The sequence below is a fragment of the Haliotis cracherodii genome, unplaced genomic scaffold (assembly GCF_022045235.1).
Source record: "Haliotis cracherodii isolate W230 unplaced genomic scaffold, xgHalCrac1.p SCAF_15, whole genome shotgun sequence".
In the NCBI taxonomy this organism is placed as follows: Eukaryota; Metazoa; Mollusca; class Gastropoda; order Lepetellida; family Haliotidae; genus Haliotis; species Haliotis cracherodii.
The window spans coordinates 12,332,488-12,404,576 of record NW_027266270.1 but is presented as its reverse complement, the minus strand read 5'-3'; the positions used below and the strand labels follow the sequence as shown (position 1 = coordinate 12,404,576).

At 41.3% G+C, this 72,089-nt stretch overlaps 4 protein-coding genes across 8 annotated transcripts in view; 3 read left to right on the top strand and 1 right to left on the bottom strand.

Moving 5' to 3' along the window:
- Positions 1 to 19,918, top strand: part of LOC139461812 (protein AATF-like) — a 20,625-nt gene extending 707 nt beyond the window's left edge. Inside the window, exons 2-14 of the mRNA XM_071243287.1 lie at positions 1 to 148; positions 465 to 702; positions 1,430 to 1,617; positions 2,577 to 2,654; positions 4,149 to 4,286; positions 7,177 to 7,291; positions 8,107 to 8,286; positions 8,962 to 9,070; positions 10,394 to 10,516; positions 13,892 to 14,025; positions 14,996 to 15,079; positions 16,943 to 17,014; positions 18,467 to 19,918. The exon at positions 1 to 148 is cut by the window's left edge and continues 29 nt beyond it. Of these exons, the coding sequence (XP_071099388.1) occupies positions 1 to 148; positions 465 to 702; positions 1,430 to 1,617; positions 2,577 to 2,654; positions 4,149 to 4,286; positions 7,177 to 7,291; positions 8,107 to 8,286; positions 8,962 to 9,070; positions 10,394 to 10,516; positions 13,892 to 14,025; positions 14,996 to 15,079; positions 16,943 to 17,014; positions 18,467 to 18,512 (1,653 nt within the window). The 3' untranslated portion in view covers positions 18,513 to 19,918. The remainder of the gene's footprint in view (positions 149 to 464; positions 703 to 1,429; positions 1,618 to 2,576; positions 2,655 to 4,148; positions 4,287 to 7,176; positions 7,292 to 8,106; positions 8,287 to 8,961; positions 9,071 to 10,393; positions 10,517 to 13,891; positions 14,026 to 14,995; positions 15,080 to 16,942; positions 17,015 to 18,466) is intronic.
- A 3,845-nt stretch (positions 19,919 to 23,763) lies between these two features.
- Positions 23,764 to 50,417, bottom strand: LOC139462291 (PHD finger protein 23B-like). Of its 2 annotated transcripts, none has more exons than XM_071243915.1 (5): positions 50,008 to 50,417; positions 49,582 to 49,622; positions 47,239 to 47,340; positions 38,538 to 38,685; positions 23,764 to 29,925 (listed from the first exon to the last, which is right to left on the bottom strand). In XM_071243915.1, the coding sequence occupies exons 1-5, from the start codon at positions 50,114 to 50,116 to the stop codon at positions 29,702 to 29,704; spliced, it is 624 nt and encodes a 207-aa protein (XP_071100016.1). In that variant the 5' UTR covers positions 50,117 to 50,417; the 3' UTR covers positions 23,764 to 29,701. The 2 variants fall into 2 exon arrangements, with proteins under 2 accessions (XP_071100016.1, XP_071100017.1); XM_071243916.1 differs by having other exon boundaries at positions 23,764 to 29,922.
- On the top strand, positions 31,536 to 38,284 carry LOC139462587 (uncharacterized). The gene is made up of 2 exons (XM_071244424.1): positions 31,536 to 37,908; positions 38,246 to 38,284. Exon 1 carries the CDS (start codon positions 31,536 to 31,538, stop codon positions 37,620 to 37,622), a length of 6,087 nt encoding a protein of 2,028 aa, XP_071100525.1. The 3' UTR covers positions 37,623 to 37,908; positions 38,246 to 38,284.
- LOC139462290 (zinc finger protein 721-like) lies at positions 39,920 to 66,907 on the top strand. 4 transcript variants are annotated; one of them, XM_071243914.1, is made up of 2 exons: positions 39,920 to 40,005; positions 59,705 to 66,907. In XM_071243914.1, exon 2 carries the CDS (start codon positions 59,892 to 59,894, stop codon positions 64,242 to 64,244), a length of 4,353 nt encoding a protein of 1,450 aa, XP_071100015.1. In that variant the 5' UTR covers positions 39,920 to 40,005; positions 59,705 to 59,891; the 3' UTR covers positions 64,245 to 66,907. The 4 variants fall into 4 exon arrangements, with proteins under 4 accessions (XP_071100015.1, XP_071100014.1, XP_071100013.1 ...); XM_071243913.1 differs by lacking the exon at positions 39,920 to 40,005 and adding an exon at positions 50,225 to 50,299; XM_071243912.1 differs by lacking the exon at positions 39,920 to 40,005 and adding an exon at positions 50,524 to 50,629.
- The last annotated feature ends 5,182 nt before the right edge of the window (positions 66,908 to 72,089 follow it).

Here is a 72,089-nt window from a genome sequence, read left to right as displayed (position 1 = left end):
TATGATGAAGACTTTGATGATGATGACAACCAATTTAGCCAGCTCCGCAGACAAACAGTTGCTGGACTAGCTGATTCTGATAACAGATATGCAGGGACAAAAGTGACGCGGAAAGCTCTGAAGAAAATATCCAAAGATGATGACTCAGGTATATCACAAAGAAAACATCAACTGGATGATTGCATTTTTTCAAATAGCTGTTGAAAATGCCTTCAAAAGACGTTCTTGTTGGCAAACGATATTGCAACCGGCACATCTAAACATGCTTGTGCCATGACCAACAATTTGTCTGTTGTATACAGAAACATTCAAGATAATTCTGTTCGACTGTACAACGTTATGAGAGTGAGCGATTTAATTTAATTTAAAATTTAACGTCGCATCAGCATTATTTCAGCCAGAACTGGTTTCATGTCTGATATATTCTTTTTGAACATACTGAAGTGTCCTTTTAAATCTTACAGATGATGAAATCGATCAATCTGCAATTGATGCACTGGAAAAATCCTTGAGGGGAGGAGATGAAAGCATGGATGATAAAGATGAGAGTGATAATGAAGATGAAGACGACGATGACATCGATGATGATGAAGATGACAACGATGATGATGATGATGATGATGATGATGATGATGATGCAATTGATGATTCAGATTTACAAAAGTTTAGGTCAAAATTGAGCACTGAAAAGAAGGAATTTAGGTAAGAGATAGAAAGCATGTTGACACACACTTAATTCTGTAAATAAAAGTGACAAAGCCCTTTCCATAATCATATGAAATCTGATAATTTCAAGGTTAATAATACCAATACTGTGTGTCAGTCGGTAGACTGTATTCACATGCATAACATTGATCAAGTGTTGTGTCATTTCCAGTGATAAACGGGGCGGTCAGGTAGCCCAGTGGTTTAAGCGCTGGCTTGTCACGCCGAAGACCCGGGTTCGATTCCTGATATGGGTACAATGTGTGAAGCCCATTTCTGGTGTCCCCATGCCATGATATTGCTGGAATATTGTTAAAAGCGGCGTAAAACCATACTCACTCACTCCAGTGATACACACAAACCCTCTCATTCACACCTTAATTTAATGTCTACTTCTCTAGAACAAAACACTGTTGAAGACATATAGGATATTTCATGCGTCAAGTGAAATATCGTGTTTCTCTCGTCGAGTGAGGGGGGTGGAAGAAGATATTTTCACGACTGGCAAAGAAAACTCAGTCTTTCACACTGAAGTATATGATAAATGCTTATCATGCTAAAAAACCCAGGCATCATAGTATCTCAGTCATAGAATAGTGTAATGAAGTGTTATTTTTTATATAACTTAAATATGTAATTTGTGATTGAGAAAAACTACATTTTTTTTACTTTTTTAGATAAAATCATTAAGTTGCAACTAATTTAATGTCTCTTTTTAATGAAGTTTTGAGGATGATGGAGACTACAGCAAATATGCAGATGATGATGATGATGATGATGATGATGATGATGATGATGATGATGATGATGGCGATGATGGCAGTGAGGAAGATGATGGTGATGAAGAAGATGACAAGAAGGAGAAAGATACTGAAGAGTCTGAAATAGAAGATGAGGAGGAGGAACAAGAGGGTAATCTGGTTGCAGATTTAAGTTCTATGCATTCTCACAGTACATTTGACCCAGGAAGATTCAGGGTAGAATAGGTCTGCAGCAACCCATGCTTGTCGTAAAAGGCGACTAAGCTTGTCGTAAGAGGCGACTAACAGGATCGGGTGGTCCGGCTTGCTGACTTGGTTGCTGCATGTCATGGGTCCCAATTGCTTGGATCGATGGTCATGATGTCAATCTCTGGATTGTCTGGTTCAGACTATTATTTACAGACTGCCATCAGACGATCCAGGGTTTGACATCATAAGCATCAATCCATACAATTGAGATATGATGACATGCATCAGCCAAGTCAGAGACAAGCTTAGTCGCCTTTTACGGCAAGCATGGGTTGCTGAAGACCTATTCTACCCCGGATTTCACGGGTCTACTTTGGATGAAATCTGATACCTCAATAAATCGGGAATTTTATACAGTACATTCCTCTGTCATGTTTTACGACGGAGTAGTCGTGTCTTCGCACTGCCAAACATATACAAGTGCTGGCTAAAAAGATTGATAAAAAGAATTATCATCAATGGGAAGAAATATTAATGATTATCGATATGAAATTGTTGTCATCGATAATAACTTACAAAGACAATTGTAATGAAATAAAGTTTAGATTTACCGAAACAGACTTGTTATTGTCAACAATGTCAATTGTTGAAGATGGAAAGCAACTATTTTTGTTATATCTCAAATGTCCACAAAGTAATACCTGCATAAATGTGTCACTGCTCACCAGTGAAGTAAAATATGTTGATTTCTTCTGGTACTTTCTTGCATATTTGCTTAAAGGTACTTCTCCAATATTTATCGACAACTGATCAATATTATTTGCGATCATCGTTCTCTATGATCTACATCGATAGCCAGCCCTACGTTTGCATGAATGATATTTGAATATTTATCCATCGTTTTGTGTTGTGTCGTCCCAGACGGAGGGATCGAGAGTTTCTCCCGGACCAACCAGAGCGAGGAGATTCAGAAGGGGAAAGCAGCCCAATCTCAGCTAGGTAACATGTCAGGAATAACAAACAGTAAACTACGTTTATAACGAACTGGCAGATATAACTAACTGTTTTTTTGGTCTCGGCCAACTGCTGAATATATGCTCATAACCAACTACGGTTAAAACGAACTAAAATTTGAGATCCCTTTGAGTTCGTTATAACCTTAGTTTACTGTAATCTGATGTTTCTATTGCACCCATGTGCTGTCATCTGATTGGTTGAAAAACTAGTTTAAGTGTGGTTCAAAGTTGGACAATTTTCCAAATTATCCTGGGCATTTGAAGTCATTGAATGCCATTTTAAAATTCGGAAAAGCTGGCTAGTGCTCAGTCTTTGATATTCATGCAAGTTCGTTAGCAGGAGACTACTATTGTAAAAATCCAGTGATGGTAGTCTTCATTGCTTAGTAGCATTTGAGGTCTATAATTCTGAACCAGTTCTTAATGTTTTAATTTTGCTGAATAATACTCGACAGAAAATGTAAACATCGTAAACATTTTTTACTTGTTCAAGCAGGGCTAGCTACAAACTCTGAGGACCTGTGATGTTTCAGTGCCAGGTTTCAGGGTTGTATTGTGTAAGAATATCAAGCTGAGACATTGTCTTTGGAATGATATCTGAACACAAATGTACACAATGTACAATACCACATGCATTTTGTGTGATGGCATCAGTTAAATTCATCTTTGTTTAGCCAACCCCAAGATTGATAGTATAATGAGAGAGAAAAGTTGTTTATTTAAGTCTCACTTTCTGTAGAGTCATATCATGCAGATTACATTCTTCTTGGAATTAAAACATTTTAATAAAACAGTAAATAGCTGAATGTACAGAAACCACCCGGAGGTTATGAGGGACTGGTAAAATCAGTGGAAACGGTTTGGTATAAATGTCATTAAGATGCATATAATACAGTACAATACAGTACATATTTTATTCACAAATGGAAAAGGGTTAGGAACAAGTTATAAAACTTAGGATTGTTAGGAGCTTGTAGTCATGTATGTGTAGCGGCTATAAGATTTCCGAGTCCCTTGATGGGATTCGAACCACGGACCTTCTGATCCGAGGTCGGACGCCTTGTCCACATGACCAAAGAGGTTAACCCCATCAGCAATCTGACAAGGTAAGGATGTCATCTGTGGGATGACTCCACACCCTGCTACATACTCCCTAGTCAACGGAAGGCACGTCCTGGGCCGCATAATAGGGTACTGAGGCTTATTTTGCTCAAATTTATATGAACTTGCTCAGCCTCATGTTGGGCGCCAGCGTAGCAGCCATAAAATTTCCGAGTCCCGTGATGGGATTTGAACCAGGGACCTTCTGATCCAAGGTCGGACGCCTTGTCCACATGATCAAAGAGGTTAACTCCGTCAGCAAGCTGACAAGGTAAGGAAGTCATCTGTGGGACGACTCCACGCCCTGCTACAAATGCAAGGTCATTTGTTAGTGATGTTTCCAGCAGGGAGGTAAGATGTGTCACTCTCTTTTCAGGGCTCTGGGACAACCTTTTGGAGGAGAGGATCAAAGTACAGAAAGTAGCATCTGTCATCAACCAGCTGCCTCAGCCTGCCACCTGGGATCTGTTTGTGGAACAAGGGGGAGATAACTACATACAGGCTGTCACTGAAGGTAGCTTTGAGTGAGATTTGAGTCTGAAGGACCTTAGCATTAAGTAAGGCATGGGCGGATACAGCTTTTTTGAAAAGGGGGGTGCATAATTAAGATCTATTTATTGTCTTTGGTGGTAGATTATACAGAAATAAAGATTTTTTTCGAAATAAAAAGGGGGTGTGCGCAGCCCCGCACCCCCCCTCTTTATCCGCCCATGTAAGGGGTAATGCAGATAGTGTGGGGTGAGGTGACATGGTGTTCAAGATTAGTGCACTTATATAGCAACATGTGCGTTCAGACTAATGTCGGTTTTATAGTTCTAGCCTACTTAGATACACTACTGTGTGCATAGTCCACTCAGACACAGTATCAGTTGTCTGTATTTTATTTGATGTTGTCTGACCTTGTTTTATCGGATAGTTTCTAAACAGGTTTTAAAGGATGTTATTTGACCCTGTTTTATTAGATGTGGTCTGACTGTTTTATCGGATGTTGTCTGACCATGTTTTATCGGATGTTGTAAGACTGTTTTATTAGATGTGGTCTGACTGTTTTATCGGATGTTGTCTGACCATGTTTTATCGGATGTTGTCTGACTGTTTTATCGGATGTTGTCGGACTGCTTTATCGGATGTTGTCTGACCATGTCTTATCGGATGTTGTCGGACTGTTTTATGGAATGTTGTCTGCCTGTGTTTTATCTGATGTTGCCTGACTGAGCCGGATGTTGTCTGACCGTGTTTTATTGGATGTTGTCTGACTGTGTTTTATCGGATGTTGTCTGTATTTCATTGGATGTTGTCTGACCATGTTTTATTAGATGTTGTCTGCCTGTGTTTTATCGGATGTCTGTATTTCATCGGATGTTGTCTGACCATGTTTTATCAGATGTTGTCTGACCATGTTTTACCGGATGTTGTCTGACCATGTTTTATTGGATGTTGTCTGACCATGTTTTATCAGATGTTGTCTGACCATGTTTTACCGGATGTTGTCTGACCATGTTTTATTGGATGTTGTCTGACAATGTTTTATCAAATGTTGTCTGACTGTGTTTTACCGGATGTTGTCTGACCATGTTTTATTGGATGTTGTCTGACAATGTTTTATCAAATGTTGTCTGACTGTGTTTTATCGGACATTCCCTGATAGTTTTGTCAGATGTCCCCAGGCTGTATGATGTCTGACTGTCAGTTGTCGGATGTTGTCTGATTGTGTTGTCAGATGTCCCTGACTGTGCCTGATGTTGCCTGACTGTGCCGGATGTTGTCTGACTGCGCCGGATGTTGTCTGACTGCGCCGGATGTTGCTTGACTGCGCCGGATGTTGTCTGACTGTGCTGGATGTTGTCTGACTGTGCCGGATGTTGTCTGACTGCGCCGGATGCTGCTTGACTGCGCCGGATGTTGTCTGACTGTGCCAGATGTTGTCTGACTGTGCCGGATGTTGTCTGACTGTGCCGGATGTTGTCTGACTGTGCCGGATGTTGCTTGACTGCGCCGGATGTTGTCTGACTGTGCGGGATGTTGTCTGACTGTGCCAGATGTTGTCTGACTGTGCTAGATGTTGTCTGACTGTGCCGGATGTTGTCTGACTGTGCCGGATGTTGTCTGACTGTGCTGGACGTTGTCTGACTATGCCGGATATTGTCTGACTTGGCCGGATGTTGTCTGACTGTGCCGGATGTTCCCTGACTGCCTGTTGTCTGACTGTGCCGGAAGTTCCCTGACTGCCGGATGTTGTCTGACTTGGCTGGATGTTCTCTGACTGTGCCGGATGTTCCCTGACTGTGCCGGATGTTCCCTGACTGTGCCGGGTGTTCCCTGACTGCAAGATGTTCCCTGACTGAGCCGAATGTTGTCTGACTGTGCCGGATGTTGTCTGACTGTGCTGGACGTTGATTATGCCAGATGTTGTCTGACTTGGCCGGATGTTGTCTGACTGTTGTCAGATGTTCCCTGACTGTGCTGGATGTTGTCTGACTGTGCCGGATGTTGTCTGACTGTGCCAGATGTTGTCTGACTGTGCCAGATGTTCCCTGACAGTGCTGGATGTTGTCTGACTGTGCCGGATGTTCCCTGACTGTGCCGGATGTTCCCTGACTGCAGGATGTTGTCTGACTGTGCTGGATGTTGTCTGACTGTGCTGGATGTTCCCTGACTGTGCCGGATGTTGCCTGACTGCACCGGATGTTGCCTGACTGCGCCGGATGTTGTCTGACTGTGCCGGATGTTCCCTGACTGTGCCGGGTGTTCCCTGACTGTGCCGGATGTTCCCTGACTGTGCTGGATGTTCCCTGACTGCAGGATGTTGTCTGACTGTGCTGGATGTTGTCTGACTGTGCTGGATGTTGTCTGACTGTGCCAGATGTTGTCTGACCGTGCTGGATGTTGTCTGACTGTACCTGATGTTGTCTGACTGTGCCAGATGTTGTCTGACCGTGCTGGATGTTGTCTGACCGTGCTGGATGTTGTCTGACCGTGCTGGATGTTGTCTGACTGTGCCAGATGTTGTCTGACTGTGCCAGATGTTGTCTGACCGTGCTGGATGTTGTCTGACCATGCTGGATGTTGTCTGACTGTGCCTGATGTTGTCTGACAGTGCTGGATGTTGTCTGACTGTGCCTGATGTTGTCTGACTGTCTGATGTTGTCTGACTGTCTGATGTTGTCTGAATGTACCTGATGTTGTCTGACTGTCTGATGTTGTCTGACTGTGCCTGATGTTGTCTGACAGTGCTGGATGTTGTCTGACTGTGCCAGATGTTCCCTGACTGTACCTGATGTTGTCTGACTGTGCCGGATGTTGTCTGACTGTACCTGATGTTGTCTGACTGTGCCTGATGTTGTCTGACTGTACCTGATGTTGTCTGACTGTACCTGATGTTGTCTGACTGTCTGATGTTTCAGCCCAGTCGGTGCTGAAGAAGCTGCTGGACGACCTGCTCCGAGTCCAGACTCTGCTACTGCTCCAGAACCAAGAGACGAGGCACGTGGTGGACGGTTCCGACCCCAAGCTGGACAAGTAGGGTGGATTCTTTATGTTAAACTAGGCCCCTTGGGGTATTCCAGGTTAGAATGTGTCCCCAACAACCTATACTAGTCATAAGAGTTGACAAACTGGATCAGATTGTCAGGCTCAATGTCCTGGTTGGTAGCGTGTGATTGTACCCCAGCTGCTCATAATATCAATCACTGGAGCTTGTCGTAAGAGGCAACCTAGAAGATCAGATGGTCAGGTTTGGTGACTTGGCTGATGCATGTCATCGTATCCCAATTGCGTGGATCGATTGCAAGGATCGATATCAATCACTGCATTGTCTGGTCAAAACTCAATTAGTTACATACCGCTGTCATATTTCTGACTGCGGCGTTAAACAACAAACAAATTTCCTTTGTGAGATTGATGATATCCATATAATTCTGAATGCCAAGGTTTGTTTTTCTGAATCTTTGTGTGCATGAAGCGTGTTCGTATGTTCACACTAAATCATTGTCCAGATTAGCTTTGCAGAAGTACAGAAGTCCTTCGAATACCCTACGTCTATTACATCATAGCCATAAATTCCTGTTTGGCTGTCAATCACACTACAAATTTATTCATATTTTCAACAGACGTCCTCTTCACTGCAGACGTATCTAATAGTTGTGAGGATAATCCTATCCTTCTCAGGAAGCACAACTGTTGCGGAAGTACATTTATCACTAGCTTCGTATCATTTAGATCAGCACAAGCAACTCGAAACAGTCCAGGCTCCAAGAACCTTCATTAGTACTTTTATCTGTGCCATTGGCACAATAATCTCTGAATTTTTATCCTTGGTCTTTTGTACTTTCTAGAGGAAGTAAACCTAATTCTGATGATGAAGAAATCACCAGCGAATCTGAAACAGAGTCTACCCCTGTGGTCAAGAAAGCTCCGAGACAGCAGACGGACACACAGGGTTTGAAAAGGAAGTTCAAGATGTCAGACTACCCCGACTTTCTGTCAAAGAGGCACAAAGGATTTGCAACTTACAGGTATGAAGGCTCTCCTCATTACAGGAACCTTATTCGCTCTACGTGTTCTTCATGTCTGGGGATATTGCGTGGCCCCCCTGTTGGTGAGGTGGACCCATCTTTGTGTGCTAACTCAAACTTAGGATGCATAGTAACAGGGATGAAAAACAGATGCACATTACACAGACAGTGTCTAGGCACTACACACAATGTCTTGACAACACACAATGTCTGGGCAGCACATTGACTACGCAAAAAACATAATAGATAGTGGCGGTCGGGTAGCCTAGTGGTTAAAGCATTTGCTCATCACGCCGAAGACACGGTTGCGATTCCCGACATAGGTACAATGTGTGCAGCCCATTTCTGGTGTCCCCCGCTGTGATATTGCTGGAATATTGCTAAAAGCGGCGTAAAACCATAATCACTCACTCACTCAATGTCTAGACAACACATTAAACATCTAGACCTGCATGGGGAATTGGCACCAGCCCTGTGAGCTGTTGAACTGTTGAATAGAATAATACCCTCTGTTCACGGAACAGAATAATACCCTCGTGCAGACATCCACAACTGTCAGAGTGAATTGATTTACGTGGATGATTTATTGTATCACTCTTTGATAATCTTGGACTTGACGTTAAACCCCATCTCACCTCCCCATCTAGTGTGAATGGCATGTCTTTCTATTTCCAGAAACGAGACGCTGCACAAGTGGAATGACAAGACGCGGCTTGCATCGGGGAAGATCAAGGGGAAGTCATTCAGCGCCCTGGAACAGTCTGCACTCAAACAGATCGAACAGGTGGGAAGACACTGCATCCTGCTCAATGCCGAGTCTGTCCCAGACCCACAATGCCGACCTGTGATCTGTCCTCCATTAGCCAGTGTCACATCACAGATAAATTTGTTGAACCCATTCGCTACCCATCTTCCCGAGGCAAGGGAGTTAACTGACTTTAAAAGTTCCACCCTTGCTGAACTAGGCTGGAATTCCTGGGCACGACCGTAGCGCCCCCAGTGGTTATAACGAGATATGTCCCTTCTATGCCTCTCATATGGACCAATCAGATTGCACCTCTCGTATCACTTGCATTTGCTTCAAACCAAATGGCAGCGCCCAGTCCAAACGATCTGATCGACAGTCAAGATTTATATTGTGATAAAATAGGTCTTACATAGCGAAGTGCATCAAATCATGTCAGCAACTTGATTAAAAACCTTTGCAAATCCTGCAATCGACAGAAATCTGCACAACATTTTACGAACCGGATTTTGATTTTGGTGCGCGATTTTGATTGGACTATTCATAGACTCGTTAGTCCAGCCAAAATGTAACTCCATAATACCAGCCTAGTTCGGCACGGGTGGAAACTGGACTTTTATAGTCAGTTAACTCCCTTGCCTCGGAATGATGTTCACTACCATACCTCCTCTCTGAGTCCAGGGGCGGTCGGGTAGCCCAGTGGCTAAATTGTTCACTCGTCACGCCGAAGACCTGCATTCGATTCCCGACATGAGTTCTGGTGTACCTGTCGTGATATTGCTTGAATATTGCTAAAAGCAGAGTAAAACCATACTCACTCACTCACTCACTTTGAGTCCAATTGAAAGGCACAATGCTCAAAATGGTCATCTTAGAGTCACTATACTGTGTCTGTGTGGGGTATGCATGTTGAACTGTGGCGTGATACCTCATTGGGCTAACACTACGAAATCGGCACAAGTCCTCACTGGTACCAACAAGTTGTGCAGGTCGTTTATATAAGTGCTATAACCTTACCTCAGCACCTAATAATACTACCGGTATACAAATGACCCAATACACAACCCTGTACAATAGTGAGGTAACACTATATATGTTATGAAAGTGACACTTGAGTTTATTCTTTTATTCATGCATGAACATCCAGCACCTAAGATATGAGGTGGGTGTGACCAAAATGCAAATGTCCGATTGGCTAAAAAATGTTTCCAGATCCCCGATCAACATGGTGATGTATGCTAGGACACTAGGTACTGTTGGATTGGTTGAGTTGGCTGTTCTACTGGTGATCTGTGTGGTTGATCTGTGGTAAATAGTAAATTTATGTTCAGGAATGATTAAGGTTTCATTGTATGTGTTCAGATTATGCGAGACAAGGACCGACTCATCCGACGTACACAGCTGAAGAGAAGTGGACAGAGGATCCTGGGTGTGGAGGAGAAGGTGGAGGAGGAGAACCAGAGGCACGCCGAGGACAACCAGGAGGTGGGTGTCTGGGGGTAGAGGGGGAACTAGAGGCACGCCGAGGACAACCAGGAGGTGGGTGTCTGGGGGTAGAGGGAGAACCGTAGAGGGAGAACCAGGAGGTGGGTGTCTGGGGGTAGAGGGGGAACTAGAGGCACGCCGAGGACAACCAGGAGGTGGGTGTCTGGCGGTAGAGGGGGAACTAGAGGCACGCCGAGGACAGCCAGGAGGTGGGTGTCTGGGGGTAGAGGGGGAACTAGAGGCACGCCGAGGACAACCAGGAGGTGGGTGTCTGGGGGTAGAGGGGGAACTAGAGGCACGCCGAGGACAGCCAGGAGGTGGGTGTCTGGGGGTAGAGGGGGAACTAGAGGCACGCCGAGGACAACCAGGAGGTGGGTGTCTGGGGGTAGAGGGGGAACTAGAGGCACGCCGAGGACAGCCAGGAGGTGGGTGTCTGGGGGTAGAGGGGGAACTAGAGGCACGCCGAGGACAGCCAGGAGGTGGGTGTCTGGGGGTAGAGGGGGAACTAGAGGCACGCCGAGGACAACCAGGAGTGGGTGTTGGGGGTAGAGGGGGAACTAGAGGCACGCCGAGGACAGCCAGGAGGTGGGTGTCTGGGGGTAGAGGGGGAACTAGAGGCACGCCGAGGACAACCAGGAGGTGGGTGTCTGGGGGTAGAGGGGGAACTAGAGGCACGCCGAGGACAGCCAGGAGGTGGGTGTCTGGGGGTAGAGGGGGAACTAGAGGCACGCCGAGGACAACCAGGAGGTGGGTGTCTGGGGGTAGAGGGGGAACTAGAGGCACGCCGAGGACAACCAGGAGGTGGGTGTCTGGGGGTAGAGGGGGAACTAGAGGCACGCCGAGGATAGCCAGGAGGTGGGTGTCTGGGGGTAGAGGGGGAACTAGAGGCACGCCGAGGACAACCAGGAGGTGGGTGTCTGGGGGTAGAGGGGGAACTAGAGGCACGCCGAGGACAGCCAGGAGGTGGGTGTCTGGGGGTAGAGGGGGAACTAGAGGCACGCCGAGGACAGCCAGGAGGTGGGTGTCTGGGGGTAGAGGGGGAACTAGAGGCACGCCGAGGACAACCAGGAGTGGGTGTTGGGGGTAGAGGGGGAACTAGAGGCACGCCGAGGACAGCCAGGAGGTGGGTGTCTGGGGGTAGAGGGGGAACTAGAGGCACGCCGAGGACAACCAGGAGGTGGGTGTCTGGGGGTAGAGGGGGAACTAGAGGCACGCCGAGGACAGCCAGGAGGTGGGTGTCTGGGGGTAGAGGGGGAACTAGAGGCACGCCGAGGACAACCAGGAGGTGGGTGTCTGGGGGTAGAGGGGGAACTAGAGGCACGCCGAGGACAACCAGGAGGTGGGTGTCTGGGGGTAGAGGGGGAACTAGAGGCACGCCGAGGATAGCCAGGAGGTGGGTGTCTGGGGGTAGAGGGGGAACTAGAGGCACGCCGAGGACAACCAGGAGGTGGGTGTCTGGGGGTAGAGGGGGAACTAGAGGCACGCCGAGGACAGCCAGGAGGTGGGTGTCTGGGGGTAGAGGGGGAACTAGAGGCACGCCGAGGACAACCAGGAGGTGGGTGTCTGGGGGTAGAGGGGGAACTAGAGGCACGCCGAGGACAACCAGGAGGTGGGTGTCTGGGGGTAGAGGGGGAACTAGAGGCACGCCGAGGATAGCCAGGAGGTGGGTGTCTGGGGGTAGAGGGGGAACTAGAGGCACGCCGAGGACAACCAGGAGGTGGGTGTCTGGGGGTAGAGGGGGAACTAGAGGCACGCCGAGGACAGCCAGGAGGTGGGTGTCTGGGGGTAGAGGGGGAACTAGAGGCACGCCGAGGATAGCCAGGAGGTGGGTGTCTGGGGGTAGAGGGGGAACTAGAGGCACGCCGAGGATAGCCAGGAGGTGGGTGTCTGGGGGTAGAGGGGGAACTAGAGGCACGCCGAGGACAACCAGGAGGTGGGTGTCTGGGGGTAGAGGGGGAACTAGAGGCACGCCGAGGACAACCAGGAGGTGGGTGTCTGGGGGTAGAGGGGGAACCAGAGGCACGCCGAGGACAGCCAGGAGGTGGGTGTCTGGGGGTAGAGGGGGAACTAGAGGCACGCCGAGGACAACCAGGAGGTGGGTGTCTGGGGGTAGAGAGAGAACCAGGAGGTGGGTGTCTGGGGGTAGAGGGGGAACCAGAGGCACGCCAAGGACAGCCAGGAGGTGGGTGTCTAGGGGTAGAGGGGGAACTAGAGGCACGCCGAGGACAACCAGGAGGTGGGTGTCTGGGGGTAGAGAGAGAACCAGGAGGTGGGTGTCTGGGGGTAGAGGGGGAACCAGAGGCACGCCAAGGACAACCAGGAGGTGGGTGTCTGGGGGTAGAGGGGGAACTAGAGGCACGCCGAGGAATACCAGGAGGTGGGTGTCTGGGGGGTAGAGGGAGAACCAGGAGGTGGGTGTCTGGGGGTAGAGGGAGAACCAGGAGGTGGGTGTGTGGGGGTAGAGGGAGAACCAGGAGGTGGGTGTCTGGGGGTAGAGGGAGAACCAGGAGGTGGGTGTCTGGGGGTAGAGGGAGAACCAGGAGGTGGGTGTCTGGGGGTAGAGAGAGAACCAGGAGGTGGGTGTCTGGGGGTAGAGGGGGAACCAGAGGCACGCCAAGGACAACCAGGAGGTGGGTGTCTGGGGGTAGAGGGGGAACTAGAGGCACGCCGAGGAATACCAGGAGGTGGGTGTCTGGGGGTAGAGGGAGAACCAGGAGGTGGGTGTCTGGGGGTAGAGGGAGAACCAGGAGGTGGGTGTGTGGGGGTAGAGGGAGAACCAGGAGGTGGGTGTCTGGGGGTAGAGGGAGAACCAGGAGGTGGGTGTCTGGGGGTAGAGAGAGAACCAGGAGGTGGGTGTCTGGGGGTAGAGGGGGAACCAGAGGCACGCCAAGGACAACCAGGAGGTGGGTGTCTGGGGGTAGAGGGGGAACTAGAGGCACGCCGAGGAATACCAGGAGGTGGGTGTCTGGGGGTAGAGGGAGAACCAGGAGGTGGGTGTCTGGGGGTAGAGGGAGAACCAGGAGGTGGGTGTGTGGGGGTAGAGGGAGAACCAGGAGGTGGGTGTCTGGGGGTAGAGGGAGAGCCAGGAGGTGGGTGTGTGGGGGTAGAGGAAGAACCAGGTGGGTGTGTGGGGGTAGAGGAAGAACCAGGAGGTGGGTGTCTTGGGATGGATGGGTTTGGTTAGGGGGAGAACCAGAGGCACGCCAAAGACAAACAGGAGGTGGGTGTCTTTGGGGTGGATGGAGTGGGGGGAGAAGCAGAGGCACGCACCTCCTGGGAGGAGAAAGGGGAGGGGAGGAGGGATTAATGGGAAGTGATGTAGGTGGGAGAACCAAATACTCAGACTTTGTCTGGAGTACGACTTTGTCTTCACAGGCCGCAGTGTCAGCATCTCCTGGAGACGACTACGACGGCGAGGTGTTTGACGACAGCGACTTCTACCACCAGCTGCTGCGTGAGCTGATTGAGAGGAAGACGAGTGAACTCGATGATCCAGTCGCAATCAGCAGGTGAGATACAGGTGATATCATGCAGTACAGGTAGGCAATTACTTGTTTTAAGATTTCTGGGTGTTATTGGGTATTTGATGCACAGAAGTTTCCTTTGGAACCAACAGCATTTCCGGAGGTTTCAAATGTTGCAATTTTTGGACTTAGAAAATCCAATATCACCTTCAGTTTGAAATACATAGTGATATTTTTAAGTACAAACGTTATCAGTAATTTTCTGTGGGACTGTCTCTCTATGCTAACTCAGTGTTCTTTGTGATACTGACATGACATCTCTCTGGGAGAACATGACGTCATGATACAAGGGATGACATGTGTCTCCGTGATAACAGAACCCTCCTGGTTAGCTGAATCTGGGAAAAGAAAACTTGAAATTGTTCTGGTCAGTATTGACCACACTTAATATATAAGTAATGTGGTATCCATTTCACCAAGCCAATTGACACTCTTTTCTTTCAAATTAAATGGGAAAAAAAAAAAATTTTGCAGTATAAAGTCTGAAAGATTTCCAGGGTCCAGTGCCATTAAACATGGTATTTAATGTAATAAAAATATCTTTTAGTGGTATGCCAATTGACACTAACAGAGTTGCCTCCCTTGCTCTTTTAATCACATGTCCACTACCAAGAAAGCAAGCAGTGTTTTGCTATTTTTTTCTTTCTTTTCTATCTGAATGGCATCCAAACGACTGTTGGTTTTCAACGTTCTCAGCTAGATTACGTTGTCCATTTACTTGTGGCTTGTGGTAGTGACACGGGATTATGGCAGAGACGCAATAACAATGAAATTACAGCACACTTAAATTCATTTTACTTGGCTGCAATATTACCGACGTAAATAATCTGGAATATTGCTGAGTGCGGCGTTAAACAAACAAAACAGACGTAGAATGTTCATTTACTCACTCATTTTACAATATCTGTTGTCTGCAAACTTAGAATGTGAAAGATAAACCAACTGCTTGTTACAGACAGTGGCTAGAGATTGAGAAGTTACGCACGAAGGTAAAGAAGAAGAAGGTGGACACACGGGCCAGCAAGGGGAGGAAGATCAGGTGGGTACTTCTCTTCCTCTAGCTCCTGTCTTCTCTCATGGTCGCCATCTCTCTCTGTGCTATAGAGGGGATGAGTGACGTTTCCTTTTTATCCCCATAGAGTTTTGTCACAAGTTCTTTATCTGTCTGAGAGCACAGCAACATTCCCCAGGTTCTCTTAAGACCTCTGTGGTCTAGTGGATTGGGCATCTACCCGGAGAGTGGAGGGTCAGTGGTTAAATCCCCAGCCCTGTCATAAAAGATGGTACTTGTTGTTACACTGCCTGGCTGGTTGGCGCTGATAGGTATCTGGCAATGGACAAATGGAATCCAACAATTAATTAGCGCTGATAGGTGATATTGATGGACAAGTGGAAGCCAGGACATAAATTATCACTGATTGACATCACAATGGACAATGGGCACACATGAGGTGAGGTGAAATGGGGTTTAACGTCGCGTCCAAGATTATTGCACTTATATAACGACGTGCATGTATATGTGTGTGTGTAGGTGTGTGTGGCTGCTTGTACTAGTCCGGACTGATGCCGCCCAGAGAGCGGAAGGTACGGGGTTCGATCCTCAGCCGTGTAATACCAAAAGACTTAAAAGATGGTACTTGTTGTTACCCTGTCTGGCGCTCGACTTTAAGGGGCTAAAACAAGGACTGGTCGGCTCGGAGTCAGTATACTGAGTGTCTGACAGTGTCTGAGTGGGGTATTCATGTTAAACTGTGGCCCGGCATCTCAGTGGCCTAGCACTATTAATCAGCATCAGTCCAGACTAGTATAAGCTGCCACACACACAGGTGCATGCATGTCGCTAAAAAAGTGCAAAAATCTTGGAAACAACATTAAACTCCATTTCACCTCGCCTCAAGGGGGCACGGGTGGCCCAATTGTCTAAAGCGCCGCGATTCGCTGTGCAGAGTTGTGTCCCTTGGGCATGCCAGAAACCTATGATTGTGGGTTCGAATCTCGGTTCACCCCGATTAAGTTTCTAGGTTTGTCAGCACCATACTCGTGCTCGTGGGTTTCACCGAAGTGGTAAACGTCTAAGACCTGCATCACTTCGGGCTTTCCTGACTATAACTATAACTGGAATGCTGTTAAAAGCGGCGTTAAACCCAACTCACTCTCTCACTCACCTCACCTCATCTCATACATTGTCTCACTCATCATGCAGCCTGCCTCTTTTAAAGCACATGGTTGCCCCTGGTTCACAAACTAGAGTAACGTCCCTTTGAGCATGCAAGTAGTCTACTGAAGCACTTAAAATAAAAATATAAAATATCCTTATCTTGCATTTTCACAAACATTGAATCTATGGGAGGAAATTAAAAGAAGTTCCTGCTCACCGACCTCATTTGCAAAATTAATAAGATCGTGATACAAAGTTTTGGGTTGGTTTATCATATTGGCAACACTATCCATCATATGATAATTCACTTTATTTGTGTACGTCTGTTTAGTTGAGGCAGAAGTAACATTTGGTTGATGAATACGTTAATTCGTTTAAGCCAAGATATATCTTGACTCTGTACATCAGGATTTTCTCCCAATAGAGAAGAGTGAGTGAATGAATGAATGAATGAATGAATGAATGAATGAGAGAATGAATGAATGAATGAATGAATGAGAGAATGAATGAATGAATGAATGAATGAGAGAATGAATGAATGAATGAGAGAATGAATGAATGAATGAATGAATGAATGAATGAATGAATGAATGAATGAGAGATAGCCCATTTGAAGCTCATCTCTTTCTTCCCATGACAATCAGTTTTTTCCGTACCCATGATCCTGTTAGAAATAAACAAACAAAAGATTTCAGTCTCCCTAGTTAACATGCTCCTATATATGCACCTTCTTGTCTGTTGCAGGTATGACGTCCATGCAAAGCTGGTCAACTTCATGGCCCCGATTGACAACTCCACATGGTCAGATGAAGCACGGTGGGTGGCCAATGTCCAACATTTTAGGCTTAAAACGTAAAAGAATTGGTTCTCAGGCAATGACTTTTGAGAAAAAAGCGCAAGCGAGTGTTTTGTTTTCCTCTCTCGCTTGTTCAAACTAGTATGTTACCAAATATAGAGTTGAGTACCATCAACCTGGGAAAGGGCCTCCCTACATAAACAAGCATACAAACTCCTATTGCTGCCATGACCATAACAAGATGCACAGTAAAGCAGTGTGCATGTAAAGGGAAGTAACTGTGTGTTGTATTGAATCGCATTGTTTTTAAGTATTAGATTTTTTTATGATAAAAATATAAATATAAACGAAACATACGGCAGATTTTGTGATGATGCGGGCGGTGACTGAGAACCATGACTATTATTTTTTTTGCCTTAGTTGTTTGAAATTAATGACAGATCTACATACTGTATTCGATGTAATAAGCGCCCCGCTCTTATAAGCGCCCACAGCGATATTTGCTAATACATTGGCTAGTGAACAATCCCAATTAGCACCCCTTCCGATTGATCAATGTACACAAGATTTATTTGTTCGCGTATAATACGCACTCATGTGTTATATGCACCCTTAATTATGGGCAATTAAATTCTGGAAAAATATATCTGTCGTATATAAACATTTCAGGCTGTCTGCATAAACCACGAAATTTACCTTTCAACTCTGTTTTTTCCACACCAAAATAATATAGAGCCCCCTATTTCTAATTTTGAAAGCGCCCGGCCCCCGGGCGCTTATTACTTTGAATATGGTATTAGCATCCTACTGTCATCTATTGGTGACAGTGACATCTAACACATTTGTGTTGACAGTGTTGCAGGTAAGCAGTTACCAGGTGTTTTTAGATATCATTTATCTTTCAACTGTTATTTATGACTGATTGAATCTGAATGGAATTATTTGTTAGACAATGTAATATGTGTTGCCAGGGTGACACACAAGGTACCCACGGGGGGATTCTAAGAATTGGTCACTATAGGCGTGTAATGGGTCAAGTGGTCAGACACAGTGACTTGGTTGATGGTGTCTTATAACACCACGACAGTGTGAATTGTTGCTCATAATGTCAATCACTGGATTTTTTGGTCCAGATTTCGTTACAGTAAACTTCGATTATAACGAACTCAAAGGGACCACTGATTTTAGTTCGTTGAAACAGAAGTTCGTGATAAGCATATGTACATCAAATATACACAAATGGCCGACACCAAAAAATAATATCCTTCTGTTTGTTATAAGCGAGTTCGTTATAAACAGTTTACTGTATTTACTGGCCACCATGATATGGCTTGTATAATGCTGTAAGGCGTCAAACAAAACACACTCGTGCATCACGCACGCACATGGATTATCTCCCCTTATACATTAGTTTTCAGTTGCCCTGCCAAAATTCCGGGATTAGTTTCTTATATTTGTTTTTTCTTTTTCAGGAATGACTTGTTCAAGTCTCTGTTTGGTAAGACAGTCAAAATCTGACCAGACTGACCACACAAGGTGAGCAGAGGGATGAGGTCCACCATCTTGTACAATATTTCACGTCAGTCTGGAAGTACCGGAGGAACTTGCTCCATCTTGTGGATACACTAGATCAACATAAAATATTTCATCCGAAAAAAGAAAGGTTGTGTGTTTATAGCTTTCAGGATGTGAAATTGTACAGAGAAATCTATGGCATTCACTGTAGCAGTGGCCATCTTGATTCAATACCATGATGACATGGGAGTGTATGCACCAAGCTGAAGAAGTATGTTAATTGTTACTTTGTGAGTATCAAGCGGGAATAACAGGGTGTATGGAAATTTACAAGCTAAATGGTTGAATTTTTTCATCCCACTAATGATACATGTTTTGTAATGATTTATCAGTATGAATTCAGAAGCTTCAGAAACTTTTATGTGAATTAGTTTTTTTTGACAATATCACATCTATGTTGCATCAGCCTCTTAGAGAGGTGGGGGCATGGGGGCCCAGTTGTCTAAGGCGCAGCAATTCGCTGCAAAGTAACGTCTGAGACCTGCATCACTACGAACCTTCCTCCTGCATTAAGCCGACACACCGTGATATGACTGCAATACTGTTCAAAGCGGCGTTAAACCCAACTCACTCACTCACTCAAATCGGTACAAGTTTGTCAGTACCATTCCAGTGCTCCTGGGTTTCACTAGAATTGTAAACACCCAACACCTGCATCACTTCAGGCTTTCCTCCCAGACTCAGCTGACACACCCTGATAATATTGGAACACTAAGAGTGGTGTTAAACCCCGACACCAACTCACCCTCAGAAAGGTAACTCACAGTGTGGACAGGGTCATTTGAATCCAGTGAGGAAGTGACGTCACCTCAAACAGTATGATGCCATGTCTGTTCAGGCCGGCCAGCCAGCCACATAGAAGAGTTTTGAGAAAAGATGAACTGGCCTAGTGGTTAAAGCGTTCGCTCGTCACGTCGAAGACCCGGGTTTGATTCCCGACATGGGTACAGTGTGTGAAGCCCATTTCTGGTGTCCCCCGCCGTGATATTGCTGGAAAATTGCTAAAAGCGGCGTAAAACCATACTCACTCACTCCATGATGAATAGGTCTCTAACAGCCTAGCTGGTCGTAAAAGGCCACCAATGCCGTGATATGACTGGAATACTGTTAAAAGCGGCGTTAAACCCAACTCACTCACTCACTCACTAAAAGGCCACCAAATGGATCAGGTGGTCAAACTAGTGTGTCCATGTTCCTGGACGGCGTGGATTGTCTGGCCCAGGCTGCCATCAGTTAGCTGGAAAATTGTAGTGTCTGGTGTTTTGAAAAGTGACTTTCACACAGGTTAAGCACGTCTGTCAGTCCGATGTGCTACCTCCAGTAGCAAAAGTATTCTGGCAATTTGAAATGTGAAGAAAATGTTATTGTTTATGTAAGTATCATGTAAAAATATGTGATATAAACAAAATTGAGAAATATGATTTTATTGATCTTCTGTTGTGCTTTCTATGTTGCTCATAGTGCCGAACTATTTGATATTCTCGGACTGGTGGAAGGGGATTGATATTCTTTTAATTTTCTTTTTGCAAAAAAGCGGAAATAGCATCCCGTCCCTGTTAACATCATCCTCATATATTAAGGGTATTACATCTCCATTCTATTCGGATGAATACCCTGGACCCAAATTGCCGCCACACTTTTATTTTGGACCCAATTCGAACGTCAATGTTGCTAAAAATATCGCTGCAATCAAATATCTCTCATTAGAAATCTTTTGCAAGATTAGTTATAGGGAGATTGAGATGGTGACTTGACATGTGAAAACAAAACTCATGGCAATGGGTCCTTGTATTTATTGTAAATGAATGGAAATATGATACACTGGATATTCAAAGATGAACAAACATCCCCCAATTACCAACGTATAATAATGCCCGTTTTGGCCCATGTCAGATTATAACAGACAAAAGAAAGTATTTAAAAAATGAATTCCTCATGACAGAAGTGTGCAACAAGACATTTGTGTTTCAGTTTTTTATCTGGAAAATCTCCTGAACAAAAGACACTGCCTTGTTTGCAATCTCATTAAAATCAGATCTTAGTTCTCGCTACACAAAACAAAGGTCTGAAGACATCCCATTGCAGGTCACATCAGAACAACCAATCAAAGCGTCGCTTACTAGATCGGAATGTGTTTTCTAATCATTCTACCTGAAAAAGGTGAACACAAAAGAAATGGGGGAGACTTTTCATAGACCATGGGAAGTACTGCCATACAATATCGACCACTTATCAGCCATTCCAGAATTTTCTTTCGTGATGTTTTCAAATTTTGCAACAACAGATTTCAAAGCGTAGTCAGGAATGGAAGTCCCAAGTTTGAAATAAGCGCTGTGAAGCCTGACAAAGCGGCTCTCTGATTGGCTAATGCTGACTTCTTGTTGATCATTTCATTGGTCAGTCAAAGTTCATGAAAGTTCGTTCTCACGTGACCCCTAATGGATGTCCTCAGATCTTTGTTCAGCAGTAGTGATAACTAAAATCTGATTTTAATGAGATTGCATTGTTTGAAAACCTACAAGTCCTCATGTCTAAAAAGTTAATTGTCAATAATGTGGTGAAGTGGTACGTTGTTCACTGTCTCTTTGATTTTATTTGACCTCTTGTTTTTGTACAGAAACTATGTCTCTTCCCTGACTGAATTTAATACAGTCCTGTATGTGAAGACATCTCTGTTCTCTTTCACAAAATGAGAAAATGCCTTTTTGTCTCTCACCGTGACGGGTCTTCTTTCCACTTCGCAAGACATCTAAAAAAAAAACATGTGTCCCATAACACTGTTAAATTGTGTCTGTGGCATTTCCTGTGTCTGAGCCAAGACTTTTATGTCTTCTGAAATTTGTACAATAATTTCTGTGACATCCACAATAAGTTCGGCACTTTTCTGCCCCATGATTTTGAATGACGCTAAAAGCAGACAACAAGCATATGACAAAATGGCGACCATCATGTGCTGGACTTACCTTGACCTTTTTGAAGAATCTCTGCAGGAAGCCCACAGCCAATGTCGGCGCCATACATTTCGTAATGCTTGACAATATACCGTATTCGACGTAATAAGCGCACAGGGCACTCTCAAAATTAGAAATAGGGGGCTCTTATTAGAATATCATTTTGGTGAGATAAAAAACAGAGTTGAAAGATTGTAAACTTTGTGCTGACAGCCTGAAATGATATAAAAGAAGAATCTGTGCGTATTATACACGATAGATATATTTTCGAGAATTTAAATGCCCATAATTAAGGGTGCATTTCATACACGAATAAATGTGTCTTGTGTACATTAATCAATCGGAAGGGGTGCTAATTGGGATTGTTCACTAGCCAATATATTAGTAAATATCGCAGTGGCCGCTTATTACGTCGAATACGGTAAGCTAACTAATGAATACTTGGGTCCTAGATGTATGATAAAATATTGGTGGTGTCAACACCTTAGACTATCACAATAGAGTAAGTGCCCCAAATCATCACCACTAATCTTCCAGAAATGCCAACCCCAAATAGAAGCAATTAGGATTAACATGGAGTACATTGGATCTAAAATTCATAATTTTCAAAAGAATTAGTTATAATAGCATGTATAAATGAATGATTTTGTAAAGAGAAATGATCTTTTCACAAGTGAAAACAAGAAACTGTGGGTTGATCATTGATTGATTGTGACAATGTCGGTAGTTAGGTCACCAATTAGATCTAGTCTAATTCGTAATATTTCACTTGATATTTTCAGAATATTCTGTAATGATTCCTCCAAAATCGTACTGGTTGGTAGCGTATTTTCTTGAGTATAGTCCACACTTTTAAAAAAAAAACACAGCTGTGTAGGAGGTGGTGAGCATTATTCACGCAATAATCTCTTTTTATGTTTTTTCCCCCCAACAGAGAGACATTAACGTGAGCACCTAACACCAGAAATACCATGTCAACAAATCCATTCTGAAATATGCAAATTAATCATTTAATTACACTGTCTGGCTATAAAAAGTGTTCTTTGTATATCTGGACTTATGTTAGTAACTTATTTCATAAATTTTATTAAAAATTCCTTTTAATATTGGTTTAGTATCTCTGATGCTCATCATGCTTACGTTATCTATTCATTTGATGATTTCTATGGGAGATACACATGGCCCATGTTTCCCTTACTGGCTCAGAATCCTATGGTTCTGGGGTTAAATTTCAGATATCTGATTTTGGGTATGTCAGCATGTATGTACAAGTGCTCATGGATGTTAGACCAACATTACTCAGCTGTTCCCTCCTACATTAATCTTACATACAGTAATATAACTGAAATACTTTTCAGTGAGGTGTAAAACCCACACCACTCATTCACGTTCTGAGTGTTAAAGCTCCAGCATGGACTCGTCGGCATACAGGAGTAAGGCTCCAGGGTCAGAGGATGAAATAAAATGAGAACAGTTGTCAGGAGGCATGAATAGTTTCTTGGGGAATAACCACAAGTGAGTTGGCTCAATGGCGCCTTGAACAATCTTCAGGTCAAGTCTCCTTGATGTGGGAGGAAAGCCGAAAGTGATGTAGGTTTTAGACACTTTCCACTTTGGTTAAACCCTAGACCACTGGTAATGGTGCCAACAAACCTAGAAACATAATCAGGGCGAATTTGAGATTCAAACCCACGATCATAGGTTTCTGACACATTCAAGGGAAGCAATTGCACGTCAAATTATGGCGTCTGAATTATGACAACTGGACCATCGCTGTTCATAACAGCACATCTGCTTCATTACACAGGTCCACAGTAGTCTTGTAAATAAGTTGTTCACAAAGAACCATCCTTCGCTCATCCATCGGTTTTGACCCGTGAAGATTCCTGGGTAGAATAGGTCTTCAACCACCCATGCTTGCTGTAAAAGGCGACTATGCTTGTCGTAAAAGGCGACTATGCTTGTCGTAAAAGGCGACTAACTGGATCGGGTGGTCAGACTCGCTGACTTGGTTGATGCATGTCATCGATCCCAATTGCGCGGATCAATGCTCATGATGTCAATCACTGGATTGTCTGGTCCAGACTCGATTATTTACAGACCGCCGTCATATAGCTGGAATATTGCTGAGTGCGGCGTTAAACAACAAACAAGCAAACATCCATCCATCAGTTTACTCATGACACTGTAGATCATTCATGAAAAATCACCAAGACACATTATTCTCATAAATTTAGCTTTTATTAACTTTGTCACACTATGAATCGTTGCAACAATCATCTGATGATTTCCAAAAGACAAATGCTTCTGCAGCTTGTGCAACATCATCTTTAAAAAAATTCCCTGTACATATGTACAATGACCTGACAGGCCACCTTTCACTCATGTTGAATGTCTGATTTACAAAGATCTACTAATTCTTGGACATCCCAATTCTCACACCCACCTCAAATACCAAGCTGACAAAGTTTTAAATAATAAACAAGCTACACGACTACATAGTATCACAAGACCCAATATAGATCTTGGCTGTTACCCTTGACTTAACTTATGTGTTAAGACACAAAGGGGTGCTTGAGGTTTTTTCCTTTTTATCTGAATCAAAGGAACGCTAACATGTGATGACCAGGGCCCACTTGCACAAAGCGAACTTAGCACAAAGACTATCGTAATCCTATGTTTAAGTATGGGAGTAACGATCATCTTGGCGCTATGATCGCTTTGTGCAAGTGGGCCCACGGCCCATTTGAACACTGCGATCTCAGCTCAATGTTGTCAAAAGTTCTAAGGTTGCTTTGTGCTTTGTGTCGGTCAAGGATTTTAAGTCCATTAACATACTGACTAATCTGACAACCAAGATTGCATAGAAATATCCTGGACCAGATTATGAAAGCAACTCATGTCAAGTATTTAGTTAAACCTTACACTGAACTCTCTACATAGTAGAATTTTTTTACCAAGAGTTGAAGTCTTTGGTGACAGGAAAGCTAGTTTCTGAAGTCAACCCCAGTTCTTATGAGATCACCTATCTCCAACAAAATAGGCATTACAATTTTCCCCAAAACAAAACAAAAAGGGCACTTGCACCAATTGCGTCTCATGTTCCACAACTTGAACATGCAACAGCACAAACTTGTCTGAAGTCCAAAAAAACCAAGCATGGTTACTTGTGGCAAGTATTATGCAAAACTTGACACTTATTCAAGGCAAACGCTGTGAATGTTTGAATCAATATGCCAAATTACCGTTTTGCAAATATTCAGGGAGAGCAAGACTTGTCATTAAATGACCAAATAATCGGGAAGAAAGCAACTTGGTGCATAAATGTCTGAAAGCACTAACCATACAAATGAGAGACAGTGTCAGAAATATAGGTCATTCTCCATGATGCAGTGTTTTATCTCCATTCTACTGTGACAAATACCCTGGACCCATATACCTTATTTGCTTAATTTCCAGTTCAATTCGAAAGACATAACAACAAATATAGCACTCAAAAAATATTACACTGATCTTTTATGATTGTAACAAACTGTGATATCATCAGTAGTCCTTTTGTTGCTTATCGTTTCAAATACTAGAAAATTTAGCAGGATTTATATACCTGTCTTGATACTCAGGAAAACAAATTTTCCAGCCAAAAGTCCATATATTACTGTCTTCCGATTCCATGATATATATACACGGCGCTTACTTGCTTGTCACCGCATCTTTGAATGTAGATGTTGAAATCTCATTCAGAAGAGGCAATTTGTGCAAATTGAGTCCCAAATATTTATCATAACAGATGGAAGATATAATACGCAGAATCAAGGATGAAACGGGCATTTCTGAGATGAAAGACATCTGAAGCAAGAACAAACTCATAAGGCAAAGGAATTATAATTCTAAAAGCCTCCTTTAACATCAGACAAAACAATTTGGTTTTGGGTATACATCTTGACACCACATCAGTATGCACCTTTAATTTGGGGTCATGATACACCTACCTATGCACAGATACACCTCTAGAAACCTCCAACGACTGACAAATTTAAGCTCATGTTGATAGTATTATGCAATAAGATTAAACAATCTCATGAAAATCAGATCTAAGTTCTCGAAGCCGCTAAACAAAGATCTGAGGACATCCCATTACGGATCACGTCAGAATGACCTTTCGCGAACTTTGACCGACCAATGAAATGACTAACATGAAGTCGACATTAGCCATTTGGAAAACAGCTTTCTTGAGCATTACGGCACTCATTTCTACCTGGCGACTTCCATTTCAGACTATGCTTGCCGAACATTCCGGAATGTCTAATACATGGTTGAGATTGTACGGCAGTGCTTCCCACGTACTGTGCAAATCTCTTTCATTCAAATGTTTATCCTATGAAAGCGGGAGATAAACGATAATTTTGACGGAATCAGTTATACGAGCTGTAACTGTCGTTCGGAAAACCCCATGTTAACGTTTTCGAGGTTGCATGATTAGAAAACACTGTCACTTTCATGATCTGGTAAGCGACGCTTTGATTGGTGGGATGAAAGGTCGTTCTGATGTGACCAGTAATGGGATGTCCTCAGATTTTGGTTGAGCGATAGCGAAACTAAGTTCTGATTTTAATGATATTGTCAGATTAAGCTGTTTGTTTCTGAATAGAGATTAGACAAAGAGAGAGGGAGTAATGGTCAGGTGAGGTTTTTCATTTCTTTGAAAGCATTACATTTTTAAATCGATACAGAATTAAACTTTGAAATGATACATGGGTAGGCACATAGTGTCATATCATCAGGTGTATGTTCAAGATGCATTAATACATTGAGTCATGACATCCCTACCATTAACCACTCACCCCCAAAAGCTGACGAAGTCAAATTTGTGGGGATAGTAAACTTTTTAAGTACCCATCTGTGAACACCATGACAAGCTCAAGCACGCTCAACAGAAATTGTCATCCACGATCTGAAATAGGACCAACATTGGGCCTCAATAGAGTAAACAATCTTGAAAATAGATTTTATAGACTTTGAAAGCTTCAGCTGGGTCGAATTTGGCGAGACCCATACCCAAATACTGTAATGCTTGAATTATCATATGGTTTAGTACAAAAGCTAGCTAACTACATTTGTACAATACTATTTTCTCCCTTTCATAAAAGCACTTGCATGTGTATGATATACACGGATTTCACAATTTCTCAACATCATATCCAAAGGAACTTCGTAAAAAGCAATATATTAAATCTTACATATTATGTCAATAACACAATACATGTAAAATCTTGATGCCGGTTGAGTGAATTGCCTCCCTTTATGAAAATATGGCACTTCAGCTTTGACGATACAAATGCATGTAAAGGTACAACATGTAGACACTTTATTGCTGTTCACAGGACAACCATGATCTTTTAAACAGGAGCTAAAAGGCCCATTGGGATAACATCATGCTATTTCTTCGGCTGCACTTACAAATATGTAAAGTATTAAGTATCTGTACCTTTATCAGTTTGATTTTATTGAAATTTTCAAAATTTGATATTCAAATAAAAATTTAAGACAGATTTATTTCCATAAAAATTCAATTCACAAAAGCATCTGTTAAAATAAATTACAAAAATTCTTTGAAGAGTACACATAAATGCAAGATTTTCAACCAATAAATGCCTGTATTAACTCAGTTCCTGCAATAAAATACAGTACTAAAATATTTTACTCCTGTATTACAATATATCCTCACGAGTCATATATTGAACTGAATTGAAAGAAATGATCAGTGTTTTATCATAGAAGTATTCCTGAAAATAAAACAGCAACCTTCTCTTCAGACCAGTCTACAACATTTCCCTCATTCACGTTCCTTCACATTCTATATATTATCTGCATAATCAGTATTCATACTAACACTTCAAAAGTTGCACACAAGAATTTTAAATAAGAAAAACCATTACAAAACAAAATGGTTTTAATAAGTTAGCTCAGTGAAGAAACACGTCTTCCACCCGATGTATTGCTTAAACAAAGTGATTTTCAATGATAGACAGCCACAAATACATCTCACTTACCCTTGACAAAAAACGAGATTTCTTAAAGGGAGACTACAAGCCTCGCTAAACTGGCAACCCTGGCTAGATTAAACACCACTTCTACCTCCAGTGTTATGGTAATTTCTGTCAATATTGGACCAAAATTATGGCCCCAAATTTGACTATGATAATATATCACAAAGTTAAATCTGCCCAATCCAGACTACCTTCTTTCTGGATCCGAGACTGTAATTGATGCTCTCTAATCATCATAATTAACTTTTCACACACCTCACTCGCACATCCGGTAAGATTAGATTGATGCCAAAATGACCCTGACTCAGTAATAACAGAGCTTTGATGACAGCATGAACACATATCTATCTGCAATTCCTGCCGAGTCCAACATGTCAAATATAAATTGTTGTACACGTACACATCTTCAATCTGCATGTGGGACACCAAGGGATGTAGCTCTTGATTGAATAAGCTTTGTCCAATCCAGAGTGCCATCTAAAGTTTCTACACTTGTTGCTGGCCCCATGCAAGTCTGGTTTAGACAGATACCACTGGCTATCACTCTAGCATATAATGACTACCCCAACGACCCAGAGTCAATGTCTCAGTCTCACACATGGCACTAATCAAATAATCTAGACCTAGGCTCCAGACCGTTACACACGCTCCACCTTTGACAATAAACATGTTCCGACAAAAATATATGCTCATGCACAGTATAAAATCTTTCACAAAACCCAAATATTTACTGATAGTACCCAACTCCGAACTTAGATCTTATTTCAACTGTACCAATTATTTCATCTCAAGAACTTGATTGTTTCCTCAAAATATCTGTTTCACTAAGAAAAGAGAACCTATATTTGACAATACTATCCATACAAAAATATGTTTCTACCTCAAATGCAGGGAGCATTTTCATCTTCCAAATATATAAAGAAAATTAACAAATTGTAGTTTACTAATAAAAGGCTCAATGTGAATATGCATGATACTGATCGTTCCTAGGTCACAATTTAAAGCACTTTTATGAAATGGTTCTGCGATGTGGTTGAGATCAGTATTTACACGAGAACTGGACATTGTTTTGAACAACCTGTCTCCATTGAAACCAAATCACAAAATGAAATCCAGCTGATTGGACTATACATAATTTGTCTCTAGGCAAAAGGAGAAATAAAGCTAGCACATGCCTAAAGCTATGTAAAAGACCACAAGCTTCCAATCTGTGGTCAGATAACTTAAATTTATTTGCATTTAGATCTTATCAACAAGTGTGAGATCTGTTGACAAATTTCATGGAGGATGTTCATTGCGCTTTGATCTTCAGGGTGACTTGTAAATTTTAAGTACAACATCAGTTATTTTATGTCCATCTTAAAGGTTTGTTTTAGCAAACAATAACTATTGCAAAACTTGGGTAGTGACTACTGACATTTACCAATCACATAAATATCATCTGGACCTCTACATGATCAAATCATGTTGAAACTCTAGAGCAAGATACTCTCTAGATTGACTACTGGTACATTTAAAATGAGCAAGTGTCAATATCATGATTGCAAATTTAACATAAGGATGATAGAATGACCAAAAAATTTAGTTCCCTGATTGTTCCTGCTTCTGTTCACAAATAACTATAAAAAGCATGGCAGTTGTGGAAACGACCTCCTATAAGGGCAGTGCTAAATCTGGGGTAAAGATCAGATGTTGAAGAATCCTTATAAAAACACAGCATCAGCAAATATTTGGCCTACAAATTGCAGGTTCACTTCATCCCTTGAAAAATGAATCAAGCTAAGCTTTTTTGTGTTTTACGTTAAATATATTGATATTGTCATATGACCATTCGAACCAGACCATTCATTCTGGAACAAAGGACTGCAGAACAGGGGACAGTAAATCGTTCTGTCTGCAGATTCCTTTCCTGAAAGCGGAACTTGTAATTGATGATGAACGTACATTTCAAATGAACACATGTTGATAACATGTAATGAACAAGAACAATGAGGTGTACACAAACATGGAATGTGACGACTGTCCATAGCACTTGAGCGGCAGCGTAATGCCCATGTTCTGCGAAGAACATCACCAGAAAGACTTCCCTCTGAGAATATCACAACATGTCTTTCAGTCGCACATGATACTTGTGTTACGTGCTAATCCGCTTGCTCTCGATTCGCATGCGAGTTGACTTGCGTGTTGTGAACTTAGCGTCTCTGCACCTCTGACATGTGAAGTCGTCAGGTATGTTCGTTTTGCGGATTTTAGCACAAGATAGGTGAATCCATGTTAAACACTCATTACACTCAATCATAGGCCTCCCAGCATAGGGCTTCAAACAGAAGCATGTGATGAGTTCGTGAGAATCGTCTTCTGAAACAAAGAAAAACATATTAGATGTTGCCAAAATTAAAAACATGCCAGATCATTCAAGTTTATTTTCGATAGCAGTGTTCGAAATTAAGGGCGTTCTGGGGTTCTTGAACTCTGTCATAGTGTTAATATCAATCTTAAACTAATACAAAGGGGTTATGACAATGATCCCTTGACTTTCATGCTACATATTGATCACTGGATAGTCATGTTAAACATCTGCTGATCATGAAGCCAAAGTACATCCAGACATGTGACAACCCCTTTCTTACAGGCAGCATGTGTGCCAATACAAAGTAACTACTCCAGCAAATGAGTTTGATAGTAGGGCTGGACGAATCTAAAATTTACTTTCCGGGTACCCCTGCCTCCTATTGCCCTATCCTACGCAGGTACCCACAGTAGGTCTCAATATATAGGTACAAAATGTCCGATTGGGAATAGTTTGACTGTAGCCCTGGTAAAATGTATTTTGAAACACATATAAAACAATCTGGTCATGCATACACTGAAGTTGACTGAAGTTTTATCTTTATTCAAACATATAATAGTCAGAAGGAATGGGTACGTAGTCAGAAAGAAATGCGGACATTAGCGTAACCATAGGTTTCCAGTTAACTTTTGTCATTAAACAATATATCACATGACTAACCACGGGTCTGGGTAGTCCTGTGGGTACCCGGGTCTTACTCTGTACCCACCTGAGCCAAGTGCCCGAGTTACCCATCCCAGCCCTATTAGATACCAATACATAAACCAGCGGTAGAAACTATCAGTCAAACTATGCCCCTTCATTGAGACTACTAATATGAAGAACGCATCATGTTGCAGTTAAGAGACAATCGAGCAAATAGCAACGGACTGGGTTAAAACTTTGGGACTGTGCCGTTACAAGTAACAGTGATTTTTTATTCCACTGGTTCTCAATCATGCGCTTCGCTTAGGACCGGAAGTGCTAGTTTTAGAACGTTCGTCGGTCGCAACAGTGACATTGGTCCGTGGGTTCCCCACATTGGTTTTTGGCATTGCATGCTATATCAAGTCGAACTTCAGCCATCCATAGTGTAAGTTTATGAATTATATCGTTAAGAACCTTTTAGATATGTTTTGGATGTAACTTATGTTAAATTTTGTGTGTATTCAGTATGTGGAAATTCTAGTGTAATGTAGCATCAGGAACCACGTGTAAATTTTATGATGCGCACTTAAAATCACCAGATAGTTTTTTTATAGATGTCTATTGAAGCCTAATGATTGCTCTGGCGCTTCTTTCAGTATTAATGCCATGCTAGGCTGATTCGGACTCATATGAAGTCCACCACAAGGTCGTATAAGTACCCACGTACATGTGTGTTTTCCTTATTGCATAAGGGTTAATTCTTTTGTTTTGTTTTGTTGTAGCCTTTTACCAAATGCATCCATGCACACTGGCGTGCGCAGAAGTAATAAACTTAAAAATCTTGAAACTCAATTTTGTCCAATATTTTACAAGACTGTGCCTCAGTGTTGGATCGGTAAACTGATGACTGCTAGAACCTAAACCACGTTTGGGGAAGACAGTACAGTAAAAGGACTTCGACAACTGCTGAAGACGGATGGAAACTACAGTTATGGAACAGAGTGTAGACACCCTTAAAGGCAAAGCCGATGAACAAAGTGATGTTGAAGATGAGAAACGCAAGAGGATATTGACTGAAAAGGGACAAATTCTTTATGAATCGACCAGACAAGAGCTCAGTATTAAACTTGAAACATTATGGAAAGATGTTCAACTTCAAATTGACAATAGCAATGCATGTTATGGTGACCTCATATTATTAAGAATTTGTGAGAAAGAGCTAACCAAATCCTTTGCTGAGTTTCAAGAACTTGCAAATGAACTTGCTGCTTATTTGTCCAGGACAGGTACAGAAGAGAGTAAGCAAGATTTAGATTCTCACAATCTGAAAGTGTACAGCTTGAGGTTATCAGTGGACAGTGCTGCTAAACACGTTGACAGCTGTATTCAAGAAGCATTGGAAAAGTTCTCACATCGGACTAGCAAAACGAAATCGGAGAGTAAGTCAAAAGGATCTGATTCTCATTCGTCAACAGGTAGTTCACTCCTTGCTAAAACACTTGCAAAGGCTGAAGCTGCAAAGGCAGCTGTTGAGTTTGCAGTAAAAGAGGCAGACATTCTTAGGCAGCAAGCATTGATTGACGAACAACAGCAAGTAACCGCAGCTCAGGCCATAAGGAAGAAAGCTGAACTCCAAGCAGAGTGCAAACTCTTACAGCAACGAAAGGAAGCTGCACAAGCTGAGGCAGAAGTTAACGCTTTACGTGCCACCTCAGTTTCGAGTGATGTACAGAAGTCAAGTATTCAGTTACCTGCTGAAAATTCACAGGAACGGACACGAGTGTATGTATCACAGCTTAGACAAATGTCACAAGATCAGAACAATCGGACACAACGTGACCGTGCTGGTGCAGAGTCACTGCTTGATCGTCAAGCTAGTACTAGACCAAGGAATAGACCACTTGACCCAAATGCTCCAGTTTTTCAGTCAGCTGCACCATTTGTAAGTACTCAAGAGTGTCAAGCTGAAGACTTTTCACACTTTCTTTTAAAGAAAGATTTGCTGCTGTCTAGACTGCGATATTACAATGACCAGCCAGAATCATACAGTATTTGGAAGTATGCATTTCAGAGTGTGATGGGCGAATTGAGAGTAACACACATGGAGGAACTGGACTTATTAGTAAAATGGTTGGGTCCAGAATCAACAAAACACGCCCTAAGTCTAAGAGCATCTAATGCTCAGGACCCCCAGAAGGGACTTGAAAGATTGTGGCAAAGACTTGATGAGCGATATGGGTCACCTGAGATGGTGGAAGCATCTCTTAAATCTAGGTTGACCAACTTTCCGAAGTTGACAAACAGAGATAACAAGAGACTTTATGAACTTGCAGATTTACTTTGTGAGATAGAATCAGTAAAGAGCTGTGAGAAGTATAGCTCAATGCTTGCTTACTTTGATTCATCCACAGGGGTGAATCCGATTGTACACAAGTTGCCGTATTCTCTACAAGAAAGATGGACGACTCAAGCATTCAGGTATAAAGAACGCCACAGTGTCTCTTTTCCACCTTTCGCAATTTTTGTCGAGTTTGTGCAGGAGTCAAGCAAGGTCAGAAATGATCCGAGTTTTGTGTATGAGTCAGGCCAGAGTGTTTCACTCCAGAAAGAAAAACCCTACCTGACACAGAAAACAATAAAGCCTGCAATCTCGTCAAGGAAGACAGAAGTTCAACAGTCGCAGAAAGAAAATAGTACAGAAGAAGTAGCTTTGTGCCCCTTGCACAAGACGAAACATTCTTTAAATGAATGCAAGGCTTTTCGAGAAAAAACTATTGAAGAGAGGAAGGAGTTTATCAAAAGACATCGACTTTGCTACAGATGTTGCATGGCAACAACACACATTGCCAGGATGTGTAAACAGCCAGGAAAATGTTCTGTGTGCAATGACCCTAGACATGCAACAGCCCTGCACATAGACTATCCTCCCCCTGTCCAGAGTGATAGACTGATGGATGACAATAGCGGGGAGAAGGATCAGACAATAGTTAAAGGTGGGATAAGAGATCCTGTTTCCTCCAAATGTACACAGATATGTGGGGAAGCATTCAGTGGTAAATCTTGTGCCAAAACAGTCCTGGTGAATGTGTATCCAAAGGGCCAACCTGAATTATCAGTGAAGATGTATTCGTTACTTGATGACCAAAGTAACTCAAGCTTGGCACGATCAAAGTTCTTTGAGATATTCAACATTGACAGTGATAAAGTGCGTTATACACTTTCCTCATGTGCAGGTGTAGTGGAGACTTCAGGAAGGAGAGGCAGTGGTTTTGTAGTTGAATCAGTAGACAGCGGGGTCAGTTTTGATCTTCAAACGGTCATAGAGTGCAATTCAGTTCCTAATCAGAGGGATGAGATACCCACCCCTGATGTAGCTTTGCATTATCCGCACCTCGTCGACATTGCAGATAACATTCCCCCAGTTGATGAATCTGCTGACATTCTATTGCTCATTGGTAGAGACTTGATTCAGGCACACCATGTCTATGACCACCGCATTGGACAAGGCAAAACCCCATATGCTCAAAAGCTACCTTTAGGTTGGGTGATCATTGGTGAAAGTTGCATAGGCAAGGTGCACGAACCTGACATTGTGAATGTTAAGAAGACATACCTCTTGAAAAATGGACGCACGTCTCTTTTCAAGCCGTGTCCGAACTCGTTTGATCTGAAAATAAATATTTCACAGGATATTCTGTCGCCTGAAGAGATGTTAGGAAGGACAGTATTTGAGGTCACCAAAAATGATGACAAACCTGGATTATCTGTCGAAGATCACGAATTTCTTCAAATCATGGACCAGGAAATGTATAGAGGCACAAGTGGAAACTGGGTCGCACCACTTCCCTTCAAGTCCCCAAGACCACTCCTTCCTAACAACAAACCTCAGGCTATCAAACGAGCCAACACATTGGACGGTAGTATCACAAAGGATGCAGTGAAAAAGAAACATATGCTGGATTTCATGGAAAAGATATTTGAAAACAAGCATGCAGAAATTGCCCCTCCTCTAAAATCCGGAGAAGAATGTTGGTATCTACCATTATTTGGCGTATATCACCCCAAAAAACCGAATCAAGTGCGAGTCGTATTTGATTCCTCGGCTCAGTACAACGGAGTGTCATTAAACAACGTTCTGTTGCAAGGACCAGATATGACAAATAGTTTGCTGGACATTCTTATCCGATTCAGAAAACATGATGTGGCAGTAATGGGAGACATCCAGCAGATGTTTTACTGCTTTCAAGTCCGAGAGGAACATCGAAATTACCTCAGATTTTTGTGGTACAAAGACAATGACCCCAACAGAGAGCTGATCGAATACCGAATGACGGTGCATGTGTTTGGAAACAGCCCATCTCCAGCTATTGCCACTTATGGGCTTCGAAAAACAGTAGAAACTGGAAAAAATACTTTTGGAGAAGATGTTGAACAGTTTGTCAAGAAAGATTTCTATGTTGATGACGGACTCACGTCTACGCCAAATGCAGACCAGGCTGTAGATCTTGTGAAGAGAACACAGCAAACCTTGCAAGAGTTTGGAAACCTAAGACTTCACAAAATTACATCCAACAGCTCACAAGTTGTGGAAGCATTCCAATCTGAGGATCTTGCTAAAGATTTCAAAGACTTGAACTTTGAGGAAAACACATTCCCTTTACAGCGTAGCCTGGGGATGTCCTGGGATGTGAAATCTGACACATTTACATTTAGAGTGTCAGATGAGGCAAAACCTTACACTAAACGTGGAGTGCTCTCAACCATCAATAGCCTGTATGACCCAATGGGTTTCGTCGCCCCTGTAATTATCAAAGGAAAGATTCTCCTCAGGGAGCTCATATCACAGAAATTGGAATGGGATGACATGTTGCCCGAGGAACTTCGACAGGAATGGGAGAACTGGAGAGATTCTTTGAGGTTACTCGAGCAGTTACAGATTCCTCGGAAGTTCTTGCCGATGTCTCTTCAAAAATATGAGAAGAAAGAAGTATGTGTATACTGTGATGCATCCGAAAAGGCTATTGCGGCTGTAGCTTATCTGATGGCGGGTGAGAAGACTGGAAAAAGACAGATGGGATTTTTGTTAGGCAAGACGAAGGTCGCTCCGACCCATGGACACACCATTCCTCGTTTGGAATTGAGCGCAGCCGTGCTAGGGGTAGAAATTGGGAATTTTGTGTGTGAGTGCTTAAACATTCCATTGACATCTGTCAATTATTTCACAGACAGCAGAATTGTACTTGGGTATATTTCTAACAAGACCAGAAGATTTTCTGTTTATGTATCCAATAGAGTAGCCAAAATCAGAAAATTGTCATCTTCACAACAGTGGAATTATGTTGCAACAGATTTAAATCCCTCAGATTGTGCAACAAGATCAATTTCAGCCAACTTAGTTGGAAACAGTTCATGGCTTCAAGGTCCGTCTCAACTCCCTGAGAAAGATCAACACACAGAGTTTAGCGAAGACGAGGAAAATAGCACAGAACTGTTGACAGAAGTGACCTCATGTGTTACCAGTGTTGTACACAAACATGAAAAGCTAGATTCTCACAGATATGAGAAATTCTCAAACTGGAAGAAACTTGTTGAAGCCATAGCACGTCTTCGTCAATTGGTGAGGAATCACAACTGCAAAACGAAACGTGAATCAAAACATGTGTGCACAGGTATTGTTGGCAGCCACGCTTACATGGCCTCTGAACATTTTATCATTCAACAAGTTCAGCATGAAGTCTATGCAACAGAGATAGACTGCATCAGATCCAAATCTCCTTTGCCGAAGGATAGTTCAATAAGGACATTGAATCCAGTGATTGATGAGGAAGGTATGCTGAGAGTAGGTGGACGTCTCGGTCAAGCAGATTTGAGTACTGGTCACAAACATCCTCTTATTATCCCTGGTCATCATCACATTGCCACTCTCCTCGTTCGCCATTATCATGAACAAGTTAAACATCAGGGCCGACACTTTTCTGAAGGAGCTGTAAGAGCTGCAGGTCTATGGGTTACAAGTGGAAAACGTTTGATCAATTCTTTGATCTACAAATGTGTGAAATGTCGGAAACTACGTGGTCGAGAAGCCCAGCAGAAGATGGCCAATCTGCCAGTTGACCGCCTGACACAGAGTCCACCTTTCACGTATGTCGGAGTTGACACCTTCGGCCCCTGGAATGTTGTCACACGGCGCACAAGAGGAGGTCAAGCAAACAGTAAGAGATGGGCATTACTGTTTACTTGCCTTGTTGTGAGAGCAATTCACATTGAAGTTATTGAAGAACTGAGCACCTCTGCTTTTATCAACGCTCTGAGGCGCTTCACATCTATCAGAGGTAGAGTAAAAGAATTCCGGTCAGATCGCGGAACCAACTTCATTGGCGCAGCAGGCATTCTCAATGTACATGTTATCAATGTTGAGGACGAGCAGATTCAGAGCTTTTTGAGTGAAAACAAAACCAGTTGGATTTTCAATCCTCCACATTCATCGCATATGGGTGGAGTTTGGGAACGAATGATCGGCATTTCACGAAGAATTCTCGACTCCATGCTCACTGATGTGTCATCGAAAAACTTTACACATGAAGTGTTGACAACATTAATGGCTGAGGTTTGTGCAATTGTGAATGCACGACCAATCGTACCTATCTCATCAGACCCAGAATCGCCAGGCATACTGACACCCTCTACTCTGTTGACTCTGAAAACTGAACATGTAGAGGAAATGGTGTCAGACTTTCAGATAAAAGACTTATATAAGTCACAATGGAGACAAGTACAGTCCCTTGCTGATCAGTTCTGGGGAAAGTGGAAGAATGAATATCTTCATACCTTGCAGCGTAGACACAAATGGTTTTCAGATGAACCTAATGTCTCACAAGACGATGTTGTTCTTTTAAAGGAAAAGAATACTGCAAGAAATGAATGGCCTATTGGTGTAATAGAGAAGGCTATTCCAAGTACAGATGGCAAAGTGCGAAAGGCTGTTGTCCGTGTTATCCGTGAGAAATCGGCAACAACATATACACGTCCAATCTCAGAGATGGTGGTGCTGCTGTCTGCAGAGAAGTCAAACAAATGACTTTATGAACATTGTATTGTTTTGCTTAACGTACTCAAGTGTCTATTGTGTTATTCATGCATAATTGTATGTGTGATATATTTGTAATATATCAAGCGGGGAGTGTGCCGTTACAAGTAACAGTGATTTTTTATTCCACTGGTTCTCAATCATGCGCTTCGCTTAGGACCGGAAGTGCTAGTTTTAGAACGTTCGTCGGTCGCAACAGTGACATTGGTCCGTGGGTTCCCCACATTGGTTTTTGGCATTGCATGCTATATCAAGTCGAACTTCAGCCATCCATAGTGTAAGTTTATGAATTATATCGTTAAGAACCTTTTAGATATGTTTTGGATGTAACTTATGTTAAATTTTGTGTGTATTCAGTATGTGGAAATTCTAGTGTAATGTAGCATCAGGAACCACGTGTAAATTTTATGATGCGCACTTAAAATCACCAGATAGTTTTTTTATAGATGTCTATTGAAGCCTAATGATTGCTCTGGCGCTTCTTTCAGTATTAATGCCATGCTAGGCTGATTCGGACTCATATGAAGTCCACCACAAGGTCGTATAAGTACCCACGTACATGTGTGTTTTCCTTATTGCATAAGGGTTAATTCTTTTGTTTTGTTTTGTTGTAGCCTTTTACCAAATGCATCCATGCACACTGGCGTGCGCAGAAGTAATAAACTTAAAAATCTTGAAACTCAATTTTGTCCAATATTTTACAAGACTGTGCCTCAGTGTTGGATCGGTAAACTGATGACTGCTAGAACCTAAACCACGTTTGGGGAAGACAGTACAGGGACCTTTAACAATAATTTTCAGTATATTTTAGTCTTAGCGAATGGACAAGGATAAATGTAATCTTACTAGACCGGAACAAACTTTCATAGAATCTTTCGCAAATGAATATATATACATGATCCATACCTGGTTCTGAGTCATCTCTTGAACCATAATGCTCAGATTCGGAAAGAGACATAGTAGAATTTGCTGACTCAGTAGATTCTGCCTCGTAGCTCTCTGCTGTACTGCCTCCGCTGTCGAGGGGACTGACATTGTCAGTTGACCGCATCTCCTGTAATGGTAAATGTAACACTCAAGGTCTCTTTGAAAACAAATCAAGTGACAATTTAAAAAAGAAATTGGTTTACTGATGCATGATTCAACAAATGAAAAGTAAAAACAGTAAAATCAGAAAAGAAATATTTTATACCCATTCAGGCAATTGCCCCCAAAATACAAAAAGATAATCATAATTGTGTACACAGCCAGACCACATGAACTGCAACAAATAAAGATAAAGTTTGAAGAAAGAATAAATTGGAAATGTCTATTTTCTTCTTCCTGCCCTTTTGAAAAAAGACAGGGATATTCACACACAAAAATTCATAAATCATGAAAACATATTTATCCTAGCTATACAAGCTCCATGATCCAAAATGACAGCTCTAAAATATTTCGGATGTATATATATTTCACCCAACCAAGTAAAAATGTTGAACAGTAGAATGTAATCTCTGAAATATTAATTTTCTATCTTAATTTTCTGTAGATAAAACTGCAATGGCAGTGTTGGGCAGTGTTTGAACTTAAGGGGTAACTAGGTCAATATAATTATTTCACCTAACAAGATAAAGGCATTTCAACGCACAAAGTAAACATTATTTACGAACAAACCCCGACTCACAAGGTATCACATGCTCTTGAACACAATCGCCATAATTCAGCTGGGTCAGATAATGAAAGGTCGCATAATGGTCGCTATGGCAACCAAAAGTATCTCCCCCTACACCCTCTTAGTAACTAACACAGGTGGTTGTATCACAGCCTACTATCAAATAACAAAGTCACAACATCACATTATTATCAATGTACATGATATGTGCTGTTAAGTCTCAAGAAACATATCCACCCAGAAAAGGACATTCATTTCTCATTCATGCATGAGCTGCTGCAGCTATCGATTTACTGCAGCATGATTTGCATATCAATGTCTCCAACTGCCTTGCAACCCAGAGTACACATTCACTATAGTTCCATAATATGTCACGACATGTCAACACTGCCTTGCTATGTCCGCTGCATGCACATATGAATAGAACTGGTCATGCAGTCAGTTTCTTCACACCAGATATCTGACATTTGTAGATTGAGAGGTAAACAAATTCACTCTCAGCTGCACACTGCAAAATGACCTAGAGGTCAACCAGGGAAGATTACAGCCAATCAGAAACAGCCAGCATATCACATGACATGAAGCTCCAGGTTGGCAAGGTGCCAACTGCCCTGCCTGGCAGTTGAGATCTCAGTCCAGGATTATGCTTCTTGAACAATCTTGAGCTCTGTAAATGCATTTTCATTCATACCTCTGAAAACTCTGACTCAACCATATCAGGTAAGCTCCTCTCAAACCCCTCTCCTTTGGGTTTGGGCAATAATGCAAAACACAACTACTAATGATTTTTTTGACAATCATTGTGGAAAGGAGGAATATGTGTCAAGAGCTATTTATAGTGACCTGCTTCATCTGACCTTCACCTTGGCGGCAAAGGGCAGGCATTTACATCAGTCCACCTAGCTCTCTACCGAGTGAGCCGGTAACATTCACCGAGATTTCAGCGGCAATGAGATAATTTCTCACCATATTGGCAATTTATGACTTTGCTTAAAGAATATCGTCATGCTTGTTGAGAGCTAGTGAGTTTAGAGCTCAGCTGATATTTTATCAAGGTGAAATCTTAATGGAGATTACAACAGGAAACTTTCCTTCACATTTGTGATATGTTGCTCCTCAAAAGGACAGTTGTCCAATCCTTCCATGATGGCTATGAATAAAGTTACAAAACTTTGACTGATAGTGTGTTGTTATTTATGAACATGGATATCAATTTCTATTTCGGAATACTGTGTGAAGAACAACTATGCTAATTATCATGAGAAAAAGTGGCATGAAATGAAATTGCCAAGACAGCTGTTTGCCCTACAACACCGCAATCAGAGGAATATTTTTTTTAATCTTTTTTTTCATGTATTTTGAAGGAAATCCTTTCCATTTGATTGCGTGCCATATCCCTTCAGCCTGAATCGCTGATACCTTAACTTACTATCTGATTTATTACAGGCTAGATTAGATTGTTATAGTGTAGGAATAACAGTAACTTCATGGTCAAACTATAGTAAATAGTATCTGTAACGCCTCAGCTATTATATATGACCTCAAACACCAGAGTTTTCTGTTAGATTTTAAAATACTTAATAGCTAAACTGACAAATAGTGATAAGCTCGAAACAACGAAAATTTTAGAATGAACATCAGAATCATTACTATTGTACCATAATGATAGAATAAAGTTGATAAATATATAGCACAACAGTACTTGAGTCGCAACACCAACACACAATGTTGCTTGTATTTCATCCCAATTTACCAACAATAATGACGTTGTTCATTTTCAGAGTAATCAGCAGAGCTTTCATTCGTGTGCGTTCAACTGTAAAACCACATACGTCGGAAGGATACTTAGAGACCTGTCACAACCTTCATACACAATGAATAAGGTTCTTATTCGACATCAAACTCCCAAAGTTTGTGCCTATAGCACATCATGATCATACACTTGTTAATTTATTAGAAGACGCATAAAACAGTTCAAGGCGAATTCTGTGGCTAATATTTAAAAAAACTGTGGTAAAAACATACTGTTTCGTCATAAATTAATAGAAACTCATTTTCCTACTTTAAATTTGTTTATCTCTTAATTTAGACAATTCCCACTTGGCTTCACATGTTTGACATGTCAACTCTATGTAGTCATAATACCTCAAGAATGTTTAAGTGAGAATTATTATCTAAAATGTCATATTGAAGGATTCATATTTTGTATGCTTGAATCATATGTCAAATGTTTGGGCATCATTCGAGTGCAAAATTCAATAAAAAAGCTTGAAAATAATAAAAACAAGTGCATTGATTGAAACAAAAAGGACGAGTCCTTGATTTTCTTAAATTCTGCAGTGACATTCTATGCAAATATTTTCTGCAATCATGGAATTGCATAATTTGTCTGGGCCTGATTAAAGCAGTGGTAGATGCCATTGGTCATATCCAACTGGTTCACTGCTCATTCTGAACAAGTGATAAATGTAGAGTAACTACTTTTAGGGTAAAGCAACTAGTCTATGTACATCTTCTCTAGCCTCATACTAACGGATGACTGACCGTGTGTAACAATATTCAGTAAGCTGAAAGGACACACACAATAGAAGTTTCAGAGAGATGTAATTTTTCTGACAGACCGACATGGATCATATTTGAATTTATTTCAAGACAAGTCAGGCAGGGTAAGAAAGTAATGAGGGTCCTGGGCCCTTCTTGCACAAAGCAATCTCAGCACTACGACTATTGTAAGCCTATGTTAAAGTATGGGAGTTACGATCATCTTAGCGCTAAGATCGCTTTGTGCAAGTGGCCCCAGTTCTTTTTTAAAAATTAGATTTGAATTATGACAGTGCCACTTGCACTTCATGTTTTAAGCACATCAAATTTGCATATTTTTACCATTAATCAATGAGAATGACTATCATCATGTAATGAGAAGTACTGCATGAATAACGATACATCATACATTACATCAAACGAAACATTTGCATTCAACATAAAATGTTTCATTTCAATTGCATGTCCATGTATTCATTTCTCTTTCGCTCAAGAGGACATATTGTAGATTGCCCATTGTAAACTCGAGCTTATCAGCAACAGCTGTGTCATTGCCTCATTACTTGATGACAAAAATAGATTTCATACAATATGGGTTGCCATGGAAACCACATTTTACAGCAAAATTAATTTTGCGGACAGTCTCTTTTCATTACTAGGCAGTGTTTGAAATAAGGCACACAATTCTAACGTCCATGTCATAGGCCTAATGGTACGTAAGAAAATACACATATGGGGCCCCAAGATTCATTTACTTAATTTCGAAATCTGCAAAGAGCGAAAAAGATCTGGGTAAACACAAAATCACTCTTCAAGTCAGATTGTTGCATTTGTTATTGAAATCGAAGTGCATAATAGAATTGAAGCTTACACAATAAAAAATCGTTTCAACATGGTGCAAATTTTGGGCACAATACTATCATAATACCCAATTCATGAAAGGGGAGTATTCCTGAATTATCATTGATGTAATAGTTATATACCATATTGGCAGTGTAAAGTGCTTGGCTGTGATCAGCACCCACTGACCAACGTCCAGATCAATCTGTAAGTAATCTTTATGAGAGACGTATACTACAACTGAAATTTTAAATAAAAGTCCATACTTTGTGTATATTACAGATTTCTCTTACACTAAGTTACAGAATACAGCACAGACTGATAATGGGTATATGATTGCCTAGCAACTATTATTTAAAATGTTTTAGTTTCACAGACATTTGAACTTAAGTAAATTCGCAACATCTTGATCTGACAACAATTCTAGGTTGTGTAAAGTCTTAATAAACACCCTCGTTTGTCCATTTTTAGGAACCCAAGACACTTATAACACGAACAGCTTTAGATATTAGCTCTAGTCCTGTAGTCCTTGCCAAGGTATATGGACAAGGAGAAATTTGTCATTTTTATGGGGTTTCTTATCATAATCATGATAATAAGGACTTGTGGACTAAAAGTGTTAGTTTCTACCGCTGATGAATATGGTATAGCCATATTTCCAAGTAAAATATTTCACTCAACTGAAGATTCAGGTACTATCACCGAAATGAAACTCACCAGCAAAGGTGATCAAGCAGGGTTTTAGATTGTTTCATCTGCTAGAACAATGACTGATTTATCATAAAAAATGGAAATGTTTCCTTTTGGTAATGACATAAAAGAATGTCCTATCCAGCTTTCCTAAAAACATGGTAATGTAAGAATGACATTTGTCTCTAGCAACATCAATACCACTGACCATATTGTGAATGAGGGATTCAATCCCCAAACCACTGGATCCTGGTAACTAAAGGGAGCCAACTTTTATTGAGTGAGTTGTGACATTTCACACCATTGAGCAGCACACGACACTATACTATTTGTAAGTTAACCTCCATGATCACATTAAACATTGAGATAAATTACTATGAAATATTCATTGACATGATTAATACAGAGATAGAATAGAAATCGAACTGTTAATTCTGAGATGGGCTAAACAAACGTCCATGTTTACTTACATATTTTCCATATTACAGACTTCCTCAAACAGAGAATATTCTACACAATAATAAGCCCTTTTCAATCTAGATCCAGACATTTTAATTAATCCTGTCTGATATATATTAATAGCAGTCCGAGATATAAGTCAGCATTAGAAACTGGCACTAGTCCTATAGTCCTTGCCAAACTGCCCAATATAAGGTATCATAAGGACCAGTAGAAATTTGCCATTTTTAAGGGTTTATGTTATCATCATAAGGACTAGTGGACTAAAACAAATACCGTATTCGACGTAATAAGCGCCCCGCTCTAATAAGCGCCCATGGCGATATTTGCGTATATACTGGCTAGTGAACAATCCCAATTAGCACCCCTTTGGATTGATCAATGTACACAAGACTTATTTATTCGCGTATAATACACACTCGTGTGTCATATGCACCCTTAATTATAGGCAATTAAATTCTGGAAAAATATATATGTCGCATATAAACATTTCAGGCTGTCAGCATAAACCACGAAATTTATTTTTCAACACTGTTTTTTCCACCGAAATAATATTCTAATAAGAGCCTCATGTTTCTAATTATGAGAGCGCCCTGGGCGCTTATTACGTCGAATACGGTAGTTTCTACCACTGAGTCTTATTTCAGATGTGTATCAAAGATGAACACATAAAACTGAACGCCATGAACATAATCATTTCAATAAAAGAGAATGAAGTCGTGCCACTCCCACACATCAAAACCACCATTTAGACTGCCCTCATTCTTTCTGTTTGGGATTGCTACCTGGGTAGCCAGTTACTAGCAAGGTATAATAAGGCATGATGCAATATGCCTGATTTCTGCTCCAGTCCATGACACAAAGTGACACTTGTTCAAACATTCTTCCATGTGGCCAGTTCATTTGCAACCTGACTCTCACCCACGTATCTTTTGTCATACATGGAATACAACTATTCATAATTCTTCCACAGTAATAGTAATCTGATTATCTCGTACTGTGTGCATCTTCTAAATAAGTGTTAACTTTATGACTTGTCACAACCATACTGAACACACTGATGTAGGTTACTGGTATGTTAAAAGACATACAGCACATCAGCATGGTCCCTTAACTCCCGGACATAACATAAACAAGTCTACTTGTCTGAATATTCAGTACATAAAAGCAAATAAAAGCAAATACCGGTATGCTGAACCAGGGGTTTATCTTGACCTGCTTAGAGGCTGATATTTATCTCAAAGCCTGCAGCTAATGTCAGCAGAAATCCAAAATTGGAATTAAATTTCCCAATTCATGTTGTTATGTCATAACTGATGTTAATTATGTTAAGCCTTTGCAGAGGTGACTCTTATTTCACTCATAACAGGATCAATAAAGAGGATTAAACTTATGTTCAGTTCAGCGTGTGCACTTTTAATGCAGTTTTACAAATCAATGTTCGAAAACCCCTTAATTTGGAAAATGAGAAATTTAAAAGAATCCTAATTTTGAACCCAATAACAAAATTATTGACATGCTTATCTGACAAACACAAAACAAGAACATGTAAAAATCAACTTGCCAATAAACTGACTAAAGTTAAAATTTCACAAATTTAGGCATCACATGCATGTTGATTTCTCTTTTCTACACTAGAACATGTTTTTGAAATTAATAAATTATTCGAAGTGAAAGCATTAGGGATATTATGCCAACAGTTATGCAAAATGAACCTTGTTTCTGAGACAAACTCTTTGTGTTTACTAAGACTTCTAAGCAAGTGCTCTTTGATAAGTATGGCTACTTTTCTCAAAAGACAATGCTTATTAACTTGTGTTGACTAGCCTGAACTTGCATTCTGGGTTTATCTTCAGCAGATTTTAGTCTGAGTATATGGACCAGAACACTTAGTATATGGACCAGAACAAGCTGATCTTACTTGATCAAAAAATTTTTTTACTTGACTCAGGCTTCGGACTAGTGCCACAAAATTCAGACTGCAAACTTGTCACTTATTATGATATACAGTGTGTTAAGGTTTGAACAAGCAAAATTGTTCTGTGCACTTTCATACAGAACAGTTAACAGCGTAATAATTCTTAATCCCATTGTGGAATGCAAAAAACTTCATTCCCTAAAATTCAGTACACCCTGTCTGTGACATGTCACAAAATTATCATTGCAAGTTCACAGGTTATTTTTGTCGAAATGTGTATACACTTAAAATGTACCTCAAAACAGGGAACAATTGTGACATGACAAGCAGGTGGCCACACCAGTCAATGTTATTATGACTCTCCACTTCAATCAATGTATATCCATGTTATTAAGATTGTCAAAGTAGATCTGTTGACCCAAACTAAAATAGATATACTGAAAAAGACCTTTATTCCCAAATGATTTTCTTCTTGATTTTACGAGCAATAGTAATGATATTCTGCTTGTATGGGCGTAAGTCATCCGCATACAGATGTTAATTGATATATTTATTTAACATCCATTCGAAAATATTGTTTTCAAATGGAATGAGATCCTGAACAGACACGATCCCTATTTCACATCATTATATTCAGACTAGATCAATTCAATGTTTAGTTATTATTTAAAAATGGAACTGACCAATCAGATCACCATGTAGACATTTTGCAGCAGACTTTGAAAGTAAAATAATTGCTTCAAACATTTGACAAGTTTTAAGGATACCCAAAGTTCTGTGTGTAATTAATGTTTGCTCACTGCATGTGACATTTTCTATACTTCAAACAGCCACATACCTTGCAGCATGTGTCTATTTGTCATCAATGAGAATGTTTTGAAAACAAAGCCATGTTTTTGCACAGTGAACATTTGGAGAATACTGCTCTAAATAAAACAACCTTTCTCATGTAACAACAGCTTTCACAAATTAAGTTATTTCAAAAATGTCAACTGGAAATGTTTCAAATTTGCCCACATGTAAAGACATGCTGAGTCACAAACGTGAAATTGTATCGTGAGTTGAATGTGAATTGCTTCATTAGCTATAGCCAAATATCTCATGTCAGTAACAAGACACTTCTCAAACCATACTGGGCTTGAAACAAGCTGAATTAAAAAAAAAATGGTTTCCAACAATGAACATAAAAACATAAATAAAACATTTTTTGACTGAATATTGTTAACATGTAAGCTTATTTCATTTACATACAAAACTACACAAAAATATATTTGATTGGGGCATTTTATCAAGGATGGCTTTTTTAGATTGAATTTTATGACCCAGCAATGAATGATGCCAAAGGTTCAGAATATTTGTAACGAGCAATACTGCAAATATAGTTAGTTTCCGTGCATGGCAGTCATCAATTTATATGCTGTCATAGATAACAATGTTAACAAATGCAACCTTTCAAAATGAGGAAATTACCAAATGCAAAATTATGAATATTTAACTGTACTCACATCTTGTCGGTGGGATTCATACTGGGTGTATGTTAAAACCATAGCACAGAAATCCATGAAGTCTTCTTTAGTCCTTTTCTTTTTATGAGGTGATGTGCTCATCTGAAAAAAATGATTTCACATGGATATAATGAGCACTTTTCAAAAATGAAAATATAAATTCATCCCTTGAAGAGTTCAAGTATATGAATGACCAAGAGTGTTCGAAATTAAAGGGGTCTTGGAGGTCTAAGGTAACTGAGCTAGGGATCCTGTAAATCTTTTACTTTTAACTTTACAGGGTTGTGGCAAGGACCAGTGTTCAAAATTTAGCATGAAAATCAAGGTCATGTCATAACCCTATGCAAAATATTTAAGATTTACTGGGTCCCGAGTTTCAAATACTATAGGAACAAACCTCAAGAACGACCTTAATTTTGAACACTGCAAAGACTTCTGGACTTTCCAGCTTCCAACACAGTTCTATGATCAAAGCAGGGAAAACAGTGTGATTTAGAAAACATTATGGTACAGTTACAGATAGGGAAAATTAAAATTCAACTTTGGTCTGTCTGGGTTTGATGGGAATGGACACACTGATGTAACATTGCCATGCTACATGTTAAGGAATACAATACCTTATTACTTTAGTTTCATAGTCAACTTGGCAACAAAAGCTGAATATTTACTATGTTCAAATTTCTGAGAATAAACACAGAATGTATGCTATCCATTAACTGCAAGACTGACGCTTGTTTCCAGATGAATACACACAAAATCATTGAAAAACAATCATTACAAAACTCTAAGGAAAGCAGCGTTAGAAATTGACACTTATCCTCTGGTCCTTGCCAAACTTCCCAATAGTTAAGGTATCATTAGGTACTAGTAGAAATTAACCATTTTTAAGGGCTTTGATACATGTTGTCATCATCTGCACCAGTGGACAAAAACCGTTAGTTCTAACGCTGGAAAGTAATTTCAGAGTGACGCAACCAAAGAATGTGAAATGGGTTTGGGGGAAGAAAATAAGGCACAAAGAAATGATGCCATTACCTTTTCAAGGGCAACAGCAGTAAGTTATCTCAGTGAATTTCAAGAGACAAAATTTAATGACATTTCACAACTTCATGATTTAATCAACTTTGATCATGTTGACTGGACATATCATTCCTCTGGGCCTATATTTTATTACTAAATATCAAAGAGAAGTAGCTAACTACATTCTGGATGACAGTCAGCCAATGTCCTAGGAAATTAACTGATCTCTAACCCTGTATTGGTCGAGATTGTCTGACAAACACCCCCTCCCCATCTACCCCTCCATTTGTTTACACTACGTCATCTCATTATATATTCACACAGCTGTCCGCCATCTTGTTTGGTGACAGGCGAGTAGTAGAGGGAGCAACAATTTGACATGGTGTTCACGTAATTACAATCAACATCAGACATGTATTTTTGAGTAGATCTACTGTGAATAACATGAAAGTCTTGTCTCACATACATCACTCAAACAATCCTAAAACTGTTCTTTCATGAACAGTGGAAACTATAGTAGGACTTGTGCCGGGACTTTCCGGGAAGCGGGATAAATGGGGCACTTGCCTAAAGTTTTTATCTACGACGACGTAATTAACTCTAACATCGCTCCTTACAATGACACTGTCAAACAACTGCTTATACACACTCTTGAAATGGTATTCTTTTAATCCTGACAAAACGACTGGTTTGATTTCGTCACTAGAACAATGAATTTGTTTGGGGGTCTATCCAGTTGACGTTTGCACTTCCAGTAGACCTACTTACAAATAATTTCTACATTATCTTGGACTAGTGTCTCATGTTTCGGTTTCTAAGCCTATCACACAATTTGTTCCCATCAAACAACATACGCGATCCGAGATATAAGACGATCCGTGAAGCACTTCAATGACACCGAAAACAACTTTCACAAATGTCAAAGTCTCACCACTTATCAGCACGTTACTGTCTCGATATTCATTTAACAAACTCAAAATGGAATAAAACAACTTTACAAAAACGACTGTCGACATAAAAATCGAGATATGACCCACCAATCCAGGATAATTAGTTACACCATCATATAATGCAAATATGAATCTTTGTCCAGGAAACCAACACTCAACCAAAACAACACAACATTCGACTTTAGTAAATATCCGATATACTTTATCAAATGAACATAAAACGCTGAAAGATCTCATTTGCGCTGGTCCATTTTGACGCAGTCACCACTGAAGGTTTCGACCAAGTTGAGGGAGTAAGATATCCGCCATCTTGCTATTCAACAAAGTACAGCTAGTTTGAAACCGATTTACAGTTAAAGGAAGCTACACCTACCTCAGAATTTGACTGTAATGACCTCCGTTTGTTCCGTGGAGCTGAAAAATACAAAAATCACATACATTTAAACGTCAGTAACATTTTGTGCAGATAGTTCATTGTGAGCTTGACGGGAACATGACCCAACCACTGACAAGCAAGGGACGAGGACAGACATCATGTCCTAGACCGATTTCACGAACTATAAACGAAATCTGTCGTAAAGACTGGAAGAAATAACAGTAAAACAGATGTATCTGACATATAACCACAACTGTACCCAGAAATTACGAACAGTGTAGCCGTGTGCTGAAACGATTCTCCACTCGACAATATGATTTTGCTTTCGGCTGGCCAGTTCTCACTGTTCCTCAATCTGTCTGTGGTTTTCTCGGCTAGTTCCGTCCAAATACAAATATTTTCTCTGAAATATGAAGTAAATACCTTTGAATACTTCTTCTGTCATATTGGAAGGGAAATCCACCGCTACAGATTGTTGTAAACAGCAGCGAATTACACTCAAATTGCAGTCACCGACTACACAGCCAGGCATCCAGTCAACTCAACGCTATGATTCCGTTTCGTTCAGGTCACGACATCCAGAATCTGCATAGTCAAGTGACCCCGACCTTTCTAATTTGCATACCGGCAAGGTCATTACGTCATTTATCAACCGATACCACCTTCATCATCTATCATGCTCTGCAAACGAAACGAAGTTTTCTGAAGATCACAGGTAATACTATCTGATCCATTACCACCCGTAGAAGTTGCACGAAACAGTATTTTCACGCACATGCTTCTAAAAACCATGGAAATTGATGGTCGAATGGTTGCTTCCTTCGCGAGCTTTAGGGAATCCATCTTGGATACGTCATTGATCGCATAGAAGCATGTTGGGATATGTGGGCGGGGCTAGTGACGCGGCTTGATTGATAGGGCCTGTGTTGTCATGGTTTATGTATGTCCCCCATTTCTTCATTCCTTGCTAATGTCGCATGTGATGTCGGAATACTAAACAAGCCATGATCATGGTTACAACAGTGTCTGTTTGAACTGAGAAATGGTAATGCTCACTTGTGAAACAACAAAACCTTTATTGACCTATGGCCAGTAGACTTTTGTGTTCAGCCTCGCATTCGAAGAGCTCGGTCAATGGCGCGCAACACATGTGTACGGCAGTCTTCAGGTCTCTTTAGAGAGTTCAATGGTGGGTCTAACCCTATATGCTATTTGGCTTGCTTTTATATGACCTGTTGATCATCGACAGCGCGTCATACTGACAGAGCACATCACTACAATATAACTGAAAATTATTTACCGTCTTGACTAGGCTGATCTAGGCGATAGGCCTATTTCTAGTTCTATTTATATTATGCTGCTAAAATAAATAAGGATTAGTGTATTGCCTATTGGTGATGAATGTTTTTTCTTGGTCATATATTGTCATATACTCGTAATATAGTAAAGTTACAGACTTCACTGGGATTTCATTGATGCATGATATGTTCTCAGGCAAAGAAAATATTTGACACTCACCCGAAATAGAATTCTATAATGTTCCAATGTTTGACATTGTTTTTGCCACAGTCAGCAATAATCTAACAATTTTATGACACCCTGTAGTTAGTAAAGTGTGGGCTACCAGATAAACCACTGGCAGGGAAACCATCTGGTGATGGCCATGATAATGAAGTCATACAGGTTGACACCCCCATTCAATTTAGGTGTTTTTCAACATTGCTTACAAGGCCTAGTGCTGGGGAGCAATTTTAACCTTGATCCCGAAAAGGTTTGTTCCCATTCGAAGCCTAAAAGAATGAGTGTTCTTTTGATTACATGACGCACCCTTCCTACAGTGCAAGGCCGGTGGGGTTTGTGCTTTACAAGAGATGGCCAGCGACCTGTGCTGGTTGATTGGTTTGTTGTTTAACGCCGCACTCAGCAATATTCCAGCTATATGACAGCAGTCTGTAAATAATCTAGCCTGGACCAGACAATCCAGTGATTAATATCCTGAGCATCGATCCACAAGATTAGGATCGATGACATGCATCAACCAAGTCAGCGAGCCTGACCACCCGATCACGTTAGTTGCCTTGTACGAGAAGCATAGTCGCCTTATACAGCAAGTATGGGTTGCTGAAGACCTATTCTACCCTGGATCTTCCCGGCAACTGTGCTGGTCTCAAGATGCGGCCAGATGGATTGTGTGGTCAGCGTTGCTCACAATATCAGTCACTGGATTGTTCACAGGGTTTTTATATTTGTCACAGGACCTCCCCTACAGACCTCTAAGTTCCTTTTTTTGTGTTAGGGAGCCAAGCGGTTTCTAACATGAATATTTTAGGAGTGAAACAAATTTTTTAAGGAGCCAACAAATATTGTCACCAGTTATGTTGACTTTTAGGTAGCCAAGTGTTGAACAGTAAATAAATTTAGTTTGCCAATCATAGATTTAAGTCGCATTTGGCCACCAAAATGGTTGCTACTTTGAGGTCTGCGCTCACTGGTGGGTCTTCTGAGCTGGGACAAGTACCCACGATAATACCAGGACCGGTGGTTGGTCACAGGATATAGTGTTTAGTGACAAATCAATGAAACTACATGGTTACACTACAGGTCGATAATGTTCTCATTTCCCTCTGACTATGTACGCATTCCTACTGACTTGTATATGTTTTGAGTACAGATAAAGCTTCAGTCAGCTTCAGTGAATTCATGTTCAGATCGTTTTATACATGTATCTAAAAAGTTTTAGCCAGGGATCCAGTAAATAAATTCCTAATCAGACATTTTGCCCCCTATTCTTTGAGACCTACAGTGGGTACCCAGGCAGGGTCAGGTAATCATGGTAAGAGTGGTTTGGGTACCTGGGTCATGGACTAGTTCAGTGTTAGATTTTCTCAAGAAGTTAATATTTTTTGGTACTTTTTGACTCTTGATAGCCATTGTCTGATGCAAAACTTGTAAGTATAAGAAAGACGAAACACCTATCTGTCAGCCATTTGAGCATGTCTTGATAATATTCTCCTGCTTGAGCCTACATTGTCATGTCACAATGCTTCGTCTGGTCACAGGGCTTACATGGATGACACTGGCCTGGTTCCAGTGATAACCTCTACTATCACTAAGAAGAGGCAGGGCGTTGCTTTGCAAGCCTTGTTATGTGCAGAAATAGACCCCACCCTTCAATCAGATGCTATTACCTGTAGAACATATCTTATTGATAGGGAAATCTTCACCATGTTCACGTGTCAGGATTTCAGATCTGTTCATTTTCTAGGACATCCATTGTCGTTTTAAATGTTCTATCAAAAATTGATTTAATCATTAAAATGCCTAGAATATTCACTGCCTGTTAAACGGTAGTGTCAAGATTTGTATCGCATATCTTTAGTCAAAATTGCTTTGTTCCATCCAATCAGTCATTGAATGAAATCAATTTTCTTTTTTTTTCTTTTAAACATTTAAAAAAATTGTGTATCAACTATGACTGCACGGTATTACCAGTGTACTGCAATAGGCTTTTCAAATGATATGTATTGCAATAGTTTTTCTGAATTCCAGTATATTGCGTAACAGATAAATAACCAATTTGTGAACTTATCCAATCTCACCATATATGCATTTCCTCTCTTTTTTCGATCCTTACGTGCAAATGTGCTTGAACAAAGTTTACAGCTTTACATTTCACCCGAACACATCCCAGCATTGCAATGGTCACCACCCAAACAAATGGGTCACACCTGTAATTCCGTGTGTGGGACCTTTCACGACTTGATCACCTAACTACCCCTGCAACATCATTCTCTTTCTCACCGTCACCTTGCGGAGACGTGTAGCATCAGAGCTAAACTGAAAAGCCAGGGTAAAGATAGATGCCCTTGTAATGGTAAAACAATGGGGAAATTGGGAAATTTGTACTAGCCCACAGGAATTACCAATAGCCCCGGGCTTGTGGGCTAGCTGGCAAGTGTTAATTTCTAACCCTGACGTGTATTGAGTTCTAAAGAATACAATTTTGTTTGTTTATTATTTTTATGTGAGCTACCTCCTCATTCGTAATAACATTTTCCACACTAATTAACTAGTCTGGATGAAGAGGAAGGGAATGGAACATGATAAACGCCTGGCCTGTAAAAATTGCGGACATACTTACTCCACTACTGATCCTCGTGATCATTGCTGTGATTGTCATCTTCCTGAGGCAAGGGCGTTAACTGATTGTAACAGTCCAATTTCCACCCTTGCCGAACAAGGACGGAATTTCTTGGTTCAGTCGTAGTGCCACCACTGGCTATTATGAGTTATGTGCCTTCTATGATGTCCCTCCTATTAACCAATCGACCCGTGAAGATCTGGGGTAGAATACGTCTTCAGCAACCCATGCTTGCCGTAAAAGGCGAGTATGCTTGTCGTAGGAGGCAACTAACGGGACCGGGTGGTTAGGCTTGCTGTCTTGGTTGATGCATGTCATCGATCCCAGTTGCGTTGATTGATGCTCATGATATTAATCGCTGGATTGTCTGGTCCAGACTTGATTATTTACAGACCGCCGTCATATAGCTGGAATATGGCTGAGTGCGGCGTTAAACACAAAACCAACCAACCTGTTGACCAATCAGATTCCACCTATGCTATCACTTGCATTTGTAACAAACAAAATGGCGGAGCCCAGTGAAGACGATCTGATTGGTAATCAAGATCTTTATAGTAATAGTATGTAAGTGCATGAAATTATGTGAGCACTTTGATTAAAAACATTAAAAGATTTGGAAAATATCTGTTGACTCTAAGTTAACGGTACACATGCCTTGCAAATCCTGCAATAGACCAAAATCTGCACAGCAGTTTACAAACCTGGATGTTGATTTTGTTACATGATTTACATTGGACTATGCATAGACTCATTAGTCCAGCCAAAATAATTCCTGCCTAGTTCGGCAAGGATGGGAACTGGACTTATATAGTCAGTTAACTCCCTTGCCTCAGGAACATGTGTGATTGTTGCAGCCTTTGCTCTAAGGACCACGGATGTTCCCAGCCTTCTCACCTTTTGGAGGAAGCTTTCCATTGATATTTACACAAATTCCACAAGCGTGATGTTGACAACCAGTCTAAATCTAAGGATGTGGAATACAGACCTTCCTCTGCCAAGAGGACACATGATCGCCTTCCAGACGTCCTGCATTCAGCCGACCACCAACCGTACTGTATGATCAAGACTGCTTATTCTATTGCATATACTGTCAAGGGAATGAAGATTGACTGGATCGTGTGCCACATTTTACTAGTGTGCTCGACAAAGATTTGACAATTACATCATTTCCAACTCCATGCATCAGATATCACAGATCAACTTAGTAATGCTCTGGTCACGTCACTCATTCTACAGGGAAATGGCTGCGCATACACCCTTATCTGTTAGGAACTCTTCGGATGCCGTTTTTGTTGGTCTGTTCTACAGTTCTCTGTTCTGTCACGTGTGGAGCTTTTCACCAAGTTTTCGGCGAGAACATAGACCAGTTTGCCTGCCCTAGAACACTTGTGATCATCACCGCCCCACAAGCTTTGTGCAGCTGCTAAAAGGAGAGGATACCAGTCGAGGCAAGGATACAGTCGTCAATGACTTGGTGCAGGGATGTTTTGCATATCACGTGTCAGGACTTTTCTCTGGGTTGTAAACAACCCGCTTATGTTGGTCTAGTGGTAGAGAGTCTGCCCAGAGAGGGGAAGGTCCGGGGATTGATCCCCGACCGCGCCATTCCAAAAGATGTTGAAAGATAGTACTTGTTGTTACCCTGTCTGCCGCTTGGCATTGAGGCGTTAAAACAAGGACTGGTCAGCTAAGAGTCAGTATACTGTGTCTGAGTGGGGTACTCATGTTACGGATTTGTTGTAAATCGTATGCTGAATTAATCTCTATTCAAAGCTACACGTTCTTTTGTGTAACAGTGTCCTGCATGAAAACATGTAACACATGTTACACCTAATTTCATGATATTAATTCCAACTATCACGAAGGGGTCACATCGTCTGTTATGGATTTCTTACCCACTCACGAGTTGTTGTCTTTCTGACACAAGGCAGTGTTATAGGTTCTGTATTTTTATCACTCTTTAAGCACCAGCTTCCTCGTGTCTGTCTCACGGTTGTAGTCTCCACGGTCTCACATATCTGCGCCCACTGTCCAACCCTGGAATAAATGCATAGTGTGAGATAGGATAAGTTTAAAATGTACATTAAATTGTATATTCATATACTTATACTATTTCACACGCTATATGCCCACCCGACTATCACTGCATCACAGCTCCTCTAGCCTGTCAGCTCTAAGAAAGAGAATGAAGTGGCAGGTGATCAGGTCGTGTAGGTTGCTGTGCACGGAATATAGTGCGTGGCCAAATTCATTAAAATCAGATCCTAGTTCTCGCTATGCTAAACAAAGATCTGAGGACATCCCATTAAGGGTCACCTCAGAACGACCTTTCATCCTACCAATCAGAGCGCCGCTTTCCAGATCATGAAAGAGACAGTTGGAATGTGTTTTCTTATCATGCAACCACGATATATTTAACACGGGGTATTCCGACCTACCGTTATGGGTTTTAATCGAGAATACGTCAAAATATGTTTCGAAGCGTAGTCGCCAGTTTGAAACTAGTGTCGTAAAGCTCAAGAAAGCTGCCTTCTGATTGGCTACTGTCGATTTCTTGTCAGTCATTTCATTGGTAGGTCAAAATTCGCGAAAGGTCATTCTGACGTGACCCGTAATGGGATGTCCTCAGATCTTTGTTTAGCGGCAGCGAAAACTAAGATCTGATTTTAATGAGATTGAGTGCGTGGCCCATTTGTTTGTGTGGTAACCGTGGTGATGCTGGGATGTGTTTGGGTGAAATGTTTTTGGAAGCTGTAAAACTTCAAGCACATTTCCACATAAGGATTGAAAGAAATAGGAAGACATGCATAGTGTGAGATAGGATTAGGATATAAATATACAATTTAATGTAAAGTTTTGTTATTATTTGTATTGTTTAACCTAAAATCAACACAAATTTGTTCACAAATAATGTTTTCTTCGAAATGGATTGACGAGCCCATGGAAACGCAGAAGTGATTTTTCTCTCATGGCAGTGACTGACCATATTTATTCTGACATCACAGTATTTACTTCAGTGTGTTGAAAATAGGATCTGCATGTACGATCACTGTCAATCAGTGTCAAACACTTTCGCTTGCAGTATATCGCAATACACATCCCAATACTGATACCTGTATAGCATGTTGCAATTGTATTGCCAATACACAACCCTAGAAACAACTTGTTTTTGCCGTTATTTAAAGTAAGAAGAATTCTTTGTTGTAAGTTAAGACACTTGATTGATTGTATGTTGGAGATGACAGGCCTCAAAGTTGCGATTTAAACGGTCGCCAATGTGACCTAAATTTCAATTTGTGTACTGTCTAAAATTCAGAGATATGACTACCTTGGAAAATATCTTGTGGTGACTAAATTCTATTGCTACACATGTGTACACACAAAAATAAACATGTCTGCTACTAATTGTACTCGTAAATAATTCCTCATAAAGTCAACAATGAACCGAAATACATAAATATTAATGAAATTAGTATTTTATTTTAGTTGATAGTTTATTAGATAGCAAGGGTAAGTTTATTGGATAGCAAGGGTATACCTTTATGATCTAGTAACATAAATTGCATCATTGTTCGAGTCACAAATAACAACTAATATACAATTCCAAGAGTAATGCTATGACTTGTACATATAATAGTTATTTGATAAAAATGCTTTTGGCTACCTACAATATTGGCTTGACTTCTTGATTTTACCACTGGCTACCTGGTAAAAAATACTTGTAGCCATATGACCACTTGGTAAAAATTTAAACTTTGAGGCCTGGATAACTGGTAATTATTTAGTCTAAAGATCAGAGAAGTGGTTGAACATTTTGAAAGAAGAAGTGATATTGTAGTATTCGCTATTGATTAATGGCACTGATAATAGATCATGGCATTGGTTTGGGGTAACCAATCTGTCACTGGTAACCAATCAATCATTCATAATGATTGATCGTAATAACATTACTTGGATACAGTGTATGATTTTCATAGTTACAGCAATATGACGTCGAAAATATTTTGATTATTCACACTTATCATGGGCAAAACATGAAACTTTGTTTGTTTTAGAGAACCAATTACATGTATAAGGTAGAGGGGCGGTTGGGTAGTCCAGTGGTTAAAGTGTTCGCTCGTCACACCGAAAACCCAGGTTCGATTCCCGACATGGGTACAATGTGTGAAGCCCATTTCTGGTGTCCCCCGCCGTGATATTGCTGGAATATTGCCAAAAGCAGCATAAAACCATACTCACTCACTCACTCACTATAAGGTAGAATGCCTCTTTTTGGCTGCCAGGATCTATATATTCTAATACATGAAAATATCTTTTTTTATCAATGGTTTTCAATGTTTTCTATTTGTTCAAGCAAATAAGAATTAAATTACCGGTCGTGCCGGCCCAGTAGGCTAGAATTTTATTTTGTTTCTGGCCAGTGATAATAAAATCTAATTAGCCTGACCTACTGGTTTGTATTTCTAGCTGGTGAATGATAATATATTAATTTCTCCTCTTACTCAGTAAGTTACAATCTCATTAAAATCAGATCTTAGTTCTCGCTACCGCCAAACAAAGATCTGAGAACATCCCATTAGGGGTCACGTCAGAACGACCTTTCATCCGACCAATCAGAGCGTCGCTTACCAGATCATGAAAGTGACATTTGGAACGTGAATTCTGATAATGCAACCTCAAAACTTTAACACGGGATATTTCAAACAATAGCTACGAGTTTAACGACTAAATCCATACAATGAAGACCTTCTATTAGCCATTCCAGAATGTTCTTTTGCTCAGGTTTCAAATTTGTAATCGAGAATTTTATCAAAAATATGTTTCGAGGTGTAGTCGCTAATTTGAAATTAGTGCCGTAAAGCACAAGAAAGCTGCCTTCTGATTGGCTAATGTCGACTTCTTCTCAGTCCTTCTATCGGTCGGTCAATGTTTGCTCAAAGTTGGTCTGACGTGATCCCTGATGGGATGTCCTCAGATCTTTGTTTAGCGGTAGCTAGAAATAAGATCTGATTTTAATGAGATTGAGTAAGTTAAAAACCAGGGGGCACGGGTGGCCAAGTTGTCAAAGGCGCTGCAATTCGCCGTGTCTAGAATCAGATCAGATCCGATCAGGCTGTTTATTTGTTTGCAGTTGGTTACAGTGTGCTCAGTCTGTAAGAGTTATCACCCCTGGAGTGCGCTTTATGTAGTGTAGGACCTAATATTGATTGTTGGTGACTGAACAGTGGATGTGTAGATGTCTCCCTTTATTCAGTTCGCATTCACTGATATGATGGCTCTAAGTGTTTTAATTGTTTACTCTAACTGATTACTGTCTCCAGTGTCTGACCCTAGAGCAGAATGACAGTGGTTCAATCCCCGGGCGTGTCATACCTAAGAGCGTTTAAGATTTTACAAGCTGTTTCCTGTCTAACAGTAGGCATTAAGCGGATAAACAAGTACTGGTCAGCATGGATTTAGTATACTGTGTCCATCTCTGTTAAACTATGGCATGGTATCTTAGTGGGCTAGCACTATAAAACTGGCCTTAGTGCAGATGAGTTTGAGCATGCGCGCACGCACGCACGCACTCCGCTATTAAAGTGCAATAATCTTTTATGCAACTTTAAACCCCATTTGCAGTCACCTCAAATTGATGTTCACGCTTGTGAAAGCTGATTGTAGGTGAGATTGAACACAGGAATCCAAAGTCATGATTAAAATAATAATATTATAACTTAATAATTCAAAATTTATCCCTTCCCACCTCACTACCAAAAGTCCCCATATGTCTCTTAAAAACTAAGAGAAGATGAAAATCATGACATGTCTTGCTTTCTTTCTTTACGTGACGGTTTCCGTAGTCCCACTAGACATTCATGCCTCATGTGAAGCACTGCCATCAATAGTTGATCTTCACAGATGCCTTGAAACATTTTGTTAATGCCAAAATTAATTAACTTATATTTGTTAACATGCTTGTTTCATTGTTATTTTCAGATTCATGCCTGTGCTCACAAAGAAGCTCAAAAGAAGGGAGATAACTCAGATGGATACCTTGAGGAAAATGTGGTATTTGAATAGTGGAAAAGAATCGTGACCTATTGCAAGTTTACGTGGAATGTGGTGTGCCGGAAAAATGAAGTGACAGCCATATTGTTCTGTTTTCAAGCACCACGTCTTGAACATGGAGCATTTGGAGGTTCACACTGGCGACAAGCCCTTCCTGTGTGAGCAGTGCGACAACAGGATCACAACACCAGACGCAGGGATGAAGGTCCAGGTGATTGTCGACACTGGAGCCAAGGTCGTCAAGTGTGACATGTGCGGTAAGCAGTTCACCTGTGCTCCTAATCTCACGGGACATATCGTTGTCCACACGACTGAGAAGCCTTACCAGTGTAGCCGGTGTAACATGAACTATGTGTCTCCAGCAGCTCTTCGCCTACACATGGAAACCCACTTGGAGAACCAAGACACTCGCATTCAGGAGAACCTGGAGAACCGCTTTAAGTGTGATGTGTGCCACAAGCAGTTCTTTTCCATGGCCAATCTGTACCGTCACAAAAAACTCCATGACACCTCCAAGCCCTACCCTTGTGATATTTGTCAGAAGTCGTACAGCACAGAGGCTTATCTGAAGGCTCATATGTGGGAGCATGTTCCCGAGAAGCCGTTTGAATGTGAAATCTGTCAGAAAAAGTTCCCCCTGCTTGTTCATTTGAAACGTCACAAGTCTGTGCACTCTGATGTGAAGTCTCACCAGTGCGATATATGCGGCAAACAGTTTACATCACTGGGCAATCTGAAGCGGCACAAGCTGACCCACATCGTGTACGAGTGCCACGTGTGCGGCAAGCAGTTTGTGAAGCTCAATCAGCTAAAGGAACATGTCACAGACCACATGGAACACAAACCGTTCCAGTGCGACATGTGTGAGCGGAGGTTCGCCTCAGAGGTGCTCCTTAAGGCTCATGCGTGGATCCACCGCCGCGACAAGGAGCCATATTTCTGTAAAACCTGTAAACAGAGATTTCCTTTGTCAAAGCAGCTTAGGGAACACAAGATTAGTGTTCATGGAGAGATACCTGAACCCCCAAGGAGTAAAAAGAATCTCCGTTTGCACATCACTGAACCAAGTGCAAAGACGGAAAATGATGAGAAATCATTTGATGGCGTGGAAGAGGAAAATCTGCCTGAAGAAGAGGATGACCAAGAAATTCACTACGTGTACGAGCCAAACAAGAGGTTTCCCTGTGACGAATGTGGTAAAACATTCAAGACTGTACGGATCCGCAACCAGCATCTGCGGCTGCATAATGGCGCACGGCCATATCAATGTGATAGTTGTGGAAGCACATTCCAAACTCAGACTAACCTACGAAGACACATGAAGCTCCACAGTCGAGCAAATCCATATCAATGTTCTATGTGTGACAAGTCGTACAAAACCATTGGTGCCTTAAAGACCCACATGTGGGAACACAATAATATTAAGCCGTTCCAGTGCGAGGTCTGTCACAAAAAGTTCTCCCAAGAGATGCATGTCAAGCGACACATGATTGTCCACTCGGGTGAGAAAAAATTCAAATGTGATTTGTGCCCGATGACTTTCAACCAATCAGGAAACCTGAAGCGTCACAAGGCTACTCATTTTGTGACCTTGAAGTTTCCATGTGCAGTATGCGGAAGAATGTTCAGGACAATCTCTGAGATGAAAATGCATCTTGAGGACCATAACAACACCAAGAATTTCCAGTGTCGCTTCTGTCATAGGAAATATGCCACAGCCTCCATTCTCAAAGGCCATATGTGGGCCCATGCAGAGAAACGATTTTTCTGTAAGTTATGCAACAAAAGATTTGCATCATCCGTCTTTCTTGGGCGTCACATGACCATGCATGCTCAGGAACAGAAGGAAGCGTACCAGTGCCAAATTTGCAAGAAACGCTTTTTGAAACTTGGCAATTACAGATCTCATGTCAAACTCCATTCCAAATCCAAAGATGTGAGGTGTCAGCTTTGTGATACTGGTTTCACCGGTCTTCGTATGTTGGACAACCATGTAAAACAGAACCATCCTGACATTGCAATGTTTCAATGTGGGTTTTGTCCAGAGTTGTTCTTGAGACTCAGTCATCTGGAGAAGCACATTGCAGCGTGTCACCCAGACATCTTTAAGTGTGACAAATGTGACAGTAGCTTCTGTAAGCAGGACGCTCTTCTGGAACACCAGATTCAACACGGCGTAGAGAACCCTTTCCAGTGTGACCTCTGTGAGAAGGCGTACACCAAGAGAGTAAAGCTGCAGTTACATAAACGAACCCACACCAAGTCTGACGCACACACGTGTAGGGCATGCAAGCAGGGGTTTTCTACACTGAAAGAGAAGCTGGACCATCGGAACAAGATGGAGGATCTTCTTCATAAACCACATGTTTGCAGGTTGTGTGGAAAGAAATTTCTTAACAGTCAGCGTTTGGAGAGACATAACTTTATGCACACAGGGGAGAAGCCATATAAGTGTAGAGTGTGTGCGAAAGGGTTCTCTCAATGTGCTCATCTGAAGGATCATTTGAAGACACATACTGGGGAAAAGCCTTACATGTGTAACATATGTGACAAGAGATTTACTCATCCTCGATCGCTGCGAATCCATGTGGAGATGTGTAGGAAGGGCCAATTCAGAATTAATTGTCCCTGTGGCTGTGGTGATGGTAGCAAGCCTCACCAAGTGCCCAAACCGTACAGGTGTGACATTTGTAGGAAGAGATTCAGAAGAGAGAAAAACTTCAAGTCTCATATTGAAAGCAAAACCTGCAATAAGAAGTTGATATGCCCCTGTGGGTGTAATGGCAATGAGAAGGAACATGTCAAAGGTCAATCTGAAAGTGAGGCTGATCATTCTGAAAGTGAGGCTGATCATTCTGAAACTGAGGCTGGCCATTCTGAAACTGAGGCTGGCCATTCTGAAACTGAGGCTGGCCATTCTGAAACTGAGGCTGGCCATTCTGAAACTGAGGCTGGCCATTCTGAAACTGAGGCTGGTCATTCTGAAAGTGAGGCTGGTATGGAGTCTGATACCAGAGTGGAAGATATGGCAGGAGACTCTGAGGTGTTTCTCACACATAGTTATAGCAAGGTAAGCCTGCAAGGAACTGCTGGTGGTGGCAAGAGTAAGGAAATTGCAGTGAAAAAGGAACCCAATTCCGAAGATTTACAAGGCAGTGAAGGTACTGAAAACAACATGGAGAGCAACATGACTACAACTTATGAGTCAGATAATTCAGGACAGAAAAAACACATTGAATCATCAATGGATGAAAAAACATCTGTAGAGTGCAAGAAAGTGAAAAGTTCCTTGGAGCTTGTTGACATAATCCTTGAAGCTGCCGAGGCTTCTACAGAGAAAGAGAGTGAAGCCTCTTCAGGCAGAGTGGTTGATGAGAAAAATGTGCAGAAAGAGGTGGTAGATGTACCCAGAACATCTGCTAGACAGAATGAGATACGACAAAAGGACTATCCGTGTGAAACTTGCCAGAAGACTTTCCCTTCGTCTCAGTTGTTAAAAAGACACGTGATATTCCACACAGGGGAGAGACCGTTTAAGTGTGGAATCTGCCAGAAAACCTTCTCACAGTCAAAACATTTGTCAATTCACATGAAGACGCACACCAAAGACAAGCCCTACCAATGTGCAATATGTTCCACTTCTTTCCCTCATCCCAAGGCTTACAGAATCCACATGCAAATGCACAAGGTGGCTCATGATAAGTGTCCTCACTGTAACAAAGTGTTTGTAAGCAAACCTAAGCTCTCAAGTCACTTACGGGTAATCCATCCACAGCATTATTTTGAAGGGTATTCATCGACTCAAAAGCATGCTGCTGCACCAGAAATTACCATGATTAAAACCGAGCCAGTTGAAGCTGGTGGAGAGGAATGTATTGACCAGGCTGTGCAACAGTCCCACAATGCAATGGGTGAAAGAGTTCTCCTTAACCTGGCTGTACAAGACAAGCCAGGACTAGACTCTGTTGTTCCCGATTCTGCTGAATACAGTATTGTATATTTAGGGTCTGAAGACGATCACTTCAAATTGGGCAAGTCATCAGCACCAGTTGCAGGAACTCAAGTCATCCACATACCGTGTGATATAGGGCCGCAAGGGACGAGGAATATCAGCAGTGATTCAACCCTTAACTTCTTGGAAGAAACTGCTGATAGTGTTGTCATGGAGACAACTTCTGTAGACACACAATCTGCAGTTCCTGGACCAGACAGAGTGACTGTCATGACGACAGAGGAAGCATCAGAGGTGGTTGCCGTGATACAGGAACATGAGGCCTGGAACCAGGCTATGGTCGCTGGGCAACATGGTCAAGTGGTAGATGCCCAGCCTGTACAAGTATCTTCTATAAGCGGAGTAGAAGTGTCACAAGCGTCTTTCCTCGATGCCGTCTCTCTCGATAATGTGCGGATTATTACAACTGAGAGTGATGTTAACGGGGAAACGGTTGTTGTTAAGATTGAGTATTAGTACCCATATTCATCCAATGATAAGTCGTCGTCAATAGTTATCCTGTGATCACCTCTGAATACATGCAGTCGAATTGGCTTGTAGATGCTATTTTTAACCAGTGAATTAAGACATGGCCTGGTTCGAGCAAGAGGGAAACCAGTGAGTGCTCAAACCAATAAGCATTCACATTCATCACAAACAAGACCAGTGTCCAAACCACCTGCCTGCCTGCCCATGGCTGATAACATTTCTATTGGGCTGCATGAAATTTTCCTCAACCTTCCCAACTGTTAAGACTACTTATGTATTCAATTTTATTCAGAGGGGCGGTCGGGTAGCCTAGTGGTTTAAGCGTTCGCTCGTCACGCCGAAGACCCGGGTTCGATTCCCGCCATGGGTACAATGTGTGAAGCCCATTTCTGGTGTCCCCCGCCGTGATATTGCTGGAATATTGCCAAAAGCGGCGTAAAACCATACTCACTCACTCACTCAATTTTATTCAGATTTATTATTGTCATCACCAGGTCCGTCTGTCTGTATTTTGTTTCCGGAGCATAACTTGAAAACTGTGAAAACATTTTCATCCAAACTTGGCACATGAAGTTGTGCCTTTTGCTGGGGGAATTTGTCATCTTCTGATGACTCTTTTCTATCTCAAGTATTCGTTTGCATTATTTCAACCGAATCAGGACGCCATTTTTCAGTATTCATAATGCCTGAATGTTGGCAGGTGACTTTGAAGATGGGCAGGCAACACTTATGGGTCACCTGCCCCATTGTCTAGTTGGGCTTTTGAATTATTTCAAATTCTGGACACGACAATATTTCTTGTGCAACGTGTGCCACAGCCTTTTTGCCATCTTCTCTACACATTGCTACAGGCAAGGCACAGGTTCATTGACTTCCGTGAGTTATAAACAGCCACATGAAATTTGTGGAATAAAGATAATGAACAGCAATATCAGGCAATCGTAGGGTTCTCTCATGGGGTTGGGTTCATTGACTTCCGTGAGTTATAAACAGCCACATGAAATTTGTGGAATAAAGATAATGAACAGCAATATCAGGCAATCGTAGGGTTCTCTCATGGGGTCGGGTTCATTGACTTCCGTGAGTTATAAACAGCCACATGAAATTTGTGGAAAATAGATAATTGGCAATATCAGGCAATCGTAGGTTTCGTACAACGTTCATGCAAGGGTCATGTGATGTCCGGAAGTTATGTAGACTTCTCATTGTGTCAGTTGAAGAAAGACAGATATATCACTGCTACGTGGTAAATTGTCTGCATGTATTCACGGGTGATGAGAGACATAAAGTCATTTATCATACCACCATGTGATGAGATGTGATGAATGATGAGATCTGCAGGGATGAGAATCTTCCGTGGATCCGCAAATTTTAGTGACCACAAATTTGTGAAAATCTGATGGCTTCCCTCATAAACACCCCCAAATTATGGACCACACTCCATTGCAAAGAAGTTTCAGCTGAAAAGTAAAATATCCATTCTCATCCCTGGATCTGATTTGTTCACTTGATCTTGATTAAACACTATGTATCCTGCCTTGGAGGGAAATATATTTCTTAGCGGGAGAATAAATTCCTTATGTCCCGCCACGAACAAGACAGGCTGCACGTGGGTTTCTGAGAGGCATATTAAGTCCCTTTTATCCCAGCTTCTAAGCAGGAAGGCGCACACTTTTTCCGATTCGATGAAAGTCACGTGACATAGTGCAAGTAAACCTCACCTCAATCAAACTAATGTTTTCTATCAATTTTGAATTTGTTTTATTTCTATTACAATGAGGGTCACGGGTGGCCCTGTCGTCTAAGGCGCCGCAAGATGTCAGTTGGATATTAATCTAGAACTCTAAAACTTATTTATTTATGAAAGTGCTACAATCTTATATTTGCCAAATCACTTGTAGAGGTAGACACTGAATGATGTAGGATCATTTAGCTTTTATATATTTGAAGGGGACGGTATCGGAGGAAGTGTATCAAGCATGGCTTCTCAGACTCATTACATATGGCATTTAAAAGTTGTCAGTGTTTCAATAAAGGCAATGGCGTTCCTCGGCCATTTGAGAAATAGTATACTGTTGGGCCTGAAAGGGTTACTTAGAGATAGTTATGTGCTGGGCCTGAAAGGGTTACTTTGAAATAGTTATGTGCTGGGCCTGAATGGGTTACTTTGAGATAGTTATGTGCTGGGCCTGAAAGGGTTACTTTGAAATAGTTATGTGCTGGGCCTGAATGGGTTACTTTGAGATAGTTATGTGCTGGGCCTGAATGGGTTACTTTGAGATAGTTATGTGCTGGGCCTGAATTGGTTACTTTGAGATAGTTATGTGCTGGGCCTGAAAGGGTTACTTTGAAATAGTTATGTGCTTGGCCTGAATGGGTTACTTTGAAATAGTTATGTGCTGGGCCTGAATGGGTTACTTTGAGATAGTTATGTGCTGGGCCTGAAAGGGTTACTTTGAAATAGTTATGTGCTGGGCCTGAATGGGTTACTTTGAGATACTGGTAGTTATGCCATGGCCCTGAATGGGTTACTTTGAGATAGTTATGTGCTGGGCCTGAATGGATTACTTTGAGATACCGGTAGTTATGCGTTGGTCCTAAATGGGTTACTTTGAGATAGTTATGTGCTGGGCCTGAATGGGTTACTTTGAGATACTGGTAGTTATGCCATGGCCCTGAATGGGTTACTTTGAGATAGTTATGCGTTGGTCCTAAATTGGTTACTTTGAGATAGTTATGTGCTGGGCCTGAATGAGTGACTTTGAAAAAATGAAATATCATGAGACTGGGTAATTATTATAAAAATTATAATAATTGTTATTATAGTTCCTGGACTATTTGGCTTACTTGTCAATTTGAAGTTTGAGATAACAAGGGGCAAAAAGTACAACGTATCTGATATACTCTACCGAAACTATTACATAGGTTCCATCCTCCATTTTGTCTTATATAAGGTTTTGTCTGCCTTCTGCGAAAGAAGAGCTGGTGGTAGTTTAAGGGTGAGTGTGTCATTCAGAAGATCTGGTTTGGTTCCTGAACTGGTGCAAGCTTGGTGATTCATAAAATTGTTTTGAAACCATTTGTATTCTTGTTGATGTTAATATTATTTTCTTTTCGAAAAGGTTATATTGACTGAATATGTTTTGTGAGTTTCTGAATACTTGAAAATAAAACATCGTAATTGTAAATGTTTTATTTTGTTTTATTGATAAGACACAACCATAAGCTGTTAAAGGTGTAGGTAAGATTTGAAATTCAGGCTCTTGTCTTGATAATTGAACCTGTTGCAGCTCTCATGAGGAAGCACCTGTCTGGATAATTGAACCTGTTGCAGCTCTCGTGAGGAAGCACCTGTCTGGATAATTGAACCTGTTGCAGCTCTCATGAGGAAGCACCTGTCTGGATAATTGAACCTGTGTAGCCATCAGGCTGCTGAAGTGTTCATTTATTCAAAAGCTCGATGACAGAGAATATTCTGTCGAAGGCAAAATAGTGATGAAAATTATATGAATGGATTATTAAAAGTCTGTGGTGACTCAAAGTGTTTTCCGAAAATGGGTAAGCATGTCCTGCACTGCCAATAGATCACACTGCTTACACACTATTAATTGAGAAAGTAAGTGCCAGTGAATAAGGTGTGACTAGCATCATGTGATGTCATATTTAGTGCCTACCAGGACACTTCTAGAGTTTTATTTAACCAGGCCATTGATGGTAAAATTTCAGTTGAAAAGCTCTTTTTGTAAACATATGACAAACTCTTGTTTTCGCCGTTGTCTCCTTAGGCAGCTCTTGTACTGGCTGTTTTAAGCGCCCAAGATACAGGCTCTTATTTTGCCTGTTAAGGCGCTCATGAAACAGGCTCTTGTAGCTGTTGAAGCATTCATGAAACAGGCTCTTGCAGCTGTTGAAGCACTCATGAAACAGGCTCTTGAAGCTGTTGAAGCACTCATTAAACAGGCTCTTGTGGCTGTTGAAGCACTCATGAAACAGGCTCTTGTGGCTGTTGAAGCACTCATGAAACAGGCTCTTGTGGCTGTAGAAGCACTCATGAAACAGGCTCTTGTGGCTGTAGAAGCACTCATGAAACAGGCTCTTGTGGCTGTTGAAGCACTCATGAAGAGGCTCTTGTGGCTGTAGAAGCACTCATGAAACAGGCTCTTGTGGCTGTTGAAGCACTCATGAAGAGGCTCTTGTGGCTGTAGAAGCACTCATGAAACAGGCTCTTGTGTCTGTAGAAGCACTCATGAAACAGGCTCTTGTGGCTGTTGAAGCACTCATGAAGAGGCTCTTGAGGCTGTTGAAGCACTCATGAAAAAGGCTCTTGTAGCTGTAGAAGACTTAACCATTGTCTCCAGGGGCAATTTTGAATTTGTTTTATTTCTATTATAATGAGGGTCACGGGTGGCCCAGTCGTCTAAGGCGCCGCATTTTCCTGTACAGAGTTGCGTCTCTTGGGCACACACGAAACCTATGATTGTGGGTTCGAATCCCGGTTCGCCCTGATTATGTTTCTAGGTTTGTCAGCACCATACCCATGCTCGTGGGTTTCACCGAAGTGGTTAACGTCTGAGATATGCATCACCTCGGGCTTTCCTCCCACATTAAGCTGACACGCTGCGATACAACTGGAATACTGTTAAAAGCGCACTACTATTGTCTCCTGAGGCATGCTCCTGGTACAAGCTCTTGTGTTGGCTGTTTTAAGCGCTCATGAAACAGGCTCTTATTTTGCCTTTTAAAAACACTCTTGAAACAGGCTTTCGTGGCTGCTCATGAAACGGGCTCTTGTTTTGGCCGTCGAAGTGCACCTGAGACAACTCAGATCTTGGCTGTAGAAGCACTCATGAAACAGGCTCTTGGATTGGTTGTTGAAGCACTCATGAAACAGGCTCTTGGATTGGTTGTTGAGGCACTCATGAAACAGGCTCTTGTTTGGGCTGTTGAAGCACTCATGAGACAGGTTCTTATCTTGGTTAATGAAGCGCTTACAACGACATCCTTAAAACAGTTGCATTCCCAGGTTGATGCACCGCCTTCGTGTGGCAAGTCTCCGCGCTGGTCAGACATGATTATTTGTTGATGCAACAACATCGTCTACTGCGAAATGCGTGGTATCAAGAACGCAGGGTATATCCTTACCGGCGATGGAGACTGACTGGTTCAGCGACAAGTCAATATTTATCCTGCATCGAGATGATGAGGGAGCCTGATAACCTTGACCTTTGTCATTTGCGTGTCCACTGACACGCTTTATTGGCTTCATGTCAATATTATCAATTGTTCAGATGTGCAGTAAATGTGTGTCAATGCCAACACCACACATCTACTTCTGCCTTTCATTTTTGAGGATTTGCAGAGGGGTCGTCTAGTGGTTAAAGCGTTTGCTCGACATGTCGAAGTCCCGGGTTCGATTCCACACATGGGTACGATATGTGAAGCCCGTTTCCGATGTCCCCCCGTCTTGATATTGCTTGTAATTGCGGCGTAAAACTGTACTCACACACTCTTTTTGAGGAGTATAACTTTCAAAATACAAGGATACCAAGACTAAACAAGATGTTCGGTATACTTTCTCTGGCCCTTATACAAGGTGGAGACATTGACATTTTCTCAATTTCTTTCTTAGGGTTGACTATTTCCCAAATTCAATATTATTCAATAAATTTCTCAGAGTTAGGTTTTATTACACTACTGAACTGAATTTGTAACAGAGATGTGCAATTATAGCCTTCTCCATATCTATAATATATAGTATTAGCTATAATATAGAGTCCAAAGGGATTCTTACAGCCAATAACATGGATGATACAGTTTAAGTTTGTGATTGTATGAGCGCTTCAATTGCATTTTAGTGTCACCTCATTATACCCTAACGTTGACAGGCCAACAGACGAGGTCGTTCGATGCAGGAGATATTGTGTTCATTACACGTAGTAATACCAGCCTCGCCTACCTGAACTAGTGTAAGTTTGTTGTGGAGAAAACAACAAAAAATAACGCCGACAGTGGTACAGATGTTTTGTGATTTATAATATTGTTCATATAACAAGGAAGTCCCCGTTTTCTGTCGACACCCAATTGTATTTTCACCTATGTGCATAGCTTTTTCTTTGTGTGAATTGTTTTGAGATGTATTATTGGGGATTATTTCTGCTAAATAGCGTTAAATGTTGCTGTACTGAAAAAAAAACATGGAAGTGGGAGAACAGCAGACGTTGAATACTGGATACATATTGACAACCCTGTTAACCAACCTAATCAATACATCTACCGTCCCGTGAAGATCTGGGTTAGAATAGGTCTTCAGCAACCAATGCTTGCCGTAAAAGGGGACTATGTTTGTCGTAAGAGGGATTGGCTGGCCAGGCTCGCCGACTTGGTTGATACATGTCATCGTATCCCAATTACATGGATCGATGCTCATGATGTGTTCTATGTGTTTATTCATAATGCCCCACAGGCCTATGGTACATGTTATATAGTAATGGGCGTATACATTTATAAGGTAACAAATTAGGAGCTTCTTACCTTCATAGCATGCAATATGTACATTGACAACTTTTTCGTTATTACTACATTCTTACTTTAAGGTAACAAATTTATCAATGAACTGTTTTCTGAGTTCAGCATACAACGGACAAAGTAGTGAGAAATGGTATTCACTTTCATCAATGTTTAAATCACAAAACTGACACATTATGTGTTCTCTCACGATCCCCATATATCTTCCCTTCTCGATAAAGAGTTGGTGTGAACCACCTCTGAATCTTGCAAGTGCAATTCGAAATGTTTTTAGTGTCACATCTAATAAGTTTTGCTCTCCACAGAAGCTGTTTTTAAAGAGGGAATAACTTGATAGTTTCGTTGATACTGATAAGGAAAAATGCTATTTTTTAATGAACATATCTTTCAGGGTCTGAGTGAAAGCATCTATGAAATGATCTGGCATATACGTATCCTGTTCTGTCCATATATTACCATAACCACATGAATAAAGTTGATGCTTAACAGAAGATGCCCAGTTAGTGTGTCCTTGTTGATCGTATAGTGATAACATGTTATAACATTTCTTTGGATATCAGGGGGCACGGGCGGCCCAGTCGTCTAAGGCGCCGCGATACGCTGTGCAGAGTTGCGTCCCTTGGGCACGCCAGAAATCTATGATTGTGGGTTCGAATCCCGATTCGCCCCGATTATGTTTGACAGCGCCATACCCGTGTTCGTGGGTTTCACCGAAGTGGTAAACGTCTGCATCACTTCGGGCTTTCCTCTCACATTAAGCTGACACGCCGTAATATAACTGTAATAATGTTAAAAGCGTAGTTAAACCCACTTACTTCACTTAATTCACTCACTCACTCATTGGATATCTTGTTACAGGCATTTTAACTAATTTAATCCAGTATTGTATCGTCTTTAACTTTGCAAACATAGTTAAAGGGTATCGTCCACATTCTCCGTAGACCATGAGATTAGACGTGCTAGGTTTCACACCAAGGAATCTTTTGCATGCATATAAATGTACTTTTTCTATACCGTCAATCATTTCCTATCCCCAAACCTCTGCTACATATAACGAAAATGGGCGTATTTTTGTATCGAAAATCTTAAAGAATGTATTATAAGATATATTTCCAAGAACTTTCATATGTTGAAGAATTCCAATTAGCATCTTCTTAGCTTGTACAGAAGCTTGGTTAGCATACATCTTCCATGACAATCGGTTTGTAAATTATACACCTAAGTACTTATAGAATGATACAACATCTAATGAATGCCCTTGATAAAACCATATCTCCCTTCTAGCTAGTGTACCACCATTTTTAAAAA

Bases quoted from the DNA above. Each gene is read 5' to 3' on its own strand.
- LOC139462587 (XM_071244424.1), top strand. From the start codon at position 31,536: ATGGAACAGAGTGTAGACACCCTTAAAGGCAAAGCCGATGAACAAAGT.
- LOC139462291 (XM_071243915.1), bottom strand. From the start codon at position 50,116: ATGCCTGGCTGTGTAGTCGGTGACTGCAATTTGAGTGTAATTCGCTGC. The intron at 49,623-50,007 runs GTATTTACTTCA...TGTATTTTTCAG, and splicing joins GACAGAAGAAGTATTCAAAG to CTCCACGGAACAAACGGAGG. The intron at 47,341-49,581 runs GTAGGTGTAGCT...CATTTTTTTCAG, and splicing joins CATTACAGTCAAATTCTGAG to ATGAGCACATCACCTCATAA.
- LOC139462290 (XM_071243914.1), top strand. From the start codon at position 59,892: ATGGAGCATTTGGAGGTTCACACTGGCGACAAGCCCTTCCTGTGTGAG.